Below are 72,089 nucleotides of genomic sequence, written 5' to 3'. Positions count from 1 at the left end.
CTAATGAGGATAGAACTGATCGTGAGGAGAGACCTATTAGAATTAGGGCTAGTCAATTTGCTCGACCTGGATCTCAGTTGAAGCTGAAGCATAAGATGGAGATTTCTAATTTTTTAGGTACTTTGAATCTGGAAGACCTAATTGATTAGATTGGTGAATTAGAGGACTACTTTGAGCTTGAGGGTATTGAAGATCCACTGAGAGTAAGGTTGGCACAAACTAAGTTGAAGGGACATTCTGTTCTTTTGTGGAAGGAACTGCAAAGAGACAAAGAAGAAGAAGGTGAAATGAAGATCACTAGATGGAAATTGATGGTGACTAAGTTGAAGGCTAAGTTCATTCTTGTTGATTATGAACTTGAGTTGTTTAAGAAGTTGCAGAATCTGAAACAGAAGGATATGACTGTGAAGGATTACATCGAGGAGTTCTACAAGTTGACTATTTGGTCTGGACATAGAGAATTATCAAAAGAGAAGGTAGCGCGGTACATTAATGGTTTGAGATTCAATATTCAAGATGAGATTGGTATGCTAAATATATCTTCAGTGGAGGATGCTTATCAGTATGCTTTGAGAGAAGAAGAGAAGCTAAAGAGGAAGAATCAAGGTAGCTCTCGAGGGAAGGAGAAGCAAGATAATTCGGTACAAGCTAAACCAAAAGCAGAAGGTGAACCAAAACCTATTGAACAAAGAAGAAGGATAGGTGGAGGTGTATTCAGAGGTAATTGTTTTAAGTGTGGTCAAGAAGGGCATAGATCTTTTGAATGTTCTATTGGTAGGATAGTTGTTTTTTTGAATGAGGTTGAAGTCTAGGAAAGTCAGCCTGAGGAAGGAGAAAGTTTGTTGGCTCGATTAGTACTAATGGGTAAGAAGACATTGGATTCTTGTCAAAGGACTAGTTTGTTCAAAACTTTTTGTAAGTCTAGTGGCAAAATCTACAAGATAATTATAGATGGTTGTAGTACTGATAACCTTGTTGCTGAGAAGATGGTTTAGAAACTTGGTTTGAAGAGATTGAGACATCCTTGTCCTTATAGGATTGGCTGGTTGCAAGGTGAGCATGCTTTGAAAGTGAGGGAGCAATGCCTTGTTGATTTCCAGATTGGGTAGTATAAGGATCAAGTATTGTGTGATATTGTGGATATGAACAGTTGTCATGTGTTACTTGGTAGACCTTGGCAGTATGAGAAGCAGACCTATGGAACACATGTGGTGGATGTGAAGGAGAAGAAGAAAAATAGGGGAAAGAGTGTGCAAGTTGAAGACTTGGAGGACATATATGTGAAGAACCAGTTTGGGATTTATGTGTTGAATCCCAGAAGATGTTCTTCCAGTTACTAGAACATCTTTTCAGACCTGGGGAGTTTGATGCAAGAGCATCTTGCATCTGAAATAAAGGGGGCATGTTGAAAGTAAAATTTTAAATTTAAATTAAAAAAAAAAAAAATTGTGAAGGAGAGAGAAAGTGATGAAAATAGAAGGAAAAATAATTTAAAAAATAAAATGAGAGGAAAAGGAGAAAAGAAGAATAAAAAAAGGAATTTCTATTTTCAAGGTGAATAGGTGGCGTAATAGAAAAATAAAAATAAAATGGTTGTCATTCCATTTATCGAGGTGTGTAGGTGGAATTCTAGAAGGTTGTGGATATTGTGTAGGTGGAATCCTAGAAGGTTGTGGATATTGTGTAGGAGGAATTATAGAAGGTTGTGGATAAATCATGCATTGGGTGGTAAGTGCCTATTTAAGCAAGGCATATGAGCATTTCTAATCAAGCTTTGGAAAGTATAAGGTGTAGCTCTTCAAGTAGAAGCTCTTGGGTGGAAACTTTGGAGGTGAAGGATCTTAGTTGAGAAGTTCTTCTTGGTAAAGCTCTTGGTGTGAAGACTCTTCTTGTGGAAATTCTTATTTGGGATTTCTCTTATGTTGAAGAATTTGTAAACTTAATTTTGAAGAAATAATATCTATGATATCATCTTGTGGATGTTGTAAGGATTTAAAAGTATAATAAAATTTCTTGGGAAGCATTTTGTCTCTCTTTGTCTCCATATTGTTGCATTTTTTGTTATGAGTTGGTAGGGTGGTGTGGCCCTTCATCAGTGGATCAGTTGGCTAATAAGGGTGTTGAGGGAGAAATTTTTTTAATCTTTAATAATTAATAGTTCAAAGGATCATATAGTATATTAAGCTAATTCTTAATACTTAATCTTAAACAATATAAGCGAAGACTTATAAAATTCCTTATATAGTTGGTCTCCTCTTCCAATTTAGCCCAATAACTCAAGTTGGGTTTTTAGGTTTCATTTATATTCCTTCTCTTTGGATAGTTTTATCCCCCTTGCCCACTCTTATCAAAGCTTTTAATTACCTCATTTTTAGTCTTCTCCTGATATAAGCATGCAATATCAGTCGTTATAGTATCTTAGGGGGGATTGGTGTATTAGCTATTAGGTTCTCAATTTAGATAGATTTTGAATCATAGTCTAATATTAGAATTTAGTAGGTATTCTTAATAAATTCTATGTCTCTAGATGATAGGATTTGTGTTTTAATATAAGCAACATTAATCGATGTCCAACCAAGTATTATGCTTGCACCAATCATCTCTAGGTATGACGATATCCTACCTCCCTTTCAGTTCTCTTTTAATCCTTACCCCTTTTTTCCATCATCTTATTTCTTCAACTCTAGGAAACATCATTAAGACACGATGTCATGTAGTGGCTTCTATTAGTAATGTTGGACATCTAGGTCTGTCTAAAATCTTCGAATGTAGTCTATTTTCCTCTTGTTTTGTAGTCTTTCCCCCATCATCAGTTTGAGCTAGTGTTAAACCCTAAGATAGATTCTAACATCTACCTTTTCCATGCTTCGAAGGTGTGGACCATGGCATTTCGAGGAAGTGTGAAACCTGAAAGGTGGAACTATCTGCTGAAACCAGTGGATAATATGACAAAGATTGCAGTGAGTCATGCCATTGGGGAAGGCACTTTCAACTATGATTTTTTTTTGGCGGACTAATAGTGACATAATAGGGACTTTCATTGGGTGTTTGGCCAGAGCTAAGATAGATAAGTGGACAATGATAAGACTCTGCATCAATATATTTGATCCAATTTGGCGTGTGGGCCTGGAAGAAGTCATTAAAAGCATCGACGAGAAACTTAGGATTCCTCTTCCTGAGATGTATATGGCACACCCACCTGACAGCATTGATTTGGTCATTGTTATCAGGCGTCCCACCTTAGTCATTTGAGAGAATGTGGCCTTTCTAAAGGAATGGCCTAAAATGTAGGCCAGCATTCAATTCCTCCTCTAGTGGAGAGGGATTATCAAAGAAGGGTTGGCTTAAAAGTTATCTCAGCATATTCAAATCATCCATACACCTAGGTGTAGATCTTGACAACCTGGAGGAATCGAAATTCTATACCCCAAACATGGAGAAGTCAAGCCAAGAAAAGCATGCTTTTGAATTCCCGCCAAATTGCCAAATAGAGAACACCAAGGATGTCTCAGAGATTATCATGGTATTTCGAAAATAGGTTATAGATTTGGAGGTCCTTTTCGTTCTGGTGTTGCCTAGTCTCCTTTTTGTCTGTTTTTAGCAGTTAGGCTGGGGGCTCCCCTGTTTTGTCCCCCCTCACCTATTCCCAACCCATTTCAGCCCTTCTAAGCTCTGTAGGCTTTGCTTTGTGTTTCTTTAGATCGCTTTTTTTTTCCTTTCTTCCCCCTTGCCTCTAAGTGTCTCTTTTAGGTTCAAGATCTCATATAGTTTTTCCTGTTGGGAAATTTTGCAGGTTTAGGTTAGTATAGCTTATATAGGATGATATGCATTATATCTGAGTTTGTATTCAGAAGGTGGTCTTTTACTTGATTGTTTATACTAGTATATCTTATTTGATCTAAAGATATTGCTTTGTAAATATTATTATTAGAAATATATATGAATTATTTACATATCATTTGGATGCGAGTATCCGCTGCATTTTAGTTTCTTTGAAGAGTGTTGTTTGTCAGGATGGTTTTAATATTCTAATATAATCTGTCCAACCAAGCTAAAACAAGAGAGAGTGGTTTATTCATAAACTAGAGATGGAAATAAAATAATCAAATGTCTCCCTACTCGCTCGGGCCTAGTGAAACAGAGCTAGACATAAAGCAACTCACAGAGTCATCATCGACAAGCACAAATCAAAATATAATACTTAAGAGGATAATAAAGTATAATTAAGGTAAAATTCCAATTTATGTTGAAAATTACTAATCGACAAATTTAATCTCAAATAAATCAACTATGGGCTTGACTAAGTAGGACTTCGACTCTAAACATAAACTACATTCAAACTAAAATATGTTAGTTCCAAGCAAACATTGATAAGTTTCAATATTTTAAAAAGCTTGCTCTGTTTACTATATATGTAAGTGTATTAAGGACAATATCAGACTTTAATTAGGTTGTCGCTTGACACAAATTTGACATCGTATCTAGTAGAAGTTTAGTGAGCCTAGTTAGTTTAGTTAGCAGTTTGGGTAACTTCTTCCCTAATCTCTATAAACTCATTATGATATCAATATATTTGAATTTTATTTCAATGGTAACTTTATTCTACCTGAAGTATTATATCTCGATAGCTATTCTAGGCAGACTGGAAGGAACTAAGGAACCAAAAAACCCTAGAAGGGTAATCAAGATATCATAACAGGGTTATTCGTAGAGGCAGTCATAAGAAGAATAAACTTTCAATATGATATTTAATACCGGCAATATTTAAACAAGTAAGGTTATGAATCTCTTGGCATACATGAAAGACTTATTCATTAAAATAGAGAGACTTCCAGACTAATATAGTAAATCTTGTTCTGATATGACACAGTGCTATTGAAAATGTCTCTTGTTTTGATTATAAAATGATTGGCTCTATTTAATGTAATTAAGACTACCTATTTAATTGGTTTACTCCAATATCGTGTCCCACTTGGAGAGCCTAAGCTCTTCTATAACATCCTTCCAAGATCTCATGTTATCATATGTTTTATCTAATAATACTAACATTTGTGTTAAGTTGCATAATTGAGTAGTAGGGTAGTAAAGGGAAAGCATATCAGGCAAAGTGGATAAGAAGAGACACATACGAAGAGTTTAAGCTCTAGGGGAACCAATCATCTAGGATATTGGGTTAAGTTGAAATAGTAAAAGAAGCGGCTAAGATTACAAAATTCAAAAGAGGATTCTTGTCTCTCTCTTTGTAATTATAAAGATTCTTTGAAGTGACAACTGGAGTATGCCCCTTTTAATTATGTAATAAAATAGGACTAAAGTCTCATGCAAGACTAGAGGTTTTCTTCTCCGTTTTTTCCTACCAATGCCCGTTTGAACGGAGATACTCTAATATGTTTTATTTTTACTAAATTAATATACTCAAGGCTTCAGCCATTTACTGATCCAAAAAAAAATGTATATTCTTACCTTATTTCTAAACACATCCTTATGACCCAAATTAAACAAGAGAAATTGATGGAATTAAATCATGTGGCTAAAAATTTTGTTTCCAATATTCTATTTATAGTCTTGTGATGTTTATTTTCATGAGGGTTTTTCCTTGTGGGTTGTTTAGTTGGTCAAGTTAGGATGTGAACTAGAGGCATTTTTGAGATTTCTTTTATGATTATTTGAGGAGATGTCAAGATGAGCTTTATGATTTGAATTGAGATTTATATTTTATGACCTTTATGCTATTGAGCATTTATGAGAACTTGGGTTTTGAAAACCAACGTTATTTTTTGGGTTGCATGTTAAGGAACCAAATTCGATCAACATTACTCTTGTGGTATGGAGCACTATTGTGGTTTGTAATTTTTGAGAAGTTGTCTAGGTACATATCCTTGGGAGTGGCTTACAATAGGGGTTCGGGACCCGAAGTGGTCAATGTCAGGGTAACCTATTATAAGTTATGTAATAAGGGAAAACACACTAAAAAGATAAGTTACAGATTATTTCCCTGCACATACCTTGAGTATTTGTATAGACTAAGGATGGGAATGGGATGACAGTATGACTGATTTTCCTCATCTTCTTGAGAGGGTTTTCTGGTTCCGCATGTGTTGCGTTGAGGGTCTGGGGTTCAGAGTAACCAGTCTAGGGTAACTCAACACTTGAGGGTCCAAGATCTATTGAGAGATCAATCAAGGGTAACTCGAGTAGTTTGACCATGCGATGACACTCCCTAGAATGTAGCCTAAGTCTCTTTCGTAGTTTTTTTTGTATTTGCCTCTGGTGGTGTTGTTATTGATGGTGTACTTGTTGTTGGATGTATTTAATGTGGTTATGTACTTTCATTGGTGGTGATTGGTGATTTATGGTTGATGTACTTTTGGCATGTGGCTTTTGTCTTGAGGTGGATATCTTTCGTTAACTTTATCTTATGATTTTGGTGATTTGATCTATTCTTGGTATATGTATGATGTTGGTATTGGATTGAGTGTTCTTCCTTTTAGAGTATCTTATCGTCTTGATTAGTAAGTGTTACCTTTGAGGTAGTGTTTGCTATCAATATTCCTTGCCTAAGATTATTTTATGATTTGATTATCTATATGCAGATCGTACATTATCTATCTTGCACGGTGGGAGTGGGAGTTTGATTAAGTGACCACGCGGTCGGGAGGTAGTGTATTCTTACCATTTGGGTCCCCCTCAAATAGACAAATGTTAGATGCTCCTTGATATAGTGGTACCATAATCATTCTTCCTCTTATCTTGAAGACTTATATTCATTTCATGTATCTATGTATCATGTGTAATGAGATCCTATAGAATATTGTATTGTATATTGATGTACTTGTATCTATTTTCACATACCCCGTGACATGTGCAGTGGATGTTATTCATTAGATGTGCTTTCATATTATTAGTTGTACTTATGCATTTTCTTATATGACTATGTATATGTTTATTCATTTTATGATTATGGCCAATGTAATTGAGACTTAAACTTATTAATAAAACTTTCTTCAATGTGACTCAACGAAAAGGAACCCTTGAGGAATTGAAATTGTATATGTAATTGCTTATGTGTATTTGATGTGTATGTTCATATTGCTTCCGCATTAATGTTATCTTGATGTTGTCAAACTTTAAAATAAAATAAAAAATTGTTCAGTAAACTGTGTGACATATTAGGTTTATTTATTTTGGGTTCCTGAGCGGGGCGTCACATCTAGTATTAGAGCCTGAGTTTCAACACCGGGAACTTTGGGCATATTGTGTGCCATTAGTTAAACTTACAACAAGATTAAACAATAAACATTGATCAGCATAAAACTTGAACCTAAATAGTTTGAACAAAAAAATGAATGGAACTTTTGAACATGAAACTTGGAAACTTGTAACATTTTTGTTCTTGACTTTTGATTTATGTCTATGCGTTATAAGTTTTATATTTTTCGATAGATTGAGAGATGTTCATATTTTTTTGGAGTATTTTAGGAGATCTATTTCAGTATTTATTAAATAGATGAATGTTGGATCAATACGATTTTTAGTTTATTATTAAACTAGAATCAGATTGCTCAAAGTGACTGAAAGTGTATACATGGTTAACTTATTTTAATTTTTTTTTTAAATGATCTTTTTATTTGACATTGTAGACAATACTCTTTGACTTTAAGTTACCCTAGTCATTATAGTAGGCTTCCAAGAGTAAGCCTAATTGTAGGGGGGTGGATGTAATGGCCACCCATAGTTTGTTTTTTCCATTATATTTACCAAACTCTTTTATGCCTATTTCATGGATGTGTTATTTTCAAAGATATTTCATAACTTGGACTAGAGATATATCAATGATGATTACTAAGTTGACTATATTTCATGTGTTGTTTAATGATTATGGTTACTGGTGCATTAATGATGCTTTAATGATTCGTAGTTAATAAATGTGATTTATTTCATAGCAATGTCAAATGATGCTTTAATGATGATTACTTCATATTTGTAATGATGCATTATTTTATCTGAGCATTTCATGTTTGACTTATAATTATTATGGTACTTACCCCATATTTGCATGTGTATGGTGTGTGTCGATTTTATCTTTCTGTTTGTCATATTTGATGTGGTTAAGGGAGGGAGTCATAGTCACCTACTAGTCGGATCCACATGATGTACCACTCCCTGCCATTGCTTGTTTAATTTATATATATTTATATACATGTACATGCTCGTCTTTTATGCAGAATGTAGGTACCGAACATCAACTTCCCTAAATTGCCAAGATGAGTGTGTCTTATCACAATAACTCAATGGTAAGAATTAGGAGATAATGTTCAAATCCAATCCTAGCTATAGCCTAATTACTTGTCCTGAGAAGAAGGACATGTATTTGACTTTCCACCCCTTTTAAACCCGTGAGTTTATCTTTGTCTGTGTTGTTTGATTTTGAGCTTTAGTATGTTTTGGTAATGTTGTTTTTATGTGGATTTCACTATGTGATTTATTTGGTAAATGATTTTATTATAATATTTATTGTTAATCATATAATATTGAGGATTATTAAATGTTATTTGATTAAAAAATATATATTAAAGCATGAGAATATTTAATTAATTAAAAAACTAATTAAATATGTACTTAAATTTAAAAGTCTTAATTTAGAAGTTTAAATTTAGAAAACTGGTTAAAGTGAAATTAGAATATGATGATATTTAATTAATTTATAATTAATTAAATATGTACTTCAACTTAAAAGAATTAATTTAAAATTCTAATTTAAGAAGTTGGACAAAAAAGAATTAAAGTATTAAAATATTAAAGATTTAATATTGCTTTATTAAAAGGCAAAACCCTACGACACAACTGTAAATTGTGAGCCTCTTGTTCGAGACATCTTGGGTTCGACTCTCCACAAACTTAATAAATACCCACATCACATAATAATAATGAATCTTGGCTTTGGCCTCTTACTGATTCAAAATAAATAAATAAATAGTTTTGTTATAATTATTTATTTAATAATAATTAAACTAAAGTTGCATTTAAACAATGAGCTTTGATTATTATTAATTTATATAATAAACTATGTTTTAATTAGTGCTTGCATTAATTAATAAATTGGAGGAAAAAAATATAAAATAATATTTTAATTAAAAAGTTCTTTAAGTGTGCATGAAAGGATTAAATAATAAAAGTTTATTTTAAGGAGAGGCTTTTGCATGTTCAAAAATCAGACACCCTAGGTAGAGTTAAACTCTTTATTAAGATATTCGAGCTCATTTCTACACACACAGGTTTTGGGAAGCGAAATTGAAAATTGGATCAAAAGAATTGTTGAAAGTTTCAAGGGCTCAAGATTTGTATGCATCCACAGATTGTCTCAGATTTTAGTTGTGATTTTGAGGTAGAGTTTGAAAACCCATTGTAAAATTTTATTGAAAGATCTGTCTACTTTGTGTCTTCCTGGGTGTTTACATATTACTTATTAATTTACTGTATTGATTGTTGAATAAAGAATTATGTTATAGATTTTGAAAAGGAAAATATATTAATCAAGAAAACTTGACTAAGAAAAATTATGGAAAATTTGTAGAAATTTATTATGAATATATTCTTTTAAATATAGGGAATATTTGATTATGAAAATTTGGAAGAAAATAATAAATTGAATAGTTGGAGTTTCAACTTTAAATTTGTCATTAGAACCATGAGATTATCATGAATTTTTTAAATATAGATAAATGTTATTCTCATATCTAAAATAATGTAATCGCAAAATTTATTGAAAAAAAAAATATTAATTGAGAGGAAAGTATGTTTTAACTGAACTTATGGATGCATGTGAAAACAATTATGCTAAAAATAGAAGCTAAGATATGGTTACATGCATATGAAAACAATTATGCTAAAAATAGAAGCTAAGTATAGTATGGTTACATGCATGTGAAAACAAATATAATAAAAATAGAAAGCTAAGTAGAGTAGGATTACATGCATGTGAAAACAATTGTGTTAAAAATAGAAAGCTAAGTATGGTAAGGTTACATGCATGTGAAAACAAATATTTTAAAAATAAAAAAACCAAATATAGTATGGTTGCATGATTTGAGAGATCAAAGACATGCGAAAATACTAATTGTATATGTATTTTTATTTTATATAGTTTAATTTTCAGATTTATTTATTTAAAATAATAATATATTAATTTCTAAAATAAAATAAATATTATTCATTTAGTTATAAAGTGAATGTTAGTATTAGTGATTATTTAAGTTTAATTAAACTCTTAATTGCATATAAATAATTATATAATTATTAATGCAAGAGAGAAGTTAATAATCAAATATTTATAATTTTATTATATTTTAAGACAAGTTGTGGTAGAGTTCACTTTGTAATCATATAGTTAATAAATATTTGACTTTATGAGAGAAATTATAAATAATTAAATTAAATTTATAATTTTATCTCTATTTGCATTATAAATTAAAGAAAAATTAAATGTTAATATTGGACTAAAATAGAAGTCAATCAATATTTTAGAAATGAAATTGATATTAGTATTTAATCTAATAATATACATTTATGTTATTAATTAAATAATTTATGATTTAAGATTATTTAAATTAATAACATGATAATATTGCATGATATTTTATATGCAAAGAGATTGGATATTTAAATACTTATTGATTTAAATAAGTATATTAGCATAACAATTTATATTAACATGTATATGCTTTCTTTATTTTTAAACACATCCTTATGATCCAAATTGAACAACAGAAATTGATGATATCAAATCATGTAGCTAAAAACTATGTGTTTTCTAATATTCTATTTATAGTCTTGTGATGTTTATTTTTATGATGGTTTTTCTTTGTAGGTTATTTAGTTGGCCAAGTTAGGATGTGAACTAGAGGCATTTTCGAGATTGTTTTAATGATTATTTGACGAGATGTCATGATGAACTTTATGATTTAAAGTGAGATTTATGTCTTATGAGCTTTATGCTATTGAGCATTTATGAGAACTTGAGTTTTGAGAACCAATTTTATTTTTGGGTTGCCTGTTAAGGAACCAAATTCGATCAATATTACTCTTGTGGTATGAGACACTATTGTGGCTTGTGATTTTTGGTAAGTTGTTTAGGTACATATCCTTGGGAGTGGCTTACAATAGGGGTTCGGGACCCGAAGTGGTCAATGTGAGGATAAGCTAGTGTAAGCTATGTAATAAGTGATAATTTAGTAATTAATATTTTAGGGAAACAAACTAAAAATATAAGTTAGAGATATTTGCCCCACCCATGCCTTGAGTGTCTGTATAGACTAAGGATGGGAATGGAATGACAATGTCTGGTTTGCCTCATCTTCTTGAGAGGGTTTTCTGGTTCCGCATGTGTCACATTGAGGCTCTGGGGGTCAAAGTAACTAGTCCAGGGTAACTCAATGCTTGAGGGTACGGCATCTATTGAGAGATCAGTCCAAGGTAACTCAAGTAGTTTGACCATGTGATGACACTCCCTGGAATTTAGCCTAAGTCTCCTTCGTAGTTTTTTTTTTTTTTTGTATTTGCCTCTTGTGGTGTTTTTATTAGTGGTGTACTTGTTGTTGGACGTATTTAATATGGTTATTTACTTTCATTGATGATTGGTGATTTATGGTTGATGTACTTTTGGCATGTGGCTTTTATCTTCAGGTGGATATCTTTTGTTAACTTTATCTTATGATTTTGGTGATTTGAACTATTTTTGGTATCTGTATGATATTGGTATTGGATTGAGTGTTCTTTCTTTTGGAGTATCTTAACTTCTTGATTAGTAAGTGTTACCTTTGGGGTAGTTTTGGCTATCATGATTCCTTGCCTAGGATTATTTTATGATTTGATTATCTGTGTGTGGATCGTACATTATCTCTCTTACATGGTGAGAGTGGGAGCCTAATTAGGTGACCACGCAGTTGGGAGGTAGTGTATTCTTACCATTTGGGTCCCCCTCAGATTGACAGATGTTAGATGCTCCTTGATACAGTGGCACCATTATCATTCTTCCTATTATCTTGAAGACTTCTATTCATTTGATGTATCTATGTATCATGTGTTATGAGATCCTATGGGATATTGTATTGTATATTGATATACTTGTATCTATTTTCACATACACTATGACATGTGCAGTGGATGTTATTCATTAAATATGCTTTTATATTATTAGTTGTACTTATGCATTTGCTTATATGACCATGTATGTGTTTATTCATTTTATGATTATGGACAACGTAATTGAGACTTAAACTTATTAATAAAACTTTCTTAAATGTGACTCAACGTGAAGGAACCCTTGAGGAATTGAAACTGTATTTGTAATTGATTATGTGGTCTTGATGTGTGTGTGTGTGTGTTGCTTATATTGCTTATATTGCTTATGCATTATTGTTACTTTGATGTTATTTAAACATTTATTTATTCTAAAGTTCAGTAAACTTTGTAACATATTAGGTTTATTTCTTTTGGATTCCCAAGCGGAGCGTTACATTGTGCCTTCATTAGGATTTTGTACTCACAGGTCTGAGCAAAGTGTTTGATCGTTTAAAAGTTTATGTTCATCAATTAAAAATAACAAGATACTAATTTTGAATACAAAGACCATCCACGCTCAAAAATTGAGGACCGAAGAGTCACAATTAATGGAATCTTGTTTCATATCTCTGAGGAAGTCATCTCTCGGGTGATAGGACTGGCTATGAGGGGAAGGAAATGGCAAAAGGTGACAAGGGTGGCCGACGAAGCGAGTTTACAGCGCTTCTTCTTGGATAGGGAGGAACCTATTCGACATAGAGGTAGTTTTATGCGAGAGAAGCTCCCCAAGCCATGGAATGAGGTCTGTTTGATATTGATGAAGTATGTAACTCTAGAAGGGAGGTATGGTGTCTGTTATTACTCACTTTCCTCTCCTAAACCATTTTCATCACAATGACTTTATTTCCATTCTGTTCTTTCTGTTGTATGATTTAGTGGATAGGGTTACTGATGTAAAGAAAAAAATGAGGGTGTTAATTTTACCATTTTGCATCAAGGGTTGATGTTCCAACTGTATCAATTTCACCTTGCTTTGGTGCCCCCTAGGATCATTGAGATTGATATTCCTGCCCATCCTGACCCCTGGCCCCAACTGGTCCCCTTTAGGATCACGAGTCCTAGAGCCCCTACCCCACAACCATTGCCTAGCAGGTCCCCTATTGAGTTAAAGCCCACCCCCTCGAGAAAGAAAGGGAGACTGGATAAAGGGAAAGAGAAAGAACCGAAGGAGTCAGAGGATGAGGGAGAGGGGAGAGTGGGTAGGAGGTCAGTGAGGATTGCAAAATCCAATGCTAAAAGGAAACTGAGAGCTAGGGCCTCACAAGAAGAGTCAAATTCGAAGGACATGGGTCATCCTAAACAATGGATGAAAGAGAAGGCATCAAATTTTGGTGAGGGGAAAATGGAGGAGGAAGAGGAGGTTTCAGATTCCTCACAGTCTGGCTCAGGAGAAGGGATTAAGGAGAAGGAGATGATGCATGTCTTGGCCACCATTAGGTTGGGGTGTGTGGACTTAACTCGGGACCAGATCCCTAAAACTGTGGATAGAGTGCCCTCCCCTATAACGATTTTCTCCCCTATTAGGGTTTCTTCCAAGGATAACGCTAACCCCTCAATTGTGCAGGATATTACTATGGCGCAGGCGATGACTATCCTTGCGACAAGCAGGAGGTCACCGTGGAGATCAAGAAGACGGTTGGCAATGATGTGTGGGAAAGAATTCATGCACTAGAAGAAAGAATGTGCCTTTTGACAAATTTATTGTCAAGGTGACACATGCAACTGCTACTGCGCTTCACTTGCTTAAAGATTAGGAGGGTGATCTACCAAAGGAGGACTCTAAAATGTTGTTTGACTTTCTTGCGAAAGATTGGGCTAATATCCTTCTAGGGAGGAAGGAGGCTAAGAAGCCTTAAGGGCTCTCTCCTTCTGGTTTTTCATGTTGTTTGTCTGTTGGTTGTTGAACTTGGTTGGGTTTAAGGCATTTATGCCGCCTTCTTTTTTCGTAGCTTTTTCAGCGCTGATACAGGTAGTATGTATGTCACACCTGTTGATACTCTTTTAGTTAAGTTTTTGAACTGTGTTTTTGTATTTTAAATGGTAGGGGGTAGTTTTGGTTGTTGGTAATCTGTTGGTAGTTCACCAGTTTGATTGTTTAAGGGCCAACCCCCTAGTTTTGGCTACTTTTAATTCAAAAATGATGACTTCTTCCACAGTGAGGCACATGTAGGGTTTGAACTCTCCCCACCATGTCCATTTTTTCTTCATGCTTTGCAGTTTCCTCCTTTACTTTCTTCCATGTAGCTGCAACATTTTTTGTATATTTCACCTTATCGACCCTCCCCTGCCACCTAAGAAATGAAACAATCTTGAACCTCCTTGCTCTATCTTCAATCTTAGAGCATTCCCTCAAATTCGACCCCAACCTGGCACAACCCACTTCAAAATGGATTCCAGTCCATCTAATAGGTCTTCCTCAAATAAGGCTTTAATCACTTAATGAGCTTCTTTTGTACTCTCACCTATCTCAAATCCCCATACTATAATAATGGAGATTATATCTAGTTTTACCTGCCATTGGTGCCTCTACTCCTAGAATTGTGGGCCTATGACACCCAAAACTGCTTTAATCATAGCATCGTTCATGATCTTTAATAACACATGCAGTTGTTCATTACACACTGACCCATTGAATCATTTTTGTTGCTTCTTTGTGTCAATAAAAAATGTGACTTCCATAATCCACATAAAGATCCCTGTTACTTCTTCTAAAGTTAAAAATTTTGTCATAATCATCATTCATTTCCACTTTATAACCCATGACTCGCCTTTCTATTTTTATTTGATATTCATCATTCCTTCGCACATTTCCCATTTCAAATCATGGTTTACATGTCATGTCATTTAGGAGGTTTGTCAACGTTTTGTATCATTGTAAGCAAAATTTGTCGTTGCCCTTCCCAATTTCATTTTTATCGTCATATCAAACCACAAACCCCACCAAATTGCATTTTAAAAATAAAAAGCATTACCACATCATTCTTTACTTGTCAAAGCCAATGTGTGCATCATCATTCTTCTTTAATATCACTTCTTTGTTGTCTTATCAAGATGCTCGCAAGTTCTTCTAAGCCTTAAAGACACACTTCTTATAATCATTGTCTCCTTAATCATAGAAATATAAAACATCTAATAGACATCTACTCAATTACCACTTATGTTTACCACTTATGTTTAAGTTATCGCCACAATATCATCCACTTTTTGAAATTAAACTACCCATTTGAAATAACAACTTCACAATTATCTTCCCTTAGAGTATGATGTATTCTAAAATCTCTTAAGCCGTTTAATTTTGCCCTTATTATTGAAATGGAATTTTGAAGATGTCAAGCTTGAGTCCAACCCTATTAAATTGTCTCCACAATCATCTTGGAATCACCTTCTATGTGAAACTTTTCTATGTTTAAATGGTTGCCCAATCTAGCTGCTAACAAAGCCACTTTATCTTCGCTTGATTATCAGATCCATCTAACAATTTCATTAATACTAATGCAACAATCTCCCCTTTCCAATCACTCCAACTCCTTAGGGCCTCAATAAGCCTTGAGAAACCCCATCAAAATCGACCTTGAACCAACCATCCTCTGGGCTGAGCCAAGAGACACTTTGTATGCCCATATTCGGACAATTCTTGCCACTCCCATAGCTTTTAAAATAAATCTTAATCCTTGTCCATCTTCTCTAAAATGCACTATCCCAAGAGGTGAAAATAGTATTTGGCCTTAATTAAGTGGTAGCTACACTCATAACCTCTTCAATAATAGCATCAGCTCTCCTTATAATCCTTTCGATAGGTTCCACTTTACCTTAAAAAATGCTTTGATTATGCTCTTCCCAGATCTCCCAGACAACAATGGAAAGGCAAATTATCCATAATTTTGACAAAATAGATTTCTTATCCATAATCGACCATCCTCTAAATAGGTCCAAAACCTTATTTTGAAGTGGACCAACCCATCCCAACTTCACAAAACACCCCTAACCAACATTCTTGTGCAAACTCACATTGTGCCAACAAGTGGTAAGTGATCTCTATCCCAACACAATTTGTAATGCCACTCATCCAATATTTGATCATTTGAAAGCAAAAAATAGTCCAACTTGACATAATACTTCCCATGTTTGGTTGCACACCAAATCAAATTGTCCACCTCATTTGATAAAAGCATCTCTCTTCCTGGGAAGATTTGCAACATCATTGATTGTTGTTGGTCATTTAAACCCAACCCGCTTATGTTTTTCCAACCTCATTGGGGGCCTAAAGGCATCATCTTTTCTTCTGAATATTCACATAGCTTGTCACCCCATAGACTAGTAAATAAATTCATCAAAAATTGATTCTCTACGTTCTCTCTCAAATTTGGCATTCCATTACACAAATCCTTCCAAAAGGAGATCAAGTTTTAATCCCCTATCTTCCATGTCAAATAATCTATTATAATCTCCCTGCAATCAATAATAAAGTTCTAAATAACATATCCTTTAGGATGGTCTCTGACAATAAAGATCCATCATCTATAGAATCCAAATATTATGTTCTAAGAACACACACCCATAACAAAGAAGGATTTGAAGAAATTTCCCATACCAATTCAGCACCTAAAGCCTTATTCATTAGTTGTCAATTTCACAATCCTACACTTGTCCCCTTTTTTGGTTTACATATCTTCTCCCAAGAAGTGAAAGGAATTTCACCTTCCTCTTGTAATCCATTCCAAAAAAAAATTCTCATCCTTTGCTCAATATATTGCAGAACTTTAATTTGGATCCTAAGGTAGCTCATAGAGAAGATAGGAATTGTCAAAATCATCAATTAAAGCATTAAGATTCTCCCAACATATGTTAACCATTTACCCTTCGATTCTTCCATCCTTCTCACATAGCTATCAATTATCTTCTTCGAAGACTAGATCTACAAGCACCTTCAAACAAGGGAATACCAAGGTATTTCCCTAGCAATTTCCCAAATTTCATTACCAGAATCCTATTGATTTGTCTTTGCATGTTTAGATATGTATTGAAAAAGAAAACTTCATACTTAAACCAATTTATGTTATGTCATGAACCTTCATTGTATTTATCCAAAGTTGCCCTAATCATTAGATCATCCTTGCTTCTATCATATTTGCTTCCCCCATTAGATAAGTGTCATCTACAAATTGCAGATGGGTAACCAGGTCAACACCTGTAGCCACTTTGATCCCATTCCAATGTTCACTTTCGTGTGCCTTAGTTATGGATTTACCTAACACCTCACTAAGATGATGAATAGAAATGATAATAAGGGATCCCCTTGCCCTATGCCACTTGTAGTTTCAAAAATCCCTTGAGGACTTCCATTAACCAGAGCAGAGAGCCTACGTGTATTAATGCAGCTACTAACCCACTTTAAACAATTAGCATCAAAGCAAAGCATTTCCAACACAACCAGTTACACATCTCTATTAACATTATCATAAGATTTCTTAACATCATATTTATCATCATTTTGTTTGTTTTAGCCTTCCTTATGGAATGAATTGCTTCATGCACTATAATCACGCCTTCAAAGATTGATCTAACTAGGTCAAAACCCCTTTGTTTTGCAGAGATCACTGAACACAAAATCTGCTTCAACCTATTTGCTATAACTTTCGCAATTACCTTGAAGACTATATTGTATAGAGCAATTGGTCTAAAATCATCAAAGGTTGGCTTATCATCTTTTTTTAGGACCAAAGCCAAAAATGTGTTATCAAAATCCTTTAAGAAGAAGACTCCAACCCGTGATTACTCCACCACTTCCCATAACTCATTCCCTACTATGTTTTAGGCTTTTAGAAAAAACATGGCAGGAAATCCCTTATGCCCAGGGGCCTTATCATCACCAAGACTGAAAAGAGCAGATTTGACTTTCATGTTGTAGATCGGTCTCATAAGCATTTCATTTTGCTCCTTTTAAACACAATGTGGAATGATATCTAAGATTCCCCCAACATTATAAAAATATTTTCCTTAGCAAAAATCAAGGTGAAGAACCGAACAGCCTCCCTACTAATGTGGTTGGCATTCTCCAAAACATTACTAATCTGATCTTTAATTGAATTTATTTAACTTAGTGTTCATATCCCCTTCCTGAAACCATGTTTCTCTACACTTCTACCTCCAAGAGGTTTCCTTTCATGCTAAAACTTCAAAACAACAATTTTGAAGCTCCTTTTCTCTTACTTAATCCTCTTCATTCATACCTTCCACTCATACCCTCTCTCACCAAGCCAAAGGATGTAAAATGACAATAGTATCTAACCATAAATTTGACACAAAATCTACACACACATACCCACAATTACATATTGAATGTTGAATTTGAAACGTAGAATTTAATATCAAATGAATGCTCTAACATAGTTAAATATAATATAATTAATTTTTAACAAAAGAGCTATGTAAAATAGCAAAGCTAATTGCGAGCCTCGTCCAATTTCTCCTGGTCAACATCTTTCCAATTTACTTCTAACATTCCTCACCTTTGGTTTTTACCCTTTCTTCTGTTAGGTTTATTACATTAATTAGGTTAGTTTTTGTGTTTAGATTAGATAAATGAAATTAGTTCAATATATAGTTGCTGGGAAGTTATTCCCGTAAGCAGTTGTTGTAAGGGAAAATACAACTATATAAACATGCCCAGACATCAATGTAATGATTCAGTATTATTCAATATCATTATTCATATCATTCCACTATAATATTCATATCATTTCAATATCATTGTCAGTTTCAATGATGTTTGTTTCTTGAAAATCTAAATCAATAGTTTCTCTTTCATTTTATATTTTTAGTGTCACATTCTTTGGGCCTGTTACATCTTCGCCGCCTCCAACTTTTCATTTAATAGATATGCAGGTTTCATTAAAAAAACTGAATTAAACATCCTGATGCAAATAACAAGCTCTCTACTAAATCATTCGACTTGGAAACACGAAAATACAAAATCGGAACAGAGATTCACTGTTCTTAAATCCCACAGATATGCCACCAAACAGTAGAATATTTTTATCAGATTTGCAGACACGCAATTACAGACATTGGCCTTCTATTGGCCTCTCTGATCAAATCTAATGTAAGAGAACTAACTCCAATCCCTTCCAAAACATTACTCACTCCTCTATTTGAGACAAAATAAGCAATTACATGAGTCTCTTCCCATTAGCTATAGTGCACGCCTCTTCCTCACGCATTCACAAACACTTCTCCTTCAGTTTCTTCTATCACTGCTTCCTTATACTCCCCCGTTCTTCTATGCAGCAAACTGATTTCACCTTCCCAAGAATTATATCTTAACTCTCCTCTAAGGCGTTACATCTCCTCATTAAAATAGCATTGCATTTTGATTTTAAATCTTCCTAGTCTGTCAGAGCATAATATACCCCTACCCAAGATGCTCCTGCATCACATCCATGTCATCATAAAACAGGTCTTGGACAGATACTCCAGTATATGAGCGGTGATCTGCATTACACTCAACCATCTAATTAAGAAGCCATGGCTAAATTAAGAAGCCATGGCTAAATTGGCGAATGCTCAAAAAATAAACTTTTCTATAAAAGTCTCTGTTGAAACTGAAAATTATTACAGTGATTCTAACACGAGACACATTGTTTCAGTCTAAGCCTGTTTTCTAGGAAAGCATAGAAACAGTTCACATCTCTCACAATGATTCTCCTCTTTTGGAGATTATTTATTTTGCAGTGTGGCAATCAGCACGTCGCTAAAGGTTAATAAACTACTCTCATTCTCCTCTTTTGGAGATTATTTATTTTGCAGTGTGGCAATCAGCACATCGCTAAAGGTTTATAAACTACTCTCATAGTTGTTAGAAGGGTTATGTCTAACCCACCAAATGAATTGCCAGCTTTTCACTATGGTGGCAGGGAAATAATTATTTGTCTTCCTCTTCAACGGCATTAGTAAATGTCTTGAAGTTAGAGAGCTGCCTGCAGTACAGCGGTGAATTAGCATGGCTTCCTTCTGGGAGGTCATTAGTTCAAACCTCGCATTGACAATATTATTAAAAAAAATGTCTTGAAGTTGGAAAATACACTGGTTGCCCAGGCCAATCCATTCAAATTTGGGTAGATCTCCTATGTCTGTGGATGTGTCTCCTCACAAAAAGCATGAACCGTTTTTTTTGCCTTCAATCCAACTACAACCTGGGACCTTTTTAATTCCTCTATCTTTCATCAATCTCCTCACCATTTGAACCTCATTCCACCTGCCCACTTCTGCATAGATGTTTGACAGAAGAACATAAGTTGCCTCAGTTTTTGGATCCAAATCAAAAAGCAGTGCTGCTGTAAACACTCCTAAGCCTAGGTTCATATGTGATCTACAGGCACCAAGGAAACACATCCACAAATCCACCACAGGTTTTACTGGCATCTTAATGATGAAGTTTAGGGTGTCCTCGAGATAGCCAGCACGGGCAAGAAGATCAATGATGCACACATAATGATCAATTGTAGGTGCAATGCAATAGCGTTCAATCATGTCATTAAAGATTGTACAGCCCTCATCCACTAAACCTGCATGGCTGCATGCACATAGAACACAAGAAAAAGTTGGGGAATTTGGCTTTACATCTGTAAATTGCATTTTCTTAAAAGTTTCTAAAGCCTTTTCAACAAATCCATTTTGTGCATATCCTCCAATCATTGCAGTCCAAGAGACAACATTTCTTTTAGACATTTTATCAAACAGTTCGCGCGCCCTGTCTATGCTTCCACATTTTGCATACATATCTACCAGGGAAGTAGTAACTACAATATCTGACAAAATTCCTCTATCCTCTATGCTTTGATGGATTTCCATACCCTGTTCTAAAGCTCCAATTTTGGCACAGGCAGGGAAGATGCTGACAAAGGTTGTGGAGTTTGGTTTTACACCTGCCAATTGCATTTGCTTGAAATTTTCTAAAGCATTTTCAACAAATCCATTTTGCACATATCCTGCAATCATTGAATTCCATGAGATAACATCTCTTTGGGAAAGTCTGTCAAACAATTCGCGTGCCTTATCTATGCTTCCACATTTTGCATACATATCTACCAAAGAATTTCCAACGATAACATCAGACAAAAATCCGCCCTCTATTATACTTCGATGGATATCCATACCTTGTTCCAAAGCTCCCACTTTGGCAAAGGCGGGCAGGATGCTGGCAAAGGTTGCGGAGTTTGGTTTTATGCCTGTCAATTGCATTTTCTTGAAAGTTTCTATAGCCTTTTCAACAAATCCATTTTGTGCAAAGCCTCCAATCATTGCAGTCCATGAGATGACATCTTTTTTAGGCATTCTGTCAAACAATTCACGTGCCTCATTTAGTTTTCCACATTTTGCATACATATCTACTAGGGCAGTTGCAACTGCAATATCTGACAAAATTCCTCTATCCTTTACACTTTGATAGATGTCCATACCCAGTTCCAAAGCTCCCATTTTAGCACAGGCAGGGAGGATGGTAGCGAAGGTTGTGGAGTCTGGCTTTACCCGTGCCAATTTCATATGCTTGAATGTTTCTAATGCCTTCTCAAAGAATTCACTTTGTATATATCCTGAAATCATTGCATTCCAAGAGATGACGTTTCTATGAGGCATTCTGTCAAACAGTTCATGTGCCTCAACTATGCTTCCACATTTTGCATATCCTGCAATCATGGCATTCCATGAGACCACATCTTTTTGAGGCATTCTTTCAAACAGTTTCCTTGCCTCTTCCATGCTTCCCCAGTTTGCATATCCTGAAATCATGGTGTTCCATGAAATCACATCTTGCTTAGACAATTTGTCAAACAGTTCACGTGCCTTTCCTATGCTGCCACATTTTGTATACACGTCTAACAGGACATTCACAACTACAACATCCGACAAAATTTCTGTGTCCTTTATGCTTTCATGGATGTCCATAATCTGTTCCAAATCTCCCATTTTAGCACAGGCCGGGAGTACGCTGGCAAATGTAAACTGATCGGGTTGGAGACCTGTTTGTTGCATACGATGAAACAGTGTAACAGCCTCTTGAGGACTCCCATGACTTCTGTACGCTGCAATTATAGTATTCCATGAGACGATGTCTCGTTCTTTCATACAGTCAAACACTTTACGGGCATCGACCAAGCTTCCGCACTTAACATACACGTGAATAAGCTTATTGTGAAAACTTCTCATAGCATAACCCAATCGCCTGTAAGCGATAAAAGAGTGGAACTTTAAACCTTGTCAAAGCGAAATTCAGGTTTTCAATAATTGAAAATATGTAGTCTTCAGAAGAAATGTGAGCTAAGAACAATGTGCAGCGCCTCCTTTCAACTGTCACCTCTACACAATGCTGTGAGATTTGGATCATAATTGGAAGGCAGTGGCATTTTATGATTTTAGTTGGAGTGTGAAAAATGTACAGTCAGATTCAGTCTCTGTCTACCGTAATTGCATTGCCAGTGGTAAGACTTGGAGTATTTTTACTTACATTTGTTTAATGCCCTTGTGAGATCAACTTTCGAATGAGTGCCAACTTTCAAAACCAAACATACATCCACAGTTGAAAATACCCGCCATAAATACAGAAGGATGATACCTTTTTCTGTATTCTCGTCCACGATTCTCGCCACAATATAACTCATCGTGGGAAGAATAATCTCTCCATGCCATTGAAAAATGCAAAGAACGTGCCCTACCTCCCATTAACATAAGAGAGCTGAATCAAGTTACAATCTAAGAATTGCATCGTAAAAACGTAGTCCCGAACGAGTCTAATCTTAAAATTTAGCGCACGTAGTTTTTATTGTCCATGTCTTGATATATCTGCGTAATATCTGCTGTTCTTAGACTAGGATGAGGTCTTAGAGAGGGTTTGGGGGTTTATTTTTATGGACATGGCTATTCTCTATATAACACTGATTTTTTTTTTGAAATTTTCAGTCTATGTCCGTAATCTGTAGATCCAAAATAATAACAAAAAAAAATCATTAAAAAATAATATATTTTATCAAATCTGAAAAAAAACATGTTGGACTTCTTTTTTTTCGTCTTTGGTACATTTTGTTGGACATTAGCCAATACTTATTTTTATAAGGGGAGGTCTATAAAATTTTAAAATGTTTTGTAGGTGAGGTTTATGGGAGCAAGTAAATATGCTTGTACAATATTACTCATGGGTCAACCCATATTATATTTTACAAATCTATCCTTGAATAATAATTTGTAGGGTTGTGTACTCTATGACATAGATGCCACCAAACATTATTCTATCAGTTATAAAAGTTTGCTTGTCACTAGTCAATCATAATATTTTAGATACATAGAAAAAAGAAATAGAAGGAAAAATATGTATATTTATTAATTTTTACTAACCATTCTTCATGAACGGAGTAGCTTTTGGAGCTTAAAGTTTTAAACTAAAGTAGGACCATCAACTTTAAAATACTCCTCATTGATCATAGGTTATTTGGGGTAGTGAATCTAATATTGATCATAGGTTATTTGGTTAACAACGGTTCTATTAAAAAAGAGGCACCATGATCCAAATGGGTTAGGTTTTAACTCTACTTCAGAGGTCTCAGAGAGGTTTGTAGGTTGGAATTCAAATGACTTTAATTGTTGTTATAGTTATTCCTATAGAATAGTTTTGTTGTTCTTCCAAAAAGTTTCTAGTTTTCCTCTTCCAATTAATAATTTGAATTAAGGTGGATGGTCTCAAGCACATCACTTAAAAAATAAATCATTACATACATGTATGTTAATCACAACACTTAAGTTGTTAGTTGTATGATTCATAGTAAGCCTTTGGATATCATAAATAGAATCTTGTAATGTAAATTTTGTACATGAAACTAGTACGAAAATTAAAGATTTTTAATATAGCTATAGTTAAGAATTGTAAACAAATATTAGCATATGGAATTTAATCTTCAATAATATTTATCAGGGATACATCTAATGCAAATTATTCAATTCCTATCTTATCAAATAGAATTTAACATTTATTGTTAGTGAGCAATTTTGCTTTTGAATAGAGAAAAGATTTTGAAAGGGCTTTGAGTATTTGTGCAAATATTTAAAAGTATTTAGCCCAACAAAACACCAAACAACATAACATTAACTGGGCAACTAGAAACAAGGAAAAACAAAATCTTACAATAGCCACAACCAAAGATGGGATTGACCCACCCAAAGTCGAGTTGGTTTGAAAATATGTTCGAAGGAACTTTGCTTTAACCTAGGACTAGAGTCATCTCTAATAAATGTTTTGAGACATAGACAAGTCATAGATCATTGGTAAGACTTTTCTCTGACTCCATAGGAAAGTCCATGGGGGCTTTCCTTTTAATATCAACTTTTTAAACCTCTCATAGAAGGAAAGAAAGACTACTTAGAAAAAGGGATTTGATCTTTCATTTTCCAAACAAGTGTTGTTTCTTATTTTTCAAGCAAGTAGTGGAAGCATGGCCCACTTTACCAAAAGAGCAACATATAATTGGAGAATCCTCAAACTCAATCTGTTGCACCCACTTACCAAATGTAGAGGCAACTATAATATGAGTAGAGATGACCTAGTTTTTCTTTGGATAAACACACAATTTAGTAAACAACAACCACTTCATCGATTTGGAAACCTTTCCATAGCACAAAATTGCCCAAAAAAGGCAATAATCATTAAAAATATTTTCATTCTAAAACTCTAAAGGTAACATTGGAAAATGAAGTCAAACAGGAGATTTGAGAGCTTCATATGGTCAAAACAAAGATATCAACTTGGGCTTGACCCTTTGATGAAATAGTGGGGCTTCTTGCCTATAGTGCCAACAACCAAGGTTCAGTTCCACATTGTGTCACTCTCTACCGTGTCCATAATGGAGAGACTTTACCTTGACCCTTGGTGAAATAGTGGAGCTTCTTGCTTGTAGAGCTTACAACCAAGGTTCAACAAAATTTGGGATGACACATTTACTAGACCAGTGGTTGAAACACATTATTACTAAGGCTACCACCAAGCTTTAAACCACACTTGGGTCATTATGCCTGCAAGCCTTGTGTGTAATGCCCACCTATAGTTTATTTTTTCATTATACTTACCAAACTCATTTATGCCTATTTCATGCATGTGTTAGTTTCAAGGAGATTAGATTTATAATTATGATATTATTTAATGACTTGGATTACATGTATAGCAACAAAGAATTAGTTAGTTTATTATATTTCACATGTTGATTATTGATTATGATTACTAGCACATTAATAATGCTTTAATGGTTCTTAGTTAATAAATGTGATTGCTTTCAGGATGATGTCAAATGATGAGTTTTCATGTTTGAATATGTGATGATTTATACCCAAGATTTGTTATAGTACTTACCCCATACTTGCATGTGTATGGTGTGTGTGTTTGTTTTACTTTTTTGTTTGTCGTGTTTGATGTGGTTAAGGGAGGGAGTCGTAGTCACCTGCTAGTCGAGATCTACACGATGTATCACTCTCTTCCATTGTTTGTTTAGTTTAGATATATTTATATACATCTACATGCTCGTCTTTTATGTAGAATGTAGGTATCGGGCATCGACTTCCTTGAATTACCAGGATGAGCATGCCCTATCACAATAACTCAATGGTAAGAATGGAGAGATAATGTTCAAGTCCAATCCCAACCATAGCCTAAATACTTGTCTTGCAAGGACGACTCGTAACTGACTTTTCTCCCTTTTTAAACCTATGAGTTTATCTTTATTTGTGTTGTTTGATTTTGAGTTTTGGTCTATTTTGGTAATGTTGCTTTTATGTGGATTTCGCTATGTGATTTATTTGGTAAATGATTTAATTATAATATTTGGGTTAATCATATAATTAAATATTATTTGATTAAAAAGAAAATATTAAATCATGAGAATATTTAATTAATTAAATATGTGCTTTAATTTAAAAGTCTTAATTTAGAAGTCTAAATTTAGAAAATTGGTTAAAAGAGAAATTAGAATACGATGATACTTAATTAATTATTAATTAATCAAATGTGCACTTCAGTTTAAAAGTTTTAATTTAAAAGTCTAATCTGAAAAGTTGGACAATATGCACTTTAGTTTCAAAGTCTTAATTTAAAAGTCTAATCTGAGAATTAAAATATTAAAATAGTAAAGATTTAATATTACTTTATTATAATTATTTATTTAATAATAATTAAATTAGAGTTGCATTTAAACAATTGGCTTTGATTATTATTATTAATTTAAATAATAAAATATGCTTTAATTAGTGCTTGTACTAATTAATAAACTAGAGAAAAATAAAATATAAAAGATTGAAATTTAAAGATAAAGTTATAGTTCTAATTGTGGCGTAGTTATATTTATTTAATTTAATGATAATTATTTAGGAGTTTTATTTTACTAATAAACTCTAAATAATATTATTAATTAAATTAATAAATATATTATTAAAAATGTTTCGAAAAGTAATTAAAGAGAGAGCTAATTATTTAAATTAAGATATTTTGTAATTAAATATATAAAAGAGTTGTGCGTGAAAATGTAAAAGGTAATAAAGGAATAAATAGTAATTGATCAATGAGTTCCCTCTTGTGATTCCACAATCAGAGCCCCAATTTAGGGGAGCACTATTTAGCAGAGATCTAGAGCTCATTTTGCAATTACACAGGTTTCGAGGAGCAAAATTTGCAATTGGATCAAAAGAATTGTTGAGAGTTTTGGAGGGTTTGGGATTTGCATGCATTCACATATTGTCTTAGTTGTGGTTTTAAGGTTTTGGGAGCGAAAATTCAAAATTGTATCAAAAGAATTGTTGAAAGTTTTAGAGGGTTTGGATTTGCGTGCATTCACAGATTGTCTCAAATTTTAGTTGTGGTTTTGAGGTAGGGTTTGAAAACTCATTGTAGAATTTTATAGAAAGATCTATCTACTTCGTGTCTTCCTTGGTGTTTGCATATTGCTTATTTATTTACTGTATTTATTGTTGAATAAAGAATTATGTTGTAGATTTTGAAAATGAAAACTTATTAATCAAAAAAACTTGACTAGGAAAAATTATAGAAAAACTGTAGAAAATTATTGTGACTGTATTCTTATAAACCCCTTTCTAATATAACAAAAATTCGATTATTGAAAAATTAGAAGAAAATAATAAATTGAACAGTTTGGGTTTCAACTTTAAATTTGTCATTAGAATTATGTGATTATCATGAATTTTCTAATTATAAATGAATATTCTTCTTACATCTAAAATAATTTAATTGCAATATTTATTTGGAAAACACGTTGTAACTAAATGTATACATGCATACGAAAACAAATATGCTAAAAATAGAAAGCTGAGTTTAGTATAGTTAGAGGCATGTGAAAACAAATATGTTAAAAATAAAAAGTTAAATGTAGTATGGTTACATGCATGTGAAAACAAATATGCTAAAACTAGAACGTGAAAACAAATATGCTAAAAATAGAAAGCTAATTATAGTAAGGTTACATGCATGTGAAAACAAATATGCTAAAAATAGAAAACTAAGTATAGTATGCTTACATGATTTGAGAGATAAAGAACATGTGAAAATCCTAATTGCATGTTTATTTTTATTTTATAAAATTATAATTTAATTTTAAAATAATAATAATAATTTATTAATTTCTAAATGAAATAAATAGTATCCATTTAGTTATAAAGAGAAAATTAGTATTAGCGATTATTTAAGTTTAATTAAACTCATAGTTGCATATAAATGATTTTATAATTATTAATGCAAGAGGGCGAAGGGAGGTTAATAAATAAATATTTATAATTTTATTATATTTTAAGAGAAGTTGTGGTAGAGTTCACTTTGTAATCATTTAGTTAATAACTATTTGACTTTATGAGAGAAATTATAAATAATTAAATTAAATTTATAATTTTATCTCTAGTTTCATTATGAATTGAAAGAAAAGTAAACATTAATATTGGACTTAAATAGAAGTCAAATTAATATTTTAGAAATGAAATTGATATTAATATGTAATCTAATAATATACATTTATGTTATTAATTAAATCATTTATGATTTAAGACTATTTAAATTAATAACATAATAATATTGCATAATATTTTATATGCACAAAGAGATTGGGTATTTAAATACTTATTGTTTTTAAATAAGTATATTAGCATAACAATTTATATTAACATGTATATTCTTACTTTATTTCTAAACACATCTTTATGACCCAAACTAAATAAGAGAAATTGATGGAATTAAATCATCTGGCTAAAAACTATGTGTTTTCTAGTATTATATTTATAATGTTGTGATGTTTATTTTCATAATGGTTTTTCTTTGTAGGTTGTTTCATTGGCCAAGTTAGGATGTGAACTAGAGGTGTTTTTGAGATTTCTTTTATGATTATTTGACTGGATGTCATGATGAACTTTATGATTTGAATTGAGATTTATGTTTTATGAGCTTTATGCTATTGAGCATTTATGAGAACTTGAGTTTTGAGAACCAGTGTTATTTTTTGGGTTCCCTATTAAAAGAACCAAATTCGATCAATATTACTCTTGTGGTACGAGACACTATTGTGATTTGTAATTTTTGGGAAGGTAGTATAGGTGCATGTCTATGGGAGTGGCTTGCGATGGGGGTTGGGGCTCAAAGTGATTACCGGGGTATTTCATTGTAAGTTGTGTAACAACTAATAACATAGTAATTCAAATATCTTTCCTTGCCCTTTTCCTTAAGATACATTAAAAAGATAAGTTAGAGATTGTTATTCATCCATGCTTTGAGTGCTTGTATAGACTAAGGATGAGGTGGAGATGATACCTTAAGAGGTATGACTAGTTTCCTCGTCTTCACGAGAGGGTGTCCTAGTTCCACATAGAGTCATTAGGGGCCCAGGGTCTTGAGAGACTACCGAGGTAGCCTTAGACTTGGCTCGTGTGATGACACTCCATAGTATGTAATCTGAGTCTCCTTCATATTTTTTTTATATTTGTCTCTAGTGGTGTACTTGTGGATATTACTTTTGATGGTGCATTTATTGTGAGTTTTTACTCATTGATTTGGATGTCATTTATTGTTGACAGTTAACTTTTATTGATGAATGATCAATTATTCATTAGTGGTGTTTTTATCATTGGAGTTAGTGATTGGTAGTTTACTTTTATTGATGACAGTTGTTATTTGTTTGTCATTGTGTTTGTGACACTTGACATTGATTTTGAGATGGTTGTATATTTTTGGTCTTGGTATTTGTATGTTGACTTGGTATGAGATGTTAGTATTAGAATGAGTGTTCTTTCGATTTTGATTCTCTCTTTCTTGAGTAGTTTGTGTTACCCTTGAGGTAGTTTTGGCTATCAGGATTCCTTGCCTAAGGTTACTTTATGATTTGATTATCTATGTGTGGATTGTACATTATCTCTCCTGCATGATGGGAGTGGGAGCCTGATTAGGTGACCATGCGATCGAGAGGTAGTGTATTCTTACCATTTGGGTCCCCTCAAATTGACAGATTTTGGATGCTCCTTGATACAGTGGTACCATTATCATTCTTCCTCTTATCTTGAAGACTTCTATTCATTTGATGTATCTATGTATCATGTGTTTTGAGATCCTACGGGATATTGTATTGTATATTGATGTACTTGTATCTATTTTCACATACCTTGTGACATGTGCAGTGGATGTTATTCATTAGATGTGCTTTCATATTATTAGCTGTACTTATGCATTTGCTTATATGATTATGTATGTATTTATTCATTTTATGATTATGGACATTGTAATAAAGACTTAAACTTATTAATAAAACTTTCTTAAATATGACTCAGCATGAAGGAACCCTTGAGGAATTGAAACTGTATTTGTAATTGATTACGTGTTCTTGATGTGTATGTGTATATTGCTTTTGCATTATTATTACTTTGGTGTTGTTTAAATTTTTTTTTTTTAAGTTCAGTAAAATTTGTAACATATTAGGTTTATTTCTTTTGGATTCCCAAGCGGGGCATTACATTATGCCTTCACTCGGATGTTGTACTCATAGGTTTGAGCAAAGTGTTTGGTCATTTAAAAGTTTGTGTTCATCAATTTAAAAAAACAAGATACCAATTTTGAATACAAAGACCATCCATGCTCAAAAACTGAGGACCATAATGAAAAATCTAAAAACATTCCTCAATATAGAAACAAACCATATAACATTATAGAAACCTCAACCTATCCACTAAGCTTCTAGATCCAAACAATTCATCTACACACAACTGGATATTGAGGCAATTAGCACATAAATCTCCCTACAAGTGAGCTCCTCAACCAAGTCATTAAATCATCTAAAAGAGAATCAAGAATAATGAATTCAATGTATCCTTCGTGTGTAACCTTAGAAGGTTTGTCGAAACTAGAACCACAAGATTCACCCAAAGAAATCCTAGAGGCAGAGCATCCATAGTAGTTGTCTCACTCACCAAAAAGGGTTACTTCAAACTCTTTGCGAAAGGGATCATAACAACTAGAGGGGAAACAACCACCATCCCTCAACCTTCAAGAGTAGAAAATTTCACCAAAGCATAAGGAGGAGCAACATCCTCAAGACCAACAATGTTCATGATGAAGGATGCTCCCCTTAATACCACAAACACATAACAAAAAGAAAGAATTAATAGCAATTGGCAAGAACAAAATATGGGCTTCTTATTATCATCGCAAATGCAAAATTAGAGAATTTTGGAATACAATATGCAAACTCACATGGGTGTTTTTCTTACAATAATATACAACATAGAGTTGTGAACTATCACCCAGTGCTATCCTAGACAATGTACGGGCATTCCTTAAATAGGGATTTTTGCATTGCTCGAGAAGTTTCTAGACATCAAACCCTAACCCTTGAGACTGACTAACTCTAAAATTACATATATAATCGGCCTGATACACCTTTGACACTTATGTTGAAAATGTTGGTCGGCCCAACTTTGGAAGGCCATCAAATTGTTGCTTTGATTGGCTATTATAACCACTTTTTAGAATCTTCGGCTTCTGATCTATAGAGCTTGGCTTGTGCAAGCTTTATCCAACCCCATTTCAAAGCCCATTTGGGGCCTCTAAGGTCTTCAACGCCGAGCCTAAAGTTTTTATACCAAAAATCTACAATAACTCCATGAATACTCATGATATGGCACTAGGCCTCAACTGACAGGCTAATATATCTAAGATGAACATCCACCTCTGAAATTAGGACATTTTGAGCTTGTATGACTAACTTACCAAGTAGAAAGCCCCTATAAACAACAACTATGCACTAAGACAACCATTATTCATGAAACAAAAAGGGAATTTTTTGGGTGTAAGATTTCTCTTACACCCAAGATGCTCTTGCATCAGACACCTGGAGTAATTTGAGAAGTGACCCCGTCACGTCTTAGGTGTTCAGAGGAAAACCAAGACAATTAACCTCCTACCTTGCTTGTCATGATGAATCTTCTACTAGTCTCCCTTTCCATTTGACCATGTACTCTTCATAAATTTTGTTCCTTGTACTTTTCCCAACACGATTGTCCAATATCTCCTCAATCTCCTTTGTAGTCAAACTAGCTGCTAGAATACTCCACTGCACTTCTGGAACGTTATCTCCATCACCTCCTTCATAATACTATGTCAAATCTGACATGTTAAATACTAGTATAATATTTAGTTCAACAGGAAACTCCACTTCATAGGCATTTTCAGAATCATGCCTTTTCACTATCTTGCACAGTCCAAACTTCTTCATTTTTAGCTTATTATATGTAGCCACTGGAAAACACTCCTTTCCCAAATGAAGCATGACTTCATCTCCAATGTGAAATTTCTTATACCTCCTTTTAACATCTGCCTTAGCCTTATACTGTGTATTCATCTTAATAATGTGCTTCCTCACCTCCTTGTGGTTGTTATTCAAATGTTCAGCAAAATCTTCCGCTTTAGCACTACTTATTTCTCCTTTATCCAATTGTCTCAATTCATAAGCATTTCTGGGATTGTGCCCATATACAATCTAAAATGGTGATTTATCAGTACTCCTGTGAACAAAATTATTATATGCAAATTTTGCCTGTGGTAAAATCAGATCCCAACATTTTGGCTTATCTCCAACTAAACATCTCAGCAAATTTCTCAAACTCTGATTCACAACTTATGTTTGTCCATCAATCTATGGATAATGTGATGAACTGAACTTCAAATTTGTCTTCAATTTCTTCCATAATGTACACTAGAGATATCCAACAAACATGGTATCTCAATCTGAAACTATAGTTCCTGGCACACCATGTAGCCTCACCACTTCCTTGAAAAATAACTCTGCTACATGAACAACATCACTAGTCTTCTTGTAAGGAATGAAATGTGTCATTTTTGAAATCTGTCAATCGCCACAAATATGGAATCATGCCCTCGTGTCCTTGGTAAACCAAAAACAAAATCCATGTTGACATCCTCCCATGACTTCTCTAGTATAAGTAATGGCTAATACAAGCCAGTATTCTGCTTCACGCCTTTTTCCATCTAATATACTTTGCAACTCTGTATAAACTTGTTCATATATTGTTGCAACCATGGTCAATAATTATTTCTCAGCAACCAAAGCAATGGTATTCTCTCTACCAAAGTGTCCAACCAACCCTCCACTAAGCTTCTCCTTAGTGAGATTCTCTCTCATAGAACTTCTAGGAATGCATAACAGACTTCCTTTGAACAACATACCATCTTGGATTAGGAAATTCAACCACTTTGTCTTATCAAGTGTAACAGATTTTGTACAAGCCTCTCAAGCTTCACCAAAATCAGGATCCTCTAGATACAAATTAATGAGTTCCTTCAACCCAACCACCTCAATCTACATTTTTGTCAGCAAAACCTATCTTCTACTAAGAGCATCTACAACTCTGTTAAACTTCTAACTCATGTGTTTCAAAACAAATGTATAACTTTGCAAAAACTCAACCCACTTCAAATGTCTTTGGTTTAATTTTCCTTGACTATTCAAATATAAAAAAAGCTTGATGACGAGTATACAAAACAAACTTCTTAGGAAGAAGATAGTGTCTCCACTTCTTCAATCCTTGAACTATAGCAAAAAAATTATGATCATCCAAAATATTTTATTTTGGCACCATTCAACTTCTTATTAAAATAAGAAAAATGTCTACCTTCTTGGATCAAAACAACTCCTATTGCAATACCACTAGCATCACAGTCTACTTGAAACTCTTTATTGAAATATGGAAGTACTAAAACGGGCTACTCTGTAACTTTCTATTTCAACATATTAAAACTCTTAAATACTTTTGCAATCCACTTAAATTATGTCTTGTGCCTTCTCATTGTTTCAGTCAAAGGCCCACATATACTACTAAAACCTCTAATAAACATTTTGTAAAAACTAGTCAGTCCATGGAAAGATCTTACCTCGATCACACTCCTTAGAGTAGGCCATTCAAGGATAGTCTTCACTTTCTTAGGGTCCATTTTCATACCTTTTGTTGAAACTAATGATCCTAAGTACACCAACCCCTTCTTCACAAAACTACACTTCTTTAGATTTATCAGCAACTTTTTCCCTCAACTTATCAAACACTTTACAAATAGGCATCAAATGTTGCTCCAATGTCTTACTAAAGATCAAACTATCATCTACATAAACAATGAAAAACTTACCCAAAAACTCCTTCAATACCTCAATCATGAGCCTCATGAAAGTGTTTGGTGCATTAATTAGCCCAAAAGGCATGACTAACCACTCGTACAATCATTCCCTTGTTTTGAAGGCAGTTTTCCATTCGTCTCCTTCTTTAATGTGAATCTGATGGTACCCACTCTTCAAATCTATCTTTGTGAAATACACAACTCCACTCAAACATTCCATAATATCATCCATCCTTGGCAATGGAAATCTGTACTTGATTGTGATCTTGTTGATAGCTCGTGAATCTATGCACATCCTCCATTCTTCTTTGGTGTTAGTACGACTAGTAAAACACATGGACTCAAACTCTCTCAAATCAACCCCTTGTGCAACAACTCATGAACTTGTTTCTTCAATTCTTCACTTATTGCTAGTGTCATTCTGTGCATTGCCTTGTTTGGCAAATTGGCTCTTGGAATCAAATCCATCTAGTGATTGATCTTCCTCACTTGGGATAATCCATCAAGTACATCATCTGACACAATATTAGGAAACTCTCCCAACAAATCTACAACTTCTGCAGGTACCTCCTCTACTCCTTCTTTACCATCTTTTGAGATTACGATAAAACACATATGCTTATGCTTCATACCTTTGAAAAACTCCTTTCCATCAACAAAACATATTCTAACAGCACTACATAACTTTTCTTCCTTCTTCTTTAACAACTTCAACTTATGTTTCACTCCATCATTTGTCAAAGTGTAGGTATTTGCCCGCCCATCATGTACAACATGTCTATCAAACTGTCACAACCTACCCAGCAATATATGACATATGTCCATAGGTATGATATCACAAAGCACCTCCTCTTGGTAGCTTCCAATCTTGAACTTCACTAGGCACTACTCATTGACCATGACCTTTTGGTCATCCTACACACAGGCAATGTGGTATGTACGCAAGTGTTTTCGCCTCTTGAGATTTAACTTCATGACCATATTTTCTAACACCAGATTGTCAGTACTTCTACCATCAATGATCACATCACAACACTTATCTTCACATTTGCACTCGGTGCGAAACAAACTTCTCCTTTGATCAGGTGCATTCTCTCTACTTAGCAAGACTCTCCTATTAACTAGGACTTCTCCTCTTTCAACATCTTCAGAATGGGATGATTTGGCATCTTCATCAACATGTGCAACTTTGGCATGGCCTTCTATTCTTCGATATGTCCTTCGTTGGCGTTGGGAACATTCAAATACTCTATGCCCTTCTTCTCCTCAATGAAAGCATTTTCTACGAAAACCTCCTCTTCCTAATCCTTGCCCTTTGCCTCTTCCTCTCTAATGTCTATTGTTTTCATCATGGAAATGATTGGAATTGTTTTCCCTCTAGTTTTGACTACTACTGTCAGCCTCATCCTTGTTCTTCTGACCATCATTTTGACCTCCACAAGACTGTCCACCGAATCTTCCACAATGACCTCTACCATTATTTTTGTTATCAAACTTTTTGCTCAGCTTCTCCTCAACTCTTACGGAAAATTGGTACGCCTTCTCAATATTGGTTGTTCAAACCAAACTCAACTCCTCCTGATTGATTGACCTTAACCCATTAAGATAACGAACAACTTTCTCCTTATCAGCTTTTGCATGGCCAGTTCTAATGAGAACTCCATAGAACTCTTAAGTATACTCTTGAACAAATCTTCCTGCTTGCTTCAACCCTTGCATTTTCTTTAGTAGATCAAGCTCATAATCCATAGGAATGAATTGTCACTTCAATTTAGCAATCGTCTAGTTCCATCTAGCGATTTTTTCCTTTCCTCTTCTATTTCGCTCCAACTGAATCTCTTGCCACTAAATCTTTGCATGTCCCTTCAATTTCGCCTTCGCAAACTTGACCCTATCAAGATCCTCAATATCTTCATACTCAAAATATTTCTCTAATTCATTGATCCAATTGATCAGCTCCTCTGGGTTAAGATTTCTGAAAATTCGGGAACCTCAAACTTAAGTCTTTTTCCAATCTTGGAGATGGCCTTAAAAAGCCTCTCTTCCTCTGGATTCAGAATTGCCTCTACTTCAACATTTTCTTCTTCTTCATCCTCATCCTCACTTTCATCTCTTACGACAAGATTTATTCATCTACGCATTTTTTCTTCCAATGCTTGCATGTCTTTGGAGGGCTCTAAAACCCTCAGGTTTCACAACTACAGCTCTTCCACCATAGTCTCTTCGTGGAGGCATTTCAACGCTTCGAAATCCTAGTGCAAATTGCCTCACAATCGATGATCTTTCTACACGCTCAACGCAAACCATGATCTTGGTGCAACTGCCTCACAGTCGATGATCTGTTTTCACACTCAAGAACTCCTAGTTTGATACCACTTGATGAAGGGTGCGCCTCTTAATACCACAAATACTTAATAGAAACAAAGCAATAACAACATTTGTGAGAACAAAATATGGGCTTCTTATTATCACCGCAAATGCAGAATTACAAAATTTTGAAATACAATATGCAAGCCCACATGGGTGCATTCCTTACAATAATTTGCAATATAGAGTTGTGAACTATCACCCAAAGCTATCCTAGACAATGTCCTAGCATTCCTTAAATAGGCATTTTTACCTTGCCCGAGAGGTTTCTAGACATCAAACCCTAACCCTTGAGACCGACTAACTCTAAAATTACATATATAGTTGACCTGATACACCTTTGACACTTATTTTGAAAATTTTGGTCGGCCCAACTTTGGAAGGCCATCGAACTGTTGCTCTGATTGGCTATTATAACCACTTTTCAGAATCTTCAGCTTCTGATCTATAGAGCTTAGCTTGCGCAAGCTTCATCCGACCCCATTTCAAAGCCCATCTGGGGGCCCTAAGGTCTTCAACGCTAAGCCTGGAGTTTTTATACCAAATTTTCACACCAAAAATCTGCAATAACTCCACGAATACTCATGATATGGCATTGAACCTCAACTGGCAGGCTTGTATATCCAAGATGAACATCCACCTCTTAAATTAGGACATTCTGAGCTTGTATGACTAACTTACTAAGTAGCAAGCCCCTAGAAACAACAACTCTAGACTGAGACAACCCCTAGTCAAGAAACAAAAAGGAAATATTTTTGGGTGATGAAAGATTGCTCTTATACCCAAGATGCTCTTGCATTAGTTTAGCTCATTTCTACGAAGAGAAGAGACAAAATCCCCAAACAGAACCACCACATTATTCCTCAAAGCATTCTCCCCTAAATTCGGGGTATAAGGAGGACAACAAATAGCTTCATCTTCCACTATCTTAGACAAAGGCCTATTTTATTTCATAGAAGGGGATGGATAAGACTAATCAATAGAATTGTGATTCATTTTGGAGGACACATCTCCCAAGGAAGGTGAGAGAAGCCTTTTTTTCAACTCCAAAACCTTACCACCGTTAGAGGTTTCTGACCTCAACTCAAAGCCCTCTTATTCTTCAAACGAGCTTCCAATAATATGTTCAAAAAGGAGCTTATCCTTCTTGGCAAGAACATCCCCAAACACATTAACCCCATCAAAAGGGGAGAAACCAAGAGCATGCAAAGGAGAAGAAAGGTGATCTTCTACCAAATCAACAACATCCTTGCTCCAAGAAGACTCTCATAGGGCCTCCAAATCATCAAAAAAGAGGAGCCAACAACTGGCTCTACTCGGAAACCCCTTCAAAATAGAGAGAAGCCAACAATTGGATATGCTCGAAAACCTCTTCAATAAAACCCTAAACAAAGGCATTCCCACAATCAACATCTTTGCACACCCTAGGAATGGCTTTAGCCCTAGCAAATCTCTAAGCAAACAAGGAGCAAGTCCAAACAAGACCCCCTACAGTGCAACTATGCCTACTAATTGAACTAGGGGACCCATATTAGCAACAAAGACTCCAACAAACATGTCACCAACAATACCTCCAAGACCCTCATCACCAAAGCTACCCTCACTATCCCTATAGTACGAGGTTCTAGCATCCCCAACACTTGCACACACTTTTTCACACTTGTACACACTCTTTCCTTTGCCCCATCTTGATTCACCGTATGTTGAATTTGCAATTTTGTTGCAAATAAATTTAAAAACTCCATTTGACCATAGTATGAATATAATTCTATAATCGATTTAATTTGATAGATGTCTCTTATTGCAACTCTCTAAAAAAATTGTTGTTGGAGCTTACTTCAGCCCAGTAGTTTTGTGTTTGATTTTTTTCTACAAAGAGAGTTACAAGATCAATCACCCAATGTCTTGGCACACAAGTTAAGCAAAGTGTACCTTCTTTTAGCATTTAAGCATAGCAAGCAAGTGAAAATAGAGAAAAATATTGCTTTCAAAATCAAACAAACACATGTTCCATTTTCTCTTATGCACAAAAGGATAATTTTGTCTATGTCAAACAGTGTTTTGTCAAAACATATGTATAAAACTAACAAAACATTTAGATCTATTGTTTCTTAGGCAAAACCCATTTTGAGAGTTTAGGATCTCAAAAAATAAACAAGAGAAAATATGGTCTAAGTTATATGGGTTCACTGGGTTTTACATAAGAGAGTATTCAAAGCCCCATCAACTTTGTATCTATAGGGCTTATAAGGTATATATACATGCTGATGCAATCCAATGGTTAAGGACCCCAATGAAGGGCAATTGACTGTGGCAACTAATAGAACTCGAATGAGAGTGAAATTATTGAGATCTTACTCAAAACCAGCAAAACACTTATTAGCAGAAGTCACTGTAACATGAAAATAAGACTGGCACAAAAGACAACAAATGATCACTAAATGAAACTTAAGAAATCAACACCATCTTGAATGACCAAGATCACTGTAAAATTGAAAAATGTTGCTAAAAAATGTCACTGCCTCCCTTCAACAAAGAAAATCTTCTAAGCTATATGGCTCTTGATGATTCCCTTCGGCACCTACAACATGATTGCTTTCTCATGAGCATGGTATCTTTATAAATGAGTCGATTCCTAAAACAACAATCTAATACCATCCTCCACTAGCCATTTCAAACAAAATGCCTAAAAATCAGTGTTTTTGTGGAAGCTTGACTTGGTGCCATTAAACATAGAGACTTTTCTACAAGGAAATAATTGACTACTCCTCACTGCTGCAAACAGAAACAAAAAATTAGAGTTGCACCAAATCTGCCCCTGCATCACATGTAAATTTGAATCTTCCTTAGCCAAAGTCAAATTGTTCAACCAAAATTATGATATAGACTCATACATCAATTTCTTCGTTTTGACCTGCACAATGTTCTTCATGCAATCATCATATTCATATTTCTTTGTTTTCTTGTAACATTTAGTATTTATAAGAATGATTGATGACCTACAATTCATCTATCAACAACAAGATAAAATAAAAGTGGAAGACTCTTTAGAACCTATGATATTGAATTCAAAGAAGAAATTTACATTTCTAGAAATGAATTTTAACTAAGTAGAGACATTTTCCTAACTGACTACTAGCAACAAGATACTTGTAATGAAAATAACAAATAATGTTCATTATTCCTTCATTGCTCTAATCCTTTTGTGTTCCTCTTTTTAAGAACTTATTGTCACTCTTAACATTTATGAAATGCTCTATTCAGCTCTCTTATAACCACCTTCAAAGCCTTGTTTCATTACTATCAAGTTATAGATCTCATCATGCACAATTTTCTAATACCACGAATGCGCGATTATAATGCAATGTAAATTGTGATTTTATTTTTACATATACAAAGATTATTCTCTTCTCTGGCATCAATCTATAATCCTCAAAAACAAGGTTTTCAAGTACCATAAATAACTGCTAAAACCAAATAAGTTGAGAACAAATCAAGGTTGCATGGGTACTCGTACCCACACCCCTGGTACTCGTACCCACGTACCCAAGTACCGGGTACACGTATCCCACGTACCAGGTACTCGGTGGAGAGTGTCATAGCTAAGGACCTTGATTAAGATTCTGATTTTTTTTTTTTCTTTTTAAATTTTTATATTAGCTTGTTGTTTATCAAACTTAATTCAATACTAAATCAGTTTGAAAGTTTGATACTCATTAACAATATACTTTATCATTGTTCAAGTCATAAGTTTACCATTTACAATATGTCATTGTCATATGATTTAGGATCTTCTTGTTCATGTTTAAAGTCTGCCTTCTTTGTTATGCATCTAAGCATTTATCATGTATTATTATTTCAAACATATAGCAAATCTGAAACTGAAAACAATACATTACATTTGCGAACTTTATCACTGTTCTTGTTTTGAAAAACCATTGTCATGACTCATAATTTCAAATTTTTTATAAATATAAAAGTATAATTTTTAAATAAGTTTGACATACCCAAGTACCTCCGTCCTCTATTATGAAAAATACTTTAAACATTAAACATTCAGCAATAGCATGTATATATATATATATATATATTTGACTTATGGCTCATATTTTCAAATTTCTTGTTTTGAATGCTCAATGTCATGACTCATGACATATATTTTGATTTTTATATTTTCTATAAATTATTAATTATATAGAAAAAAATTAGGCATACACACGTACCCCCGTCCCCTATTTTGAAAAATATGCGTCCCCGTACCCATCACCGTACCCGTTCCCGTTCCCGTACCCACGTACCCATGCAACCTTGGAACAAATCGAACTAGCTTACACACACACACACCGAAGAAATATCCTCTTAAATCAAATTGTTCTAGATACCTTAGGTGCAAGGTAATGAATGATGGCTTGCCCTGTATTATACCAAGAAGAGTGTGAGACAACTCTGAATAGGTTCAGCAACCCTCAATGCCTGGTAATTAGCATGGCAATAGAGCTTCTGAATTGAATTAAAATAACTCAAGCAAAAAATGGAGAATTGAGCAACTTTATAGGCGCAGGCACCAAGGCAACTAATCTACTTTTCAACTGTTCACATCAAAACAGAAATTTTGTCTAAATCATGACGATAAAATTCAGAATCAAATTGTTTGAGACTGGTACTAACCATTCAGTGATGCAGAGTAGTCCTTAAGGAGGAACAATTAAAAAGATTTAACCAAAGAGCTTAAGCAACTGCTAGACTGATTAAACTGTGGTTAGAATATTAAACTAAATAATTTTTTATTATTTAATAGACTTTGATAAGCCATTTGAGCTATAAGGTCGGTTATGCTGTCATTGATGCAGCTAAGATGGTCCAAATGGCAAATACAAAGGCAAAGCATAGGGAAGCATGTAGCACAATTCTTTATTCCTCAGAAATGTATGTATGCAGTGCAATAGTTCTGGCTAACAATGCATACAAATGAGTGAGTACAAGAAGGATCTCATCATTTTGGTGGACAAGTCAGTTAGCAAAAAAAAAATGAAAAGGGCTTCTAGTAGCAAGATGGTAGATGCGAGAAATACGAAGGATCAAAAGCCCCGTTGCCAAAAAGGAATCCCACAACTGTAAACATTTTGGACTAATATCTGTATTTTAAAATTATTGCAGTCATAGTTGCATAAGCTAACAAACTGGGTGTCATTTCCAGAAAAAAGATTTATAGCACAGCACAACCTGAGTACTATTATAAGTTCTTGATAAAATTAGAAATGATGGTCATTTCCTTGGACTACATGAAACCAAAGGTTTCTTTTATTATGCAAATAAAAACCTTGCAGCAGTGCTGATACCCAACGTGAGTTGCATGTCTCAACTTAAGTAATTTATGCTGCACGCACCAAGCAGTACAATTAGGTTAATGGTATGAGATCTTATTTATATCTCTTAAATTCAAACTCTGGAATAGTTGTATGTCGAAATAAACACAAAAGGAGACTTGTGTAGTACTATTTTTCATTGCATCCATGTTATAATCTAACCCATAAATATAAGTGAACAAGGGCCACCCTGCAACTAGTCTCTGCCAAATGCAAAAGTATGCTAACAGTAATAATATGCAACAATAGTAGAGGAAAATTCAGAGTTGTGGGATCCATATGCTTAGAATACTATTGACATGATTTTCCATCAATACGGCTTAGTCGTAACTTGCATATATCATGCCAACCCCTAAAAAATTCAGCTAGACAATGCTAAATGTTTAGTTCCTAGTCCAACTCAAATCTATTAGGTGTATGCGTCGTCTTCCTTTTGTCAATTGCTATCACAGAACATTATAGCATCAAATAAGTTGTTCATGAATACAATTTGATATGCACGAAGAGTTTAGTCAGAGAAAAGTTCAGACAGTCCACCATGACTTTTAACTTGCCAAATGTTGCCCCAAATTCTTCCTTTTTTTATTTTCACTCCTTGGGAATTCATGTTCAGCCAACACTGATTGCCTGGTAGGTAAATGTAGGAAAACACTAGTGATGAGTAATATGATAGTTGTACAAACTGTTGATAATATAGAATTAGTCAAATGCTGAATAAAGGCAACATTCCATAAATTAACTCTTAAATCAAACAATTAAATTTGACCAGTTTTCACTGGTAACCTGCAAACATTCATTTCTATATGTAAAAAATAGAGGATAAAAACCCATATCATAAGCTTCTGAAAAAAGGTAACATTCCATAAATTAACTCTTGAATCAAACAATTAAATTTGACCAGTTTTGACTGGTAACCTGGAAACACTCATTTCTGTCTGTAAAAAATAGAGGGTAAAAACCCATATCACAAGCTTCCAAAATTATCAAGGAAGCACATCCCTTAGAGTTGCATATTTCCTGTACAGATTAATATGAAGTTATACAAAATTCAATTCAAATATGAACACTTACAGTATAAGGCAAAATAACTTATCTACATAACATGCTTGGAATGCCATATTCAATGAAAAATGTCAACAGCCCAGAATCATGAAAAATGCAGAGGCATAAAGCCATCAATATATTCACTGGTTTAAACTTCATGGGACAAATTTTTCCCTTGTGAAGTTTCTGATAGTGAATTGATTCTCTAAGTTTATCATTTCAGTACTGGAGTAGTAACTAAGACTTTGTACTACTAAATCTCTACTTCAAAAAGACTAGAAGTTTAACAAGATAAATGAAGCCTTGTCTAACTGGGTATGTTTTCATTCAACTTATCTGAGCCATGCTTCTCTATGACATCTACAAGTTAACTGATCAAAAAATTCATCAGTTCCCCATAGTTTATGGACTTATCAAGATGGAGTCACCAATGGCAGCTACCAAGTTCTTCAAAATAAAATGATATAGACCATCTATTTAAAACTCATCAAGTAGTCATGAATAATTTTTGCAGTAACTTGACCTCAAATTGGCCAGGTTTACAAAGAAACTCGTGGTGAGTACTTGAGAGTGTTAATGATTTGAAGAAGTAGGAGATATCAGTATTCCTGATATGGAAGTGCAGACTCTATGTTAATGATTACCTTGTACTCAAATTTACTCAGTTCGGCTCTGGTCCACTATACCTTCTTTATTCCATTGCTTTGTGAGCCTATGTTTTTATTCCATTTTTCTGTGTAATCTTTATTCACGCTGCTTTGAGTTCATTCTCCTCTGCTGTTGTCATCGGAAGTATGCTTTCGAGCTGTTGTTTATTGTTGTCAGATCTCATTGTGAGTCTGTTGAATTCAATTACCTCTGCTGTTACCATTCTTAAGAATTCATATATTATTATTAAGGTGTAACGACTCAGTCATAATGGTCAACATCAATTATGGATGGTCATTGGGTATCAAGCTTTATGGAGAATTCCATGCTTGCTGGTGACAGTTGCATTGTGTTCACCTTTCTTCATTATCAGATTTTATTGTAGAGTCCCAGTTGATGGAATTCCAGACGTCATGTAAATTAACTGCCACCGAATAGTCTTAGCCCTCGAGTGGTGTCTCTTCAGCTACTGTGGGTTCCAGTCTTTTTGAGTGGGGTTGAGCACAGGAAGACATGAGAGAGGGTGGTTATCATTCAAGAATGGTGTGAGTATGATATGATTATTGAAGCGAGAGCTATTTCATTTTTACTCCTGTCTCCAGAGCATTGGAAAGTCCTTTTTCATCTTCTACAGAATTTTGATGAATGATCAGTGCATGATCATCTTCAGTGAGTACATCTTTTGTCTTTAGTATCAGTATAATGCAAAAAGTCTGCAATGTTTTGTTACTGTTAAACAGATGTTGATTGATCTGTTAAAAGGCTTATTGCTTGATTGTTAAGAGTTAACAATCACTGGTTCTATTATTTACTGATTGAGCTTGAGTACATTGTATCTAGATTTTGTGAAATCAATAAAGGCTCGTTTTTGGTGTGGCTAATTTTTTCACCCTCATGTGGAAGGTTTTCGGACGATAAATAATTGTGCAATTTGTCCTTGTGTTAATTTGAGTTTCAGATTCTTGTTTCTCTAATATTCCGTTGTTGATCAATCTTCTGTTGTAAACTGTTTTGACTTAAACTATTTGTGTGAAGCTTAGATACTCAGTTGCCCTGGTTAAGTGCAAAGTCTGCTACAGCAGTTCCTAGATTTTAGTTGCAGACCTATTTGTGTTCACTGAAGGTGTGGAATACGTCTTAGAACCTTGTAGGAGCATGAGATCTTTATCCTTTGATCTAAAGGGAAGATATTATCATCTCAACTTAGTCAAAAGAGATAAGAACTTCATTCTCTTGAATAATGTTTTGTATCTTTTATGTAGTTCAAACTTTAGGATGGTAATTCATGTATTCTTTTACCAGAGGTCAGTATATTTCTCTTTGTTAATTCTGTAACATTGAAATCATACTGGTCTGATGGAACAGATCGTACAAATCTGATTATGCATAAGATGCCTTTGTAAAGAAAGGCCTATAAATATAATTGTTTAGTTCTCAAGTATGATCTGCATCTCCCTTGGAGTAATCTTGTTTTAGTTTAACCTTGAACAAAACTAGTTAGTTTAATTACTAATTAAAGTATTCCCTAATAGGCGCCGATTTTGAGAGAACAAACTCTGGCCGACCTAGAGAGGGACATGCCCTTGGGTGCCATATTTATGGAGGTTATGTTTGTGGATAAAGGACACACAACAAATCTAAGTCTGCTCCTTTAGCATACATTACCTCATACAAATTATAGTAGGATATACATATTATTGCAGAACTATTATGTCATAGAAGAAGGACCAATATTCAATCTGAAATTGATCAAGATAATCTCCAGCACTTAGAAGGTATTATATCAGTTTGAATTAGTTGCAAAATATTTACATGGTATCAGAGCTCTGGTAGCCGAACCTAGGCTTTGTAAATTAAATAATCAGACTTAGTATATCTAGCATCATTCTCCTATCTTCAATGGCATACACAATCAGACCCAAGGTCAGGTTTGATGGGAAAGAACACTTCGATGCTTGGAAATTCAGAATCATGATGATTCTTGAAGAAATTGATCTAAAACAGTTTGTTGATAAAACATCCAAGCTACTTGATACTGAACATAATAAAACTATCTAGAGTAAAGGAAACAGGAAAGCCATGCAGATCATATTAGATGGAGTAAAAAATGAAATAGTACCCATGCTAATGAAACATCAAATAGCATTTAATATGATGAATGCATATGAGGTTAACAATGCAACTAGAGTCCTCGCACTAAAAAGGCAACTAAATCATATACAGATAACAAAGAGAGAATCGATGAATTCTTACTTCCTAAGGGTTCCCAGTCTAAGAGATGAACTTGCAAGTAAAGAAACCATAATTGATGACAAAGAATTAACATTGACGGCTATAGATGGATTACCAGATTCATGGGAAACATTCGCACAAGGAGTAAGTGCTAGAGACAATCTTCCTAACTTCAATAGACTTAAGGGAGATTGTCTTCAGGAAGAATCTAGAAAACTTAAGAAAGGGGGAAAGTTGAAAACTAAAGATGAAGAACTTCATGTTCTCAACACAAATTCCTATAAAGGTAAGAAGAAGCACTTCAAGAAGAAGGGTAATCAAAAGAATGACAAACCTAAGAAAGATCTATCCAAAATAAAATGCTTCAAATGCAAAAAGTTTGGACACTACAGATCTAATTGCCCTAAGAATTCTTAATAGCGAGTAAATTGTACAAACATTACTAGGAAAGAAGATAACTATGATCTTAAGAATCATATATTGTATTCGGCACTATCAAATGAAGTCTCAAGTAAGGCATGGGTGATTGATAGTGGATCATCTCGACATATTACAGGATACAACGAAGCACTAAACTCTATATCAGAAAAAGTTAATGCCGAAGTCACCATCGGTGATAATTCAGCACATTTCGTCAGAGGAATTGGAAATTGCAACTTGAAATTAAAGTCGGGTAGTTCTCTTCATCTCAAAGGAGTACTCTATGTACCAGGAATAAAAAGGAATCTAATCTTAGTTACAGCACTCAAAGATGATGGACATAATGTTGCATTCATGGACGGTAAAGTAATGCCCTGGACTAAGAACTCTTCATTTAAGAAAGCAAAATTGATTGGTCAAAGAAAGGGGTACTTGTATGAATTAAATTCAGAACCTAGTCGACCTATTCAAGCCTTAATTCATGAAGCTGCTGATATAAACGAAATATGGCACAGAAGTTTAGGACCTCTAAATTTCAAAACCTTATCAACTATGGAGAAGATGGTTATTGGTTTACCTAAACTAAATTTAGATCACTCAAGCATATGCAAAGGATGCACTCTAGGTAAGAACACGAAAAGTCCATTTCATGATAGCACTAGAAAAACTAACAATATTTTGGAATTAATCCACTCAGATTTATGTGGACCTATGTTTGTTCCTTCTCTTGGAGGATTCTGGTACTATATACTTTTTATAGATGACTTCTCTAGAAAAACTTGGATTTACTTCATAAAATGTAAAAAATCAGAAGAAATCCTTAAGAGATTTAAAGAATTTAAAACCTTAATTGAAAATTTATCACGAAATAAAATTAAAACTCTTACGACTGATAATGGAGGGGAATATACCTCAGATTTGTTTAAAGAGTTTTGTAAAGAAATAGGAATTAAGAGGGAGTATACCATTCCTTATAACCCACAACAAAACAGGGTAGCAAAAAGGAAAAATAGGACAATTACAGAAGCTGCAAGAGCTATGATATTTGATCAAAATTTAGAATATTATCTTTGGCAGAAGCCTCTTGTACTGCTGTCTATATTCAAAACAAAAGTCTTCACTCCTATCTTAGAGATAAAACTCCTGAAGAAGTCTTTACTAAGGTTAAACCTAATATAAGTCATCTTAGGATTTTTGGGTGCCCAGTATATATACATGTTCCAAAAGAAAAGAGAACTAAGTTAGAACCCTCTGGGAGGAAAGGTATTTTTGTAGGGTATAGTGAAACATCTAAAGCATATATAGGATTTTCATACCTAGTCAAAAAAATATTGAACTTAGTAGGGAGGTAATTTTTGAAGAAGATTTAGCATTCAAAAGAGCCCTAAGTTCTGGAGATCCCTATCCCTTACCTAATTCTGAAGGAAATACTGAATCTGAGTCTCAAAGGGAGAACATTGAAGAAATTGAAGATGAAATTTAAAATCTCAATCTTGAAGAAACTCAAAATTCTAAGAAAAGACCACTTCGGGCCATTAAGACAATAGAGGAAGCACAAGACTTTGATGCACCATCTGAAACCTTTAGATAAAGCAAAAGACCCAAAAGATTTTCTAGTTATGCAACAAACATGAATGATCTGTCTAAATCAGAACCAACCAATGTTTCAGATGCTATTAAACATACAACTTGGAAGGATTGCATGACGCAAGAATACCAATCCATTATGAAGAATGATGTTTGCGAAATTGTTCCCAGATCTAAAAGAAAATCTGTTGTTTCTTCCAAGTGGATATTTAAAATCAAGCATGCTACTGACAGTAGCATTGAAAAATATAAAGCCAAATTTGTAGCCAGGGGATTCTCTCAAAAAGAGGGGATTGATTATAAAGAAACATTTGGTCTTGTTGCCAGATACACCTCTATAAGAGCAGTCCTAGCTATTGTAGCATCGAAAGGATGGAAAGTACATCAGATGGATGTAAAAACAACATTTCTGAATGGAAAGATTATAGAAGAGGTATATTTGGAACAACCAGAAGGATTTGAAACTCATAACCCTAAAAAATTTGTTTGCAGGCTCAAGAAAGCTCTTTATGGGCCTAAACAAGCTCCAAGGGCATGGTCAGAAAGAATTGATAAGTATCTCACAAATTAGGATTCTTCAAGAATGAAGCTGATCCAAATCTATATTATAAAAGGGATAAAGATGATATAGTAATTTTAATACTGTATGTTGATGATTTACTAATGACAGGTGATGATCATCTCATAGATCAATGCAAGAAAGATCTAATCGGAGAATTTGAGATGAAAGATTTAGGACTCCTTCATTACTTCCCAGGACTGGAAGTATGGCAAAATTCTAATAGCATCATACTTAATCAAGGAAAGTATACATTAGACATCTTGAAGATATTTGGAATGTGGAATTGCAGGCCTATGTCTTCTCCCATGGAGACTAATTTACATAAACTTAAGGAAGTAGCAGCAGAATCACCTTCCATAGATTCTACTCTTTACAAACAGATGATTGGGTCCCTTATGTACTTGGTAAATAAAAGACCTGATATTTGCTATGCTGTTAATGCATTAAGTCAGTTTATGTGTAAGCCAAAGGAGATTCACCTAGTTGTAGTCAAACACATCATGAGATACTTACAAGGCACTCTTAACCTTGGGCTCAAGTATGAGAAAGTTGAATTGGATCTACATGGATACACAGACTCAGATTGGGATGGAAGTGTTATTGACAGGAAAAGCACTTTAGGATGTTGTTTCAGTTTAGGCTCAACAATGATATCATGGATATGCAGAAAGCAGTCTTCAGTTGCACAAAGTTCCATCGAAGCCGAACACATTGTAGCAACAATGGCCTCTCGGGAAGCAATTTGGCTTAGAAAGTTACTTGTGGGATTATTTGGTCAAGCCATGAATCTTACGATTATTCATTGTGATAATGAGAGTTTCATCAAGCTTTCTGTGAATCCAATTTTCCATGATAGATCCAAGCATATTGAAATTCCTTACCATTATGTAAGAGATATGGTAAACAGGAATACTGTAAATTAGAATACATTTGCACTGCAAATCAGACAACTAATATTCTTACCAAACCTCTCTCACAAGTGAAGATAGATTACTTCAGGAAAAGACTTGGTATGGTTGAATTATAATACATTTGTATTCTTTAAAATTATTAATAAAATAATTTTATTGTCAGGCTATTGACTATTATGGGCTCCACCATTTGTATTCATTATTTAAGAGGTGACGATCTCTGAGATAATGAACACTTGTATAAAAGACATTATGAGAGATGACGATCTCTTAGATAATGTGTTGAACAATAGAGATCTATTGTCAGATCTAGATGAGTTCAAGATCACATTGTGATGTAGACATTTCTATGCCGACCAGTCACAACTCGGATAAAGGAAGAATTTTATTATTCTCTAGAGTTTATCCTATGTTCTGGCAGATCTTAACTCAGGATCATGTTGTGATATAGGAAAGCCAGTACCTATGAATCACAACTTGGATAAATGAAGAATTCAATTATTCTTTGGATTTTATCCTGTATATTGCATTCCATGCAATATCATTATCACTAGTGTAAGTGATAAGTCATATCACAGGTATAATGATATGACATAGTATCATGTGTTTAATGATATCTCATGCTTAGAAAATTCAGATAGATATAAAGTATCAATCTATGCTTATTCATATTAGTTGATGATGCTAGATATGTTATCTCTCAATATGATTATCAAGTTAAGAGGGAGTGTTAATTCTGTCGATGGAACAGATCGTACAAATCTAATTACGCATAAGATGCCTTTGTAAAGAAAGGCCTATAAATATAATTGTTTAGTTCTCAAGTATGATCGGCGTCTCCCTTGGAGTAATCTTGTTTTAGTTTAACCTTGAACAAAACTGGTTAGTTTAATTACTAATTAATGGATTCCCTAATAGGCGCTGATTTTGAGAGAACAATTCTGGCCAACCTAGAGAAGGACATGTCCCTTCTAGGGATATGCCCCTTGGGTGCCATATTTATGGAGGTTATGTTTGTGGATAAAGGACACAGAACAAATCTAAGTCTGCTCCTTTAGTATACATTACCCCATACGAATTATAGTAGGATATACATATTATTGCAGAACTATTATCTCATAAAAGAAGGACCAGTATTCAATCTGAAATTGATCAAGACAATCTCCAGCACTTAGAAGGTATTATATCAGTTTGAATTAGTTGCAGAATTTGCAGAATATTTACACTCTTCAGGGCAGTTTGATTCTATGAATTATTATGGATCCCTCTTGATTTTAGCATGATGAAAGACTACACAAGGAATTCAAAAAAATTGTTACAGAAAACATATTTTAATATTTCATATTTTTAAGTGACTGATTTCTAGTTACAGAGACTGAAATTACCTGATCTGAGTGATTTCAAAGGTCATTTTTTAGAGGTGTCTTCAGTTCCATCATGATTGAAGGTTTGCTTCCTATCATATGAAGACACAAATCGTTGCTAAAGCTTATTCTTCATTATTGAGCCTGCAGAAAGGGTGCCCTAAGCTTATTTAGATAATAAGATATTGCATTCAAGGGAGGAAGAACTTGGTGCAACCTGTGAGGAAGTTATGCAGGCTGAAGAATGAAAACTCAGACTGTCTTGTGATCATTTTCTTCTAAGAGGAGGAGACGACACTCAAAGGGAGTTCAATTCCAGATAACTTTCTTGCAATCTCTAAGGCAGCACGGATCAAGAGGGAGTTTTGTGAAGAAGTATATATGTCAGCTAAGTGGGTTGCAGTATTGCAAATAATAGGACAGTCCTGGATTTTAACTGTCAGAAGTTTTGGAGGTGTCTGTTGTAATTGTTCCTCTAATGCAAGCATTGCAAGCAATCTTGAACAAGGAGGTTAGGAGGTTGATGCAAGTGATTGAAGATTCAGAGGGCGCTTGAACGGCAGATGGAAAGTGCCAAATCCTTTACAGAGGATCAACAAGCTTGTGTAGCAGTCTGACTGCTAAAGATCATTGTTTGGTCAAATATTGGAGACAACTACATATTTTATTGTGATAATCAGAGTTGTGAGAATGCTTCCCCTGCTGAGAGGGAATCTCAACATTCAGTTCTTCCTATTTTGTGCCATAATGCAGTTTTCTCTGAGACAGAAATTTGAGGTGAAAGCCCTTGTAATACATTTTTCTCTAAGACAAAGAAATTTGAGTTGCAAACCCTTGTAATGCATTCTTCTTTGAGAGAGAGAATTTTGAGGTGCAAGCCCTTGATAATTCATTCACACTGTGAAAGAGAAGTTTGAGGTGAAAGCCCATGTTCCACCCTCTAGGAGTGGCCATGGTGGAAGTCATGTGAGAGACTCCACAACTTAGCATTTGTGTTTATTCACCCTTTGGGAGTAGCCATGATGAATGTCATGATGAGACGACAACATCACATTGAGTGATTTTATGATGGGCACTTGTGCTAATTTGCATTTCCATACATAGGAGTAGCCATGATGGACCCACCCTCTAGGAGTAGCTATGGTGGATGTCATGTGGAGAGATTCTATGACAACATCATGTTGAGTGATTCTGTAATGTGAGCTTGTGCTTATTTCACACATGGGAGTAGCCACGGTGAACATCAAGTTGAGTGAATCCATGATCAAAGTTCTGTTGTTAACACATATGGGTGTAGCCATTGTGTTTGCCATGTATTTGTAAATGATATCTGCTTTACTAAGAGGGAGTGTTAATGCTTTGAAGCAGTAGGAGATATCATTAATCATACAATGGATGTGCAGACTTCTATGTTGATGATTATCTTGTACTCAAGCTTACTTAATTTGACTCTAGCGCACTATGCCTTCTTTCTTATGTTGCTTCGTGAGCCTATGCAATTGATTCCATTATTCTATGTTTTCTTTATTCACACTGCTTTGAGTTTGTTCTCCTTTGTTCTTGTCATCAGAAGTATGCTTTGGAGCTGTTGTTTATGATTGTCAGATCTCATCATGAGCCTGTTGAATTCAATCACATCTTCTATTACCATTCTTAGGACTTCATATATTACTATTAAGGTGTAAAGGCTCACTCATAACGGTCAACATCAATTATGGATGGCCATTGAGTATCAAGCTTTATGGAGAATATCGTGCTTGCTAGAGACAAGTGCATTGTGTCTGCCTTTCTGTATTATCAGACTTTATTGTAGAGTTTGAGTGTTGGTGGAATTCGAAACATCATCTGAAGTAACTGTCATCAAGTAGTCTTAGCCCTCGAGTGGTGTCTCTTCAGCTACTGTTTGTTCCAATCTTTTTGAGTGGTGTTGAGCACAGGAAGACATGAGAGAGGGTGGTTATCATTCAAGAAAGGCGTGGGATATGATCATTGAGGCAAGAGCTATTTCATTTTTACTTGCATCTCCACAGCATTGGATTGTCATTTTTCATCTTCAACAAAATTTTGATGAATGATTGGTGCATGATCATCTTCAGTATGTACATCTTTTGTGTTTAGTGTCAATATGATACAAAAAGTCTAGAAATTTTTGCTGGTACTAAACATATGCTGATTGATTTGTTAAAAGGCTTATTTCTTGATTGTTAAGATTTAACAATCACTGGTTACATTATTTTCTGATTAAGCTTAGGTAAATTGTATTTAGATTTCGTGAAATCAATAAAGTGTCATTTTTGGTGTGGCTGGGCTTTTCACCCTCATGTGGAGGGCTTTCCAAGGATAAATAATTGTGCAATTTATCCTTGTGTGAATTTGAGTTTCAGATTCTTGTTTCTCTAATATTCTGGTTCTAAAACTTAACAGAGAGAACTAGGCAACTTGGCAATTTGTAGGAGAAACTTGTGAGCACTAAATTTTTTCCATACTTTCTCCCAAATCTGATTTTTATTATTCATTAAGCTGCTAAGTTTTTGTGAAAACGAGTCAAATTTAGGTCTGACAAGTTTTTAAACTAGCTTGAACATGAACCCCAGTACTTGACAAGTCCATGTAATACCTATGATATGTCAGAAAACAAAGGCTGTCACAAACAAGATGATTTTATCAAAATAAAGCATAAAATGCAGAAAGGCTGTCAATTAAGGAATTGAATAAATGTATTAGAAAAGATAATAGTAAACCACAAAATGCAGAAGGGTAGTTAATGAGGGAATTCAATAAAAGATGGAATAAAATACTAGTTTTTTTACGAAATAGGGTTTGGAATCATAAGCTAAAATTTTATTTAAATTCTTTTCCATTTCATCTGCAACTTCATTGCTTTGGAGTGACTAGACTAAAGAAGAGACAGCCCTATGCACTAAGGATGAGATAAACAGCATTTAAAACCATATATTGTTGAGTTAACGGCCATATAGTCAAAATGCAGTACATGCAAAGTTAGATTTGAAAATATAAACGAGGCAGATGTGTGGTTCCCAAGTAAATTTTCAAATATTTTAATCCCCAGAATTATGGCCATGTATCACAGCCCACCACCCAGTTGTTAAAGTTCAAAACCAAGACCATAGTTGTTCAGAAAAAGGTGGCGCCTCATGTTGAGATGTGATGATGCAAATAAGATACAATTCGTTTTACTTTTTCCAAATCAATTTTCTGCAATGTCGATTTCCACAAAAGAACAAAACAATGCATATATGTAAGTATTACAAATTACAGCAGAATCGCAAAATACCTGCATCAAAGTCATCGAGATTGGTATCTCTTTTCTTCTCGAAATTTAACTGAAACATTTCCTAACTTGAACCAAGAATTTTCTAAAATTTGGGGAATTGTATGTGCTACAACATAAAAAAAGGGAAGCCAAAAAGATATTAAATAAGTAGTCTTAGAATCGAACCAAGAAAAAAAATGACTCTCCATCTAATTGCAATTAAATACAATAATGAAGTACAATAATACAATATTTCAATTAAAAACTTACATCATTAGGATTTGGGATGAGTATTCTCCAAAATAGTTTCCAGGCGCCTGGACAAAATTTATTTGAACAAGAGAAGTCTGCTTTGTATATCTGTAAAATAGATGGAAAAAAAATAACATTGATCATAGAACTATTCCAATCTAGAAGAGGACTCCTTCCCTATCAAGTAAAATAGTTGGCTGTAAAATAAAATGAACCTTCTTATAAAGGGCCTTACTGTTAGGCTCATCATATGGTAAATAGCCTGCTATGAGAACAAAAAGCATGACTCTACATGAACACAGATCAGCCTTGGCACCATCATATCCCTTGTCTACTATAATCTGCTAAACAGGCCATTCATAAACACCCCATGTAACTTCTTATTTTTATAAAGATTTCTTTTTTAACTTAAAAATGTGTTGCGAGTCATATCATATATGTTATAAAAAAACTATGTGACAAAGTGCACAGGAAACACTTGCAAACTGAATGAGGACAAGGATGTTTGTTTGCAGATGATTTTATTCTGTTTGAGCTTTTAAGATACTCACGGACTGTTCAAGAGCTACTCGTTTCCCTTTCTAGGTCCAATAGAAGCAGCAGCCGAAGCATAAATAAATAAAGTGCCAGATCAAGATGGAGCAGCAGTTCCATGTGCAAACACGGATATTGATTCTTTTTCTCTAGAATCACGAAATGCTCTAGCAAACATGTATGCAAAATGTAGAAGGACAGACAAGGCATCGGTGTTCTATGAATGCCACCACCCTGCATGCAATATGAGAACAAAAAGCATGACTCCACATGAACACAGATCAGCCGGCACCATCATATCCCTTGTCTACAATAATCTGCTAAACAGACCATTCATAAACACTCCATGTAACTTCTTATTTTTATAAAGATTTCTTTTTTTACTAAAAAATGTGTTGCGAGTCATATCATATATGTTATAAAAAAAACTATGTGACAAAGTGCACATGAAACACTTGCAAACTGGATGAGGACAAGGATGTTTGTTTGCAGATGATTTCATTCTGTTTGAACTTTGGAAATACTCAAGGACTGTTAAAGGCCTACTCATTTCGCTTTCTAGGTCCAACAGAAGCAGCAGCTGAAGCATAAATAAATAAAGTGCCAGATAAAGATGGAGCAGCAGTTCCATGTGCAAACACAGATATTGATTCTTTTTCTCTAGAATCAAGAAATGCTCTAGCAAACATGTATGCAAAATTTGGAAGGACAGACAAGGCATCAGTGTACTATGAATGCCACCACCCTGCATGCATGATAGGTGTCTTTTGGAAAAGCAACATTAAAAACCTTGGCTTTGCAGAGCCACATAAACATCCCGAAGAAACTATTAGACATGTATTTCTTTCCTCCTATAATAAAGTCCAAGGTGAAAAAGCACGGACCAAAGTTGCTGATGCAGGTACAGGCACGAGTATATACTATAGATACGAGAAGCAGGTATGTAGGGATGGGCAAAAAAATTCGTCATTGGGTACATGTGTGTGTGCATAAAGAACATACATAACCGTAAATATGTTTGGAAGTATGATACCTCATTATAGATTAATGCCAAATGCCAAAATGGTAGTGAAAAAATAAATTTTAAATGGCACTAGACGAGTGATAGTTAAATATTTAATACTCATCTTTATCAATGGGCATTTACCAGTGATTATTTTAGTTGCCTTAGTTCTTGATTTTGGTCTCCACTCCCAGACCCCCTCATTGTGATCAAATTTCTTATATACCAAGAGATTCCACCAACTAGTGGGAGTTTGAGAGTGGAGGCCGTAATGTATTTGAGGGCAGCAATGATATGCATCAAAATTAGTGACTGAAGAACCTCAAACCAAACTGATGCTATGTTGAATGGATATAAATGGGAGGCAATCTTTTAGGAGATTCAAAACATATAAATATGCATCAACACTAACCCAAATACTTGAATAAGCAAAATTCCCTGTGTTGTCTTTTAGTGATCATTGGAAAGCACAGAGTGATAACTACAAGTTGATTTTCACTTGTCTTAGCACTTCCTTTCCTGGTGAAGAAGAGGAGAAGCAATCCATATAACTTTTCCTAAACTTGTCTATAGCTCAAACTAATTTTAAATCCCATCAGCATATACTTTAGAATTTTAGATGTTACAGGGAATGTCCCACAAAATTAATAATCCAAACTATATAAACTTTCAAATGTTTAAGATCACAGAATCATTATGAAAGTGATAATCCAAACAATGTGCATATGCCAGATGTTTCAGTTTGCAACAAATGAAAAAAATAGGTTAGTTCACACACAAGAAACATACAGTGATATAACATTAGTGACAGTTGTTTATAACAGCAGCCTTACTACAAGAACCGAATGAGAAAACAGGGAGTGAGGAAACAAAAATGATTTATTGAGCAAAATGACTCTGTAAATGGCATCTTAGGGTTTTTGGATGCAACACAACATCAAATAACGTATTTTTTTGTTACGATTTGGATTTGGGTGCACCTGGGTATACACCTAGGCATACCCAAACTCCTAGGTAAGTACCTAGGTTATACCCCTAAGTGTATCCAATATGGGTGCAAGACATCTTAAGGTGCACCTAGTAACAAAGGGGAGAACCAATAAACAACAAGAAAATATGTCCAAGAAATGTTGATGTTTTGTATCTTTAGTCGGATAAATACTACAAGTAAAAACTAGTGAAGATATGTATTATATATTTAGTATATATGAGGTGTGTGTGTGTGTGTGTGCGCGTATATATATATATATATATATATATATATATATATATATATATATATAATGTAGATATTAGAGAACTTTATATAATAATGACTCAACATATATTATGTATATACATATGCATACATACATATATATAGTATATACACATAATTATAATTGACATTATATTTATTACATAATAATGAATAGACATGTCTCATGAAGGGGCATGTCTCTTCCTGGCTGATTCTCAATATAAATGCAAGAGATCGCTGCCTTTGGAAAACATGTACTTTACAGGCAGTGCTATTACATTTGCAGTTATCCTAATTTAACATGGTATCAGAGCCAGGCTACAAACGAAAAAGGTAAAGAAAAAAAATCCAAATCAGTGATCTTACCTTAATACAATCTACAAAGAATTCATTCCATTTAGAGAGTGAGGGTATTGAAAGTTTGATGCACATCAACATGCTCGAAGATCAAGATATGATCTGCAATAACACTATCGACCTATCAAATGAAGGTGTTAAAAAAGTCTGCAATACCGCCAAAAAGAGTAGACAGGAAGTAAGGAAGACATGTCATAATTTGTAAATGGAGGATATAGCATGAAGAATGGAGAAATGAAACAGACCAATTGATCGTCCGTGCGGGTGAGAAAACATAATCTAGTCAAGGGGGAAATGACACATCAGAAAGGATAAGGGCATTTGATGCCGATTTGCAAACAGGGAGACAAGTGCAAGGCAGTCCCTCCCACATACCCAACAAGATTTAAATCAATTATCAACCGACATCAACCTATTAATTAGAAAGGACATATTAAGAAATGTTTGATCAAAGGTCCATTTCATGAGAACGCCATTGCCACAGTGGCAAGTAAAGGCATAAATTTCTCCTATTGGTCAAAGAGGAGAATTAGATTAAATAAAGGAAGACCGAGCCTAAAGTGGCACGGGGAAGACCTATTAGAATACAATTGCCATGTTGCCAACACGTTGATGTCATCAAAGGTGGTGAATTGGTTATAATGTTCCTTTATCATCCATAGGAACAACTAGAGGAATAAATATAGTCATTAGAGGACTCTGTTTCAAACTATAATTTATAATCAAGTGAGAGATTAAGAAGAATCAATCTACCAGTCACCAAAGGAATCCTGCACAAAATATATTGTTCCAAAGAATGACATTAGGAAATAAAGGGAGATCTCCACTCAAAGAGAGACATGCATGTCACAGGTCATAGTAATATAACAAATGCTTATATGGAGGTATTTTAGTTCTGATGCATATGGACCTTCAATGGAGCAACTTGTACAGATAAGTATTTATTATCCTCAAGTATTTCATTTATCTACTCACTGAAGTCTCTCTCTTATTTGTATTTCTATATGTACTATAAGAGCTAATTGCCTTGATCTTTTTCTTTTTCTTAGGGGATGCTCTTGGAGGAAGAAAAAGATGGATATCAAATTCAAAAGGAGTTTGACACTTCATCAGAGGCAATTCTATACGAGGAGGTCAAAAAAGTTGATATCAAATTCAAAGGGAGTTTACTTCGTGTAAACTTTTGATGTCATGTGTGTAACTGGATGATTTTAATGGGCCCACCCCCTATGTACATCATGAGGAAGCAATGACTTCCAAATGATTATCAATTTGTATTTGGAGAATTTATTGAAAGGTGATGATCTTACAATAACTTAATCTTCTACTATGATGGATATCTTACGATGTCTAAGCAAATCATGATAGATTATATCTTGCATGGTGGATTAGTTCCTTAAATAGACCATGAATGTTCCTATGGTAAGTATTATTGAGGATACATGTGCACATACCTTATGAATATATTAAGTACTTGGTGAATGTCATGCAACTTCATGTTTAGGAGGCCATTACTCAGCATACTTGGTGAATATCATGCGAGTTGATGTTCACGAGGCCATTACTCGGAGTACTTGGTGAATATCATGCATCTTGACGTTCACGAGGCCATTACTCAAAGTACTTGGTGAATATTATGTGACTTGATATTCTAAGGCCATTACTCTTGATGTCATGAGATGATACCTAATGGTGAATATCTTCTGATCAAAGATATTCTTAAAAATGTCATTCTTGATATTACGCTGAGGTATTATCATATCTTGTGTTTATCCTCCGTAGCTAAGAGGGAGTGTTGATGTTTTGTAGCTTTAGTCGAATAAATACTGAGTCAAAACTAGTGAAGATATGTATATATATATGAGATGTATATATATACTTAAATATGTATATTATTATCATGTAAATATTAGAGAAATTAATATAATAATGACTCAAAAGATATTATGTATATACAAATACATACATACATATATACATACATACATGCATATACACACTCACAATTAAAATTGTCATTATATTAATTACATAATAATTAATTGTCATTATATTAATTGCATAATAATGAATTGGCTGATTCTCAATATAAATGCAAGAGATTGCTGCCTTTGGAAAACACATAATTTACTGGCAGTGCTATTACATTTGCAGCGATCCTAATTTAACAAGAAATCTTATACAAAAGCAACACAGAGAATTGTCTTGAGGACACAATTTTCTAGACAAGATTAATAGGAAAAAGTTAAGAGCACAAAAACATTAGTCTCCGGCCTCATTGCCAGGGAATAACAGCCTCCTACTGTTGGCTTGTTGATTAATTAAATTTGAATTTTTCTCTACTAATGTCAATTTTTTCGATCAAAATTATGCTCCAATTGTGATCACCATGGTCATACATCAATTTCTTGTTTTGACCTACACCAATGTTCTTCATATTGTCATATCATATTCATGATTCTTCTTATTTATTTTTCAAAACTAAAAAAAGTTTTTTATAATAATTTATGACCTACAAATCCTCCAACAATAACAATGTAATATATAAGTGGAAGACTCTTTAAAATCTATGTGCTTGAATTCAAAGAAGAAATGAAAATTTATACAAAAGAATCATAACTAAGTAGGGATTTTCTTTCTAGCTACATCATAACAACCAATTTCTTGTCATGAAAGTAACAAATAGTGCTCATTATTCTTTCAATTATAGGTCCAATCCTTCTAAGTTCTTTTTAAAAATGTTTTGTCACTCCAAACATTTATGAAATGCTTTATTTAGCTCTCTTACAACCATCTTCAACACCTTATCTCATTATAATCAATTTATAAATCTCATCACTTACAATTTTGTACTACCATGAATCAGTTACAATGCAATATAGATTAGGGTTTTATAATTACATATACGAATATTAGTCTCCTCTTAGGCATCAATCTGTAATCCTCGAAATGTGAGTTGTTCAAGTGTCATACATAACTCCTAAAACCAAACAGCTTGAGATCAAATTAAATTATATGTGAATTCAAAAATATACTAGTTATCTCACTGAGCAAAAAGATCTGAAACAATATTACAAAAATCTAAATTGCAAATGAGAAAAAATCGACTTACTCTTACATAAACATTACATACTAAATCTACAATGTGTAGTTTAATCTCAATTGATTATCTTGACATAGGCAAAAGATAATAATTAATCCAAACAAAAGAACTACAGAAAATGGCAAGGATAATTGTGACACCTCCCCTCCCATTTTCTATTAATCAAACATCATTCAATTCACTTCAAGTGTTTCTCTGCCTCTTTTTCTACCTTGTTATTTCATACATATACATATACATATACAGCTTTCATGAAAACAATTCTAAAAAAATCCCTATTATCATTGAAGAGATCTTTAATAGATACCCAAATAGAAAATATAGACACCAACTTGTATTGCACTCTAAGCATGTAATTTTACAAAGCCCGCGACATGTTCTACCTTGTATCTTCATGATTGCTGCAGGTCTGACATCACTTACATTATTGAAGTGCAAGGCTTTTTTTCAGAAAGGTTTCATTCATCATTACCAGTAATCTCCACAAGAACATTCTCCATGTTTAAAATGATGGAAACGGTTGGCATCTCTCACAACAATTTCTCTTGCAACAATCTTAGATATAAACTTTGTTGCAGTGTGGCAATCAGTACATACCCGAAGATTCTTAACAACTCTAATAGTTGTCTCAGAGGGTTTGTTTAACAAACCAAATATAATTGCTAACTTTTCACTATGGTGGCAGAGAAATAAGTCTTTTTCCTCCTCTTCCACATCCTTAACTAAATGTCTTGAATCTGGAGTATACCCTGCTGCCTTCATCTCCCCAGCCAATTTTTCCAACTCTGCATATATCTTGTGTGTTTGAGGATGTGATCTGTCTCCTACACAAAAAACATGTACCATTTTTTGATGTTCAATCCAACTACATCCAGGGATCTTTTTAATTTCTCTATCTTTCATCCATCTCCTTATCATTTTAACCTCATCCTGCTTGCCCACTTCTCCATAGATATTTGAGAGAAGAACATAAGTTGCAGCATTTTTAGGATCCAAATTAAAAAGCAACGTTGCTGTAAATACTCCTAAGCCTACATTCATATGTGATCTGCAGGCACTAAGAAAACACGTCCACACAACCACCACGGGTGCAACTGGCATCTTAATGATAAAGTTTAGAGATTGCTCAAGATATCCAGCACGGGCAAGAAGGTCAACCATGCACACATAATGATCAATTGTAGGTGTAATGCTATAAGAGTTACTCATCTGATTGAAGTATGTACAGCCCTCATCCACTAAACCAGCATGGCTGCATGCACATAGAATACAAGCAAAGGTTGTGATATTTGGATTTACACCTGCCAATCGCATTCGCTCGAAAGTTTCTAAAGCCTTTTCAATGAATCCATTTTGTGCGTATCCTGCAATCATTGCAATCCATGTGATGACATCTCTCTTAGGCATTATGTCGAACAGTTCACGTGCCTTGTCTATACTACCACATTTTGCATACATGTCTACCAGGGCAGTTGCAACTACTATATCACACAAAATTCCTTTATCATTTATGCTTTGATGGATGTCCATACCCTGCTCCAGAGCTCCCATTTTGGCACAGGCAGGGAGGATGCCGATAAAGGTTGTGCAGTCTGGCTTTACCCCTGCCAATTGCATTTTATTGAAAGTTTCTAAAGCCTTTTCAACAAATCCATTTTGTGCATATCCTGAGATCATCACGTTCCATGAGATGACATCTCTTTGAGGCATTCTGTTAAACAGTTCACAAGCCTTGTCTATGCTACCGCACTTTGCATACATGTCTACTAGAGCATTTCCAACTACAATATCTGAAGCAAATCCTCCTTCTATTATGCACTGATGGATATCCATACCCTGTTTTAAAGCTCCTATTTTGGCACACGCAGGGAGGATGCTGGCAAATGTTGTAGAATTTGGCATTACACCAGCCAAATGAATTTGCTTAAAAGTTTCTAAAGCATTTTCAAACAATCCATTTTGTGCATAGCCTGCGATCATTGCAGTCCACAAAAACACATCTCTTTGAGGCATCTTGTCAAACAGTTCACGTGCCTTGTCTATGCTTCCACATTTTGCATACATGTCTACCAGGGCAGTTGCAACTACAATATCTGACAAAATGGCTCTATCCTTTATGCTTCGATGGATAACCATACCCTGTTCCAAATCTCCCATTTTGGCGTAAGCAGGAAGGATGCTAGCAAAAGTTGTGGAATTTGGCTTTACACCTGCCAATTGCATCTGACGGAATGTTTCTAAAGCCTTTTCAACAAAACCATTTTGGACGTAGCCTGCAATCATTGTGGTCCACGAGAACACATCTCTTTGAGGTATTATGTCAAACAGTTCACGTGCCTTATCAATGCTTCCACATTTTGCATACATGTCTATCAGGGCAGTTGCAACTACAACATCAGATAGAATTCCTCTATCCTTTATGCTCTTGTGGATGTTCGTACCCTGTTCCAAATCTCCCATTTTCGCACAGGCAGGGAGAATGCTGGCAACTGTGAACCGATCAGGTTGGACACCTGTTTGTTGCATGTGGTGGAACAATGTAACTGCCTCGTGAGGACACCCCTGTCTTTTGTACGCTGCAATAATCGTATTCCATGAGACTACATCTCGTTCTCTCATGTGGTCAAACACACTACGAGCATTTACCAAACTTCCGCAATTGACATACATGTAAATAAGCTTATTATGAAAAGTAGTGCGCGTAGAAAATGCAAATCGCCTGTGAGCAATGTAAGAGTGTACATGTTTCCCTTGTGAAAGCGTGTTCTTGAGAATACAGGTTTGCAATAATTTAAGATATGTGTGGTAGTTTGCAGTAGGTTTATGCGTAAAAAGCAGAATGTGCAACGACATAATGCAGGTAGATTGAGATATGTAGTGTATAGCAATGGCATTTTGTGATTATTATTCAATTCACGTCTACCACAACGATATTAACAGGGGTAATGAAAGCATTTTCACTTGCAGGATTTTAACACCCAGTCGAAAGCAAGATTCAAGTGAATGAAAATCTTCAAAGGTAATCTGAATAGGAGGGTCAGCTTTGAAAACCAAAAAAACGTAACAGTTGAAAACATCCAACATGTATACATACAGGTAGTATTAGAAAATCAGCTGCCATGGCTGGTAGTACAGATTAGAAGAGTGGGTTCCCAATAAGTACTTGGCTTATTCCAGTTAATACAAATAAGCTTGCAATGCCATTTGAGGGTATGGCGAGTAGACAAGGTTAATGTAGGCGAGAGTTTCCCAATGCATAGTTTTAAGAGGTAAGGCATAGGTGGGCATTTCTAAACAATAATAAAGTTTGACTCAAAAATTACACATCCTAAAAGTAATATCATAATTTGACTTGCTGTGGAAATTATCTCCTACTTATCAATAATAAAGTTATCATGGAAAAGGTGGCAAAGGGTTCGACAAGAGAAAGGTTAGGTCTAACATAACATTCAAATTAAATGAATCTTATAAGTTACGGAAAATTTGAATCTTTTTTCAAGAAATGCATAAGGGTTTTTCGGGTTAGTAGAAAGAGGTATACTATCAAGTTGAACCTAGTTGTTCTCATAGAGGATAAGAAATTTAAACAAAGACTAAAGATTTAGTCGTACTATGATCATTAGTCCATGTCATTTAAGGTGGGGATTATAATTTTCAGTGCGTTAATTTGCATTAGTTTGTGCTTCAAACTCTATGTAAAGGGTATAACATATGTTATATACTAAGCTCTGTATATTACTATTTATTAAACTGAATTTTGTGCTAGAAATTTTCAATTTTCTTATTGGCTCATCTGATTTTTCCCATTGATCTTTTTAATTATCTGCATATAAAATTCAATGATTATTATTTTTTAAGTAATCTTTCAAGCTTTTTAAAAAGATTTGGAGGGGACAAATTTGTAAGTCATGAAGAAGGGGGCAAGCAAAAGCTCATCTATCTATTTCACCAGATTCCATGAATGATCAATTATAAAAGTTTGAATGTGATGGGAAACTAGATATTTTTTGTTGGCATTAAGTTATTATTGCCATTAGTGACAACACTTATCTACATCAGTATAGCCACCGAGCATTCTAGTGTTAACTGAGCTTCGTTGTTCACACTGAGCATTCTAGTGTTAACCAAGCTTCGCAGTTTACACTGAATGTCTACAGTGAATATTGAGCATTCAGTGGTTACCTTGTAGGTTCATCACTTAAGTAGTTCATACCGAGCATTCGTGAAGCTACCGAGTGAATGTGCAATCTAGTAGTGTCTACCGAGTTTACAGTGTTCATCGAGCTTCATAGTGTTTACCGAGTGATGGAAGTGTAGTGTTTAACAAGTAACGGAAGTATAGTGTTTACCAAGTGAAATCAAGGTAAACAAAGGATCTAATTTTTACCAAGTGACACTATATCTACCGAGTCTCCAATGGTTACCGAGTTCCAAGCTACGTTGTGTGGTTAGTATGGACCGAGCCTCTACTTCTACCAAGTGCATGACGATGTCGTGTAATGCAGTGGATGCCGAGTATCAGAAGGTCACCAAGTCAACTTGAAGAACCCGAGTTTTCTACTGTTTGGCCAACTCAGTAATATTTTGTTCACTTGTGTTTTAGCCAACCTTGCAATTGTAATTATTGGAATGGTATATATGTAATGTACTATATCGTTTACAAGATATGCATGAGAGTATCGAGAGAGACATGTAATGTTTTGAGAAATGTAAATGCAAATCAGCAGAAGAGCAGAATATTTAGCAAGGTCTACAAGGAGCAGTAAAGATTCATCAGTCACAAGAGGTGATCTATATTTTAAGGATCTAATCAAGTTGTAAGTAGATCCATTGTTTCATTAATAGGTGAATCAATTTTGTAAATCCTTTAATAGGGTAGACTTAACAGTCTTTTGTATAAATCTCCTAACAAAGTGCATACGTTAGTGTATGTTTGTAAATCCTCTAACAAGGTGGACCTAGCAGTCCTTTGTGCTCCTAATAGGGAAGATCACCAGAAGTGGTCAATGCAAGCCTTAACAGGCCAACTTCGTACTGTAGTAACGAAGTTTTATGGGTATCATCCCCACCCCAGTTTTACTTTCTATTTGGAAGGTTTCTAGGTCACTAAATCACTATGTACATGTGTTATAAATGTTTGTTCTCTCATATATGCAGTAGATTAGATGAATGAATGGTGAATAGTATATATGGTTAAAGTGTTGAATTGTTTTAAAGTTTTGACGTTACTAATTCACCCCTCCCCTCTCAGTAACCTATCATATTTTGAATATTTCCAACAATTTTTAAGGAGCATAAGCCTCTCCGACAGCTTAGACATCATACACTAAGACTTCATTCCTATGATAGAAGTGTTAAATAGTCAAAGTTGGTTTATTTTTCCAAGCTTAATTTCTTAGTGTGTGATGTTTAAGGGTGGCCTAAGATCTAGGACCCTAACTATCTTTTAGTAGTGAGCCAAATGCCTTGAGTATAATATGATCAATGGATCTAAATCATCATCTAGCTTTTTGTTGAAGTAAGAAAGGTTTCTTTTTTCCACTCAGCCCAACGAAAGCTCCTAGTTAAATGAGTGAACATATTGCAACATGATTCAAATGGTAACCAACAAGAAGATTTCTAGAAATAATTGGAAAGTAGGGTTCTGTTGGAAACATGAATTCTTCTAACCATGGTAAGGAATCCCTTGGTTTAGCTTAGGATTTTAATTATGATTTTAGCCGAGAAACATTTCCATACTTCTTTAAGGGCCCGTTTGGTTGCTGGCATAGGAATTGAAAATTAGAATAGAAAAATGAAATGGGAATGGAATTAAATTTATTTATTTTTTATAACAAAACAGATTGGGAATAGGAATGGATATTCCAATTCCAACTATTTTTTGGCATAGACATATGCTTATTTTAGGGGCAAAATTGGAATATGTCTTCCTATTCCCAATTCTGATTGAGCGTACCAAACAGAAAATTAAAAAAATATTCTAATTTTCTCTTCCTATTCTAGTCTTATTCCAGCAACCAAACGGACCCTAATAGAAAGTCCAATTCCAAAGGGTATTTGCAAGATATCTTGTGATAGCGTCATGCTTTAACTCTTTCCATTCACGCGAGATCTTAAAGGGTGAGGATTGGATCTTGTTATGAATTTATTTTTATGCATAAGTCAATTGCATGAGTCACTTCCTCTAAATGTTGACTTTTGATTGAAAAACATCATCAACAAAATGAGAGCTAACAATTGTAGTATTTCTAATACATGTGATAGCTCTAAATAATTAATATTATCGATAAGTGCATTTCATAACAGACATCTTAACACATTAGCAACAATGAAATACAAAAATGAGGCTACTAGACACCCTTAACTACAATGATGTTTTACAAAGGAATTTGAGAAATAACACCATCAACAAACACACTAAAATTCACATTCATGGACAAATTTTTAATCTTCTCAAAAAAATTGATACCAAAACCAAACCAATTTTTTTTTAAGAATAAAAAAGCCAATGAACATGCAATCATAGGATTTTTTTTCGAGTCCTTGACTTAATGAGAAAAGCATTTTGGGATGATTGTTGAGCCTATTCATTCATCTCACAAGGACCAAGTTATCTAAGATAGATCTTCCTCTTAACAATCTAGTATAATTTGGGCAAACAATTTCTCAAGAGGTGTGCTTAATTATTTATGCCAACACTTCCTTATTTATTTTTTATAAGGCCTTGATGAGTGTAATAGTTCTTCATTCATTAATTGTGTCCTCATTTGGTAACTATATTTCAACAAAAAAATGTTACCCTAACCAAATCTCGGTCGGTCTTTGCCAGATTATGTGTCATGATTATTAACAAGACTTTGCCTAACTTTGTGGTCTTGAAATTGAAACTTGGGAAATGGACTCAGGCCTTGGTCTATGCAAACACCACTCTAATCTATTAGAGGCACAATTCTAAAAGGTATATTATTACAAAATGAAAGCCACGTAACACAAGGAGCCTACACTCAAAGAAAAGGTGACCTCCATGGATCACTCTAATGATGTGTGTGTGGTGGTTTAACTTGAGGATCATTTGGCTTCTCATATTACCCTAGTGGATACTGCCCTAGAGGAGGGGTAGATCCCTCAACCTTATGTTCTCTTATGGGAGGATTATCTCCTAAGTGGTCTTTTCTTAGCCCCTTATGGGACAAAGTTCAGTCTTCTGCCTATAATTTGGAGTCTATTAGCATCAAGGAAATCTCTACAATGAAAACATTAAACTCTAGTGAGAATTATGATTCTCTCTCCCAGGTGTAGTACTATTATTGAACAATTCAACCTTCATATAGTTGAGGATGTCAAGTTTGTCATCCTCTTACTTGGTAAGTGTTAGGATTAAACCACAAATAGAAATAATAACTACATGCAAATATAAACAACACTAGAAAATAATAGATCGCATAAAAAAGAACACAAGACACCAAGATTTAATGTGGCTCGCTGAATCCCTAGGCTACGTCCACGAACAACAAGTCCAATATTATTACGATCCAGTGATTACAACTTGATTACAATCTATAATCCCTTACAGCTCAATACTACCACAAGAAGCGATTTTCACATCACACATAATGAAATCTACCTAACCCTAAGCCCTTTTATACAAGTATTTATGTTGCTTTAGGGTTATAACATGTTGGCCATACCTTGGCCAAAACCCAAAAAAGTTCACCCCAAAGAATTATGAAGTATGTATAGTACTTTCGTGATTAGTTACCGTAAACTAACAATCTCCCACTCGGGGGACTGATTAGGCTCCACAATAAACAACAATCTCTCGCTTGGAGACTGATCCTATAGCTATACCACTACTCCATGAGGCTCCCACTAGATCAAACCACCCTGGACTCTATTGTTTTTTTATTTTGTTCAGTCTAGAAGACCAACTGAAGCTAAAGAGGAGTTCAACTTCTCCCTTGTTACTACCTTATTAAACACATATGTTAGATTATCATCTGTATGTATCTTCTCCAACTTTAACTGTCCATCATCCAAAACTAACCGAATGAAATGGTACCACAACTGTATGTATTTTGTCTTTGAATGTAGAGTTGAATTCTTTGCAAAATGAATGACACTCTGGCTATCTGTGAACAAATAATTATCCTTCTGAGTGTGTGCCAATTCCTCCAAGAAGAACTAAAGCCATATTATCTCCTTGGCTACCTCTGTAGCAACAATATACTTTGCCTTTGTAGTGGATAAAACATTCACCTTCTATAACCTAGAAACCTGGCTCACTACTGCCCCACCAATAGTAAATACATAACTTATTGTGATTCGCCTAGTATCAATATCCCCTACCAAATCTGAGTCAACATAGCCCTGTAAATCATTAGTAGATCCCCCAAAATGTAAACACTTACTAGATGTGCCTCTCAAGTATCTAAGAATCCATTTAACTGCATTCCAATGCTCAAGCCCTAGGTGACTCATATATCTGTTAATGACTCCCACTACATGTGCAATATCTAGCCTTGTAGATACCATAGCATACATCAAGCTTCATACAGCTGAAGCATAAGGTACCTTAGACATCTTATTCTTCTCTTCTCATGTCTTTGGACACATCTCCTTAGTCAACTTCAAGTGACTAGGTAAAGGTGTGTTGACAACTTTAACATTCTTCATAGAGAAACGTTGCATTACCTTCGCAATACAATCAACCTAATATAATGTCAATTTCGTATTCTTTCGATCTTTGCAAATCTTTATACCAGGGATTTTTTTGCTGCCCCCAAATCCTTCATAGCAAATGCATGCGCTAACCTGCATTTCAACCCCTTAATGTGATCCATGTTAGACCCAGCTACAAGCATGTCATCAACATATAAACATAAAATAATGTAGCTATCATCATCCAACCTCTTAAAATAAATACAATGATCTGAATGACACTTACTATATCCATGCTCATGCATGAAACTATCAAATTTCAAATACCATTGCCAAGGTGCTTGCTTCAAGCCATATAATTTTTTCTTCAATCTCTGCACTAAGTTCTCCTTACCTTTGACCTCAAAACCATGTGGTTGTGTTATTTATATCTCTTCATCCAAATCATCATGAAGGAAGGTTATTTTAACATCAAGCTGCTCCAAATACAAATCTTCAGTAGCCATGATACTTAAAATAGTACGAATAGAAGTCATTTTTACTACAGGAGAGAATATCTCATCAAAATCAATGTCATTTTCCTATGCAAATCCTTTTACAACTAACCTAGATTTAAATCTTTTCTTGCCTCCATCCTCTTCTTTCAACATGTAAACCCATTTATTCTACAAAGCTTGTTTACTTGCAAGCAACTTGCATAAATCCCAAGTCTTATTTTTTAATAAGGAGTCCATTTTGCCTACCATTGCAAACTCCCACTGAATCTTAGTATCCACCTGCACAACTTCATTGTAACATTCAGGTTCACTAGCATTTATTAGTAAAATAGAGTACAAAGAGGGAGAAAATATTTTTGGAGGTCTACTTAGCCTTGTTGACCATCTAACATTCACTGGGCTGTGTGGTATTTGTGGTTGTGGTTGTTGCAGACCATGATAAATTTTTGGAACATCATCTTTTGGAGTATCATCTAGCACTACATAATCATCTTCTTTCTTCTCATGTTGCTACAATAGATCATTGTACAACACTTTCTCATTGAATATGACATCCTTGCTTCTTACAATTTTGTGATTTTCAAAATCCCAAAGCCTATAACCAAATTCATCAATGCCATATCAAACAAATACATATTTCTTTGACTTAGCTTCGAGTTTGGTTCTATTTTTAGGTTTAATATGAGCAAATGCTTCACAATCGAAGGTTTTGAGAAAAGAATAATTCACCTTCTTACCACTCCATGCTTCCTCTAGAATACCATAGTCCAAAAGAATAAAGGGACCTCTATTAATCAAATGTACAATAGTATTGATAACCTCCACCCACATGTTTAAGGGCAACCTTGCATGAAACCTCATGCTCCTTGCACGCTCCATTATAGTCTTGTTCATGCGTTCAACCACTCCATTTTCTTGTGGAGTCCTAAGAATAGTTTTCTGTCTACAAATACCATTAGTGGAGCAATAATCTTCAATTTCGTGACTACAATACTCACCACCATTATCAGATCTAAGAGATTTTAATATCTTACTAGTCTCATTTTCAACGAAGCATTTCCATTTCTTGAAAGTTTGAAATATGTCAAATTTCTGTCTAAGGAAATAAATCCAAACTTTTCTAGTTGCATCATCAATAAATATAACATAATAATGAGATCTACTAAAGGAATATACTTGAGCTGGTCCCCATACATCTGCATGCACAAGCTCTAATCTCTCACTTTCTTTTCCTTCCCACTCTTTACAAAACTCACTCTCTTTTATTTTTCATACACATAACTTTTACAGAAGTCCATAATGACACATTTTAGACCTAGTAGAGCTTTCTTTGAATGAAGTAATTTTATACCTTTCTCACTCATGTGCCCAAGATTGTCATGCCATAGCACTGTATTAGAATCTACAACAATTGTTTGTTCTCCCTACTCAACTGAAGCAATTGTTCCTAAATATTCATTTTTCTCTGAAACAACTAAAGTAGAAGGAATGGTATGACCTATACAAAGATATAAGGTGCCCACTTTCACACCTTTTTCTACTACAAGGGAACCTTTTGAAACCTTCCAATTTTTATCATTAAAAGTAACTACACGGCCCTCATCATCAAGTTGCCCTACTCAAATTAAATTCCTACTCAACCTAGGAACATGTCTTACCTCATGTAGTAGCCAATGATATAAGGTGCCCACTTTCACACCTTTTTCTACTACAAGGGAACCTTTTGAAACCTTCCAATTTTTATCATTAAAAGTAACTACACAACCCTCATCATCGAGTTGCCCTACTCAAATTAAATTCCTACTCAACCTAAGAACATGTCTTACCTCATGTAGTAGCCAATGATTCCCATTCTACAACTTAATCTTAAATTTCCCTTTCCAACAATTTGACAGGGTTCATTATCCCCCAAATAAACAAGCCCAAAACCCCCTTGGACATAATCAATAAAATAACCTCTATGAGGTGTAGCATGAAATGAAGCACTAGAATCTAAAACCCATGAGTCATCAAAACTTTCTAAAGAAAGAAGCAAAGAATCCTCTTAGAATTTTTGACTTACCACATTTGCCTCCTTGTTCCCTTTTGGTTTATTTCCTTCATTGTTCTTTCAAGTCCAACAATCTTTCTTCTTATGCCATGCTTTACCACAATACCAACAATCTCTTGGTGCTTTGGATTGAGACCTCTTTCCCTTTGACTTTCCTCTTGATTTCCCATGATTTCTAGAATTTTTTCCTCTCCCAGTCATTCTACCTCTACTTTGTGCATTTTAAGCACTTCTTGATGTAGATCCACTAAAGGTTTTCCTATGAGTTTCATCACTCAAAATAACACCAATCCAATCATCATATTTTAGGGTATTAGATCCAGAATTAGAATTACTCATAGCCATTACCAAGCCACTCCAACTTTCAGACAAAGAATAGAAAATCAAGAGAGCCTTAATTTATTCATCAAAATTAACAACCACAGAACATAATTGACTAGTAACATTATCAAACTCATTTAAATGATCCACAACAGATCCACCTTCTGCCATCTTCATATTAAATAAATGCTTCATGAGAAATACTTTATTTGAAGTGAAGGGATCTTCATACAATTTCACTAGGGTTTCCATCAACTCTTTCATTTTCTTTGCTTTTTTAATGTTAAATGTCACTGATGGTGCTAGGCATAACCAAATGCTTCCAAGTGCCTTTCTATTTAAAATATCTCAGTCCTCATCTATCATTGTTCCCTATTTCTTGGATTTTCCTTCCAATGGCTTGAATAAATCCTTCTGATAAAGATAGTCTTCCATTTGCATCTTCCATAACTAAAAATTTTGCCCATTAAACTTATCCA

At 34.5% G+C, this 72,089-nt stretch overlaps 1 long non-coding RNA gene and 1 pseudogene across 1 annotated transcript; both read right to left on the bottom strand.

Moving 5' to 3' along the window:
• Positions 1-19,132: 19,132 nt before the first annotated feature.
• On the bottom strand, positions 19,133-63,329 carry LOC149533695 (uncharacterized; annotated as a pseudogene).
• LOC149533696 (uncharacterized) lies at positions 41,587-54,531 on the bottom strand. Its single transcript, XR_016358121.1, has 4 exons — positions 54,399-54,531; positions 54,083-54,188; positions 53,866-53,955; positions 41,587-42,180 (listed from the first exon to the last, which is right to left on the bottom strand). It is a non-coding gene; the product is annotated as an uncharacterized LOC149533696 (long non-coding RNA).
• Positions 63,330-72,089: the final 8,760 nt, after the last annotated feature.

The sequence above is a fragment of the Cupressus sempervirens genome, chromosome 10 (genome assembly GCF_028749045.1).
Source record: "Cupressus sempervirens isolate cs-2001-9-10 chromosome 10, ASM2874904v1, whole genome shotgun sequence".
NCBI classification, from domain to species: Eukaryota; Viridiplantae; Streptophyta; class Pinopsida; order Cupressales; family Cupressaceae; genus Cupressus; species Cupressus sempervirens.
Note: the sequence above shows the minus strand (reverse complement) of the source record. Positions and strands in the feature narration are given on the sequence as shown.